We start from the raw sequence: 69,245 nt of genomic DNA on the forward strand, positions 1-69,245 counted from the left end.
GGCTTCAGAGAGGCCTAAGATGGAGTGCAGCTGTCACAGGTAAACGGCCACAGCGGAGAGAACATGGCCACCTCGACATTGGGCTCGCGTTGGCTCTCTCGCCCGCTCTCTCTCTCTCTCTCTCTCGGGATAAAAAGGGATGGAGATCTTTTCACTGGAAAACAGACAAAGGTCCTTATTCTCCATTTCCAAAAAAAACACTCTCACAGCTTGAAATGTCCATTCAGCTCAGCACTAGGGCTCACCATTAGCCCAGACTGGCGTAGCTGTCCGGAAATGACTCCTGTCTGGACGGGACGCAAAGTGCAGGAAAGTGTGGCTCACTGGGCCCACTGGGCCAGGAGGGTGACACCCGGAGTCTGGAGGGGTGGATCGGGCCCAGTCCATCATCAGCAAAGCCCCACTGACCCACCACGGGAGGACCCTCCCTCAGCCATGAAGCATCTCATTCTGACGCTCTTATCTGCTGACATACACAGCTACCACAGGGAAATTTACTTTCAGGATTTGACAGTGAAGCACCATTGAAAATCTCTCCATCCATCAATCTTCCACATCGGATTGTCCTATGCAGGGTCATGGAGGTACAGAACCCAGCCCGGGATGGGGTCCCAGCCCTTCGGGGGGCACACACACGGCTGACATCCCCGGGGGTGCTTACCATTCAGCTCCCGTGTGCCGCTCCGTGGCGACATCACTCAGAACCCTCTGGAAGCTTCCGGCCCCCCAGTCCATAAATAAGTGTAACCGAGCAGGTTCCCATCTCCGCTCTGTGCTGCTGTTCCCATAATGCTCTGCGGGGGCACGGGGCTTCGTTAATGACTGGGGGCACGAGTATGACTTAGCCTCACGTACGGGGCAGGGAAGTCCAACCAATTGGACAGGACAGGCATACATTATTCATCTCTGTCGCTTGCTCAGATGCTCGCACACACTCTGACATACACGGAACACGCGCTCTCCTCAACAACAAACGCGCTCTGGTCTTACCTCCCGGAAACACAGGCGCTCCCGCCCGCTCTCGCCCGCTCTCGCCCGCTCTCCCTGCCTCCCATGCTACCTGCTCTCTCCTTCCTTAATGCCTTCGCCGCCATTTTTCACGCCACATCCATTCATTAAAATACAAGTGGAGCCATTAGGAAGCGGAGGGCCATCGGGACCCTGGGGGCCGCTGTCCCCGCACCGTGCGTGTCGTCTGTAGGTGGGGCCCGACAGGAAGAGCACTGAGAGCCTTTCACAGCTCCATACGTCACCTTCACGCTTGTCTCCTACGGTGACCGTCCCACAGCCACGGGACTCATTGTTCATTCAGGACTGTTTTCCTCCATATTTAGTGGCTCCGCTGACAAGTATCACCTCATATGACTGAGGTGTGTTTTATTCTGAAACACGCATCGCTTGCAGGGACACAGTGCCAGGCTCCTACCTGCGAGTCAAACCAGCAACTTTCCAGTTAAGAGATCCTTACCTGCTACTGGTCCCACTGCCACTGGCTAAAATTTCAAATTCCATCCATCAATCCATCCTTTTTCTGAACCCTCTTATCCTATTCAGGCGTGCTGGGCTGGGGGGGGGGTGGGGTCCGGAGCCTATCCAAGAGGCTACAGGCGCAAGGCAGGGAACAGCCCCGGATGGGGCACCAACCCATCGCGGAAATTTCAACTTTGCAAATAAATTCATTTTTGTAGAGTAAAAGAATCCAGACAAGGCAAGGGAGATGAGCCAAGGGATTCAACACGGAACTCGAATCTAAATCCCTTTGGGAATAAGGCAGATTTCATCACTATTAATGTACATTCTGCCAGCCAACGTGGAATTCAACACTTAACATTTGTATTTTAAAAGATGATACAAAAAAACTCAGTACATCTTAATAAAATACCATGAAGAGATGCTTAGAACATGAATTACTGTTTCTTCTTTTTTTTACTCTGTGTTTGACAGCCTATTATTCTCAGGGTTTATCCAATTATTCACAAAATACATGCAAGAAAAAGGGGAAATAAAACAAATCACTTAGAGCTGTTGACCACTTCAGAGAGAACAACAGCCCCAACCCAGGAATTACAGACACACAATTAGCCCGTTTCCCTTCCCTGGCTTGTGGTAATGGGTGTGCTTTTGTGAAGATTAGACTAATTTTATTGTCATTCTAATCCGTCCCTTTGTTGTCGTTACAAAGGGAAAGATGAAGGCAGCGAGCTTCAGAAGAGCCGCTATTCAGGCCGACTAACTCAACGAAGTGGCGCAGGACTAGTGGGGTGACGTTGTCAATCACAGGCCGGGCTCTGAGCTGCTCCTTTGTCACCCGCTGATGGGAATAGCTTCTGCTTAATCTTCTGAGGGCCGCGTGTACAAAAAAAATTAAGCAAACCAGAGCGCCAGGCATCCCTAATTGCACGCTGACAGTCTCGATTCTGAATAGGCCCAGTAGAGATGTACAGTAGCGTGATACAGATGTGAATGGAATGGAATGGCAAGCTGTTGGTGTGACTCAATTGCTTGGGATGCCGTGTCTGAGCTCGGAAGGGTGCTGGTTCAAATCCCAGACTCGCCAGGGTGGTTTCACCACTGGGCCCCTGAGCAAGGCCTGTAACCCCCAACTACTCTAGGGACTGATGAGCCATCTTTCTCAAAAAGAAATGTTGCTTTGGATAAAAGCATCGGCTCAATAAATAAAACGTAAATTGGAGTTTTCATGTTGGGGATTAAGACGATTGCAGTTAGAACAACCAGGGTTCTTTAAGTTACCCAGAATTCCATTCTCCCAGTCAGCATAACCCACCTTCTATCACATTGGCTGTAATTTGCACAGCAGGACCAGAATAACATGCAGCTTTAGCTGAAGCTCAGTTATGCGGAAGAACTTTTCCCTTTAAGGCTTAAAGGATTTAAAGCAACCTTGCCCAGGAACAGGTCCTGAGATTTGAACCCACAACCTTTCCACCATAAGACTGGCTTCTAAATCACGTCACCGAGTTGAATGGGCCAACTGTGGGTAAAAAATGGGCAAAAGACAGACTCACACATACCTGCAAAAAGCATAGTTGCATGCACATGCAAAAGCACACACACACACACACACACACACACACACACACACATAGGCACTGTACACACTGTAATACCCACAGACCACTTCTTCCAAGTGAGAAACAGGACACATTTTCATCGCCTGCTTTAAAACTTCTATATTGACAGAAAGGTGACCCCCCCCCCAGCCCTGGCAGGTATGAGATTGAAGACAAATATGACAGTAGGGGCCCTGGGATTTAATGCTTATTACCAGCCTTCCTCTCCAGAGAAGTCAGGCTGCCACTGCTGGTTCAGCAACTTACGCTTGCTTTCTTTTTATCTGTAGAAAATGGAGTTTGCCTTCGGTAAACATTATCCTTTTAATTAAACCCAGAGAGCTAAAGTGTATTTTAATGGTGCAAAGCACATTGTAAGCACAGTGTAATTTCATCAAGGACTCTGGCTGGACTCCTTGTATATAAACGTCAATGGGCATCCCTGACCTGCGACTCCAGCAGCTCCCACCAGCAGCTCCTCGCCAGGATGTCTGACAGAGCTTGTCCACCTCACCCCCCAAGCCCGTGGAATCCTGGGGGTGCCCGACGGACACCGCCCCTCAGAGAGCCTCATGCATACTGCATCGCGTGTCTGTGTTCGGCCATTTGCGCTAGTTTGTCTTTCTCCATATTTTACCGTGGCTTTTCGGGCCCGAGCGACACGGCGCCTCTTCCGCCGCTGAACGCCTCGTAACCCCGGGCGCATGCTCAGCCTGGCTGACATCATCCATCAGCAAGAGTAATGTCATGTTTCGCTTTCCCTGTCATTTACCCATGTCAATCGCTTCAGCCGTGTTGAAGAACCTGCCCCCCCCCCCAAGCCGTTTTGTTGTGCCGATCCTTAGCTGCGTGAATGCGTGGCTCCCGCTGTCCTCAGGATGGGCTCATGCTCAGGCCTGGCTGTTCACGTGCCCTTGGCTAACCTAGCCCCCCCGACCTGTCTCCCCTCTATGCTTGGATGAACCCCCCCTCCGTACCTTATTAACCCCCTGGTCGTCTACTCTGTTTAAAAACCACTTTACAGCCAGCGATCACTGGGCTTCTCCACAACAAGCCCTTGATATAGCCGGCACCCCCCTCACAAGAGCCCACCCCCTGCAGCAAGTACAAATAAAGCACAAAACGTTGCAATTCCTCAGCCAAGTTCATTCCAATGATGAGATGCGCCGCTATGGAGATTTCCCTTTGAGAAGATTCCCTTTAAGAAGACCAGCGTAACTTCCAGTAGTACTTATCCAGTACAGAGCTATGGTGCGTTTCATTCTTATCTTTGGTTTCTTTATTTTTTAAACCTTCATTATTTATTAATTATAATTATTCCTGCAGGCCGAGTTAGTGTGACCCCACACTACCACAATAATACACTTTCGGGGCAAGTTGCTCACAATTTATCTTCCGTAATAGGAAATCTCCCATTTGTGGAAACCCTTCTTCAACATCACAGTTTCTTATCTCCTAACGTAACGCATCCCTGCTGAATCAGCGGTCCCCTGCCCAGAGCATGGCCGGCGTGCTCCCAGACCACACAGAACACTGCCACAGAACCACAGAAATCCTCGCTATGCTCTCTATAAAAGCCCTGAAATACTGGGTCAGATCAAAACGTGCATAAAACACGAGACCTCAAATGTTTGTCCCGTCGGATGGATGTATGTGCAGGATGGAAGCAAAATGAAATATTAAACCAGTAATTTAACATTTTTGGCTCGAACATCTTATTCTATCATATCCTGCAAGCCTGAACTGCACATCTAAGCACAAGGAGGACAGAGACTGGACCACTCGCTTGCTAGATCAGGTCTTTTAATGAGGACCACCGACGTGCATGACTGCAGGCGACGGGGAGAGTGGACGAGAAGGAGGACATGAAAAATGTGCTCATGAGCGGCCAGCGTTTAATAATGTCTTAGGCTAGGTGTTCCAGCTGCTGCCCATTCTAACCATTCAAAATGAGCTTACTGTGTTTTACTGCGCCGGGCCAAAGCAGGATATCAGGCGGACCAGCGACAGCTCCCCGGTCCTCTGCAAATTCACCGTGGCATAAGTTGGTCCACGGTGTGGAAAAAATGGCTGGGCTAAGCAAACAGCCGCACTGCTGTTTTAATAAGGCGGGTACGCTTTCGCATAAAGGTGTCGCCGACCTGGCTGGACTTTAGCCCGTTAACATCTTTTGGCCCCTTTGCATTTTGCCAGGGATTAATGTGACTGAGAGAATGAGGGACCGGGGTGGGGGGAAAGAAAGACAGGGGGGGGGCGAAGACGCGCGGAATCTCAGCGCGTGCGGGATGGAGGACTGAGTAATGACGTGCCTGCTGTGTTTTTTTCCGGTAGGAACCAGAAGACACCTGTGCTAGGGCTAGCTTAGCTTAGCTATCACTCTGGGGTGACTGGTGCTTCCACACGCGCTGGTTCGCATCGGCAAAACAGCATCTCCAGCTGCTCCCTGCTTCACACTCACCATTGATCTCTGAAGTTCTCAAGCAATAAAAGAACAACTAATTAAGAGAAAGATATTAAGGCTCATTTTGTGAATTTCTCACATTTTTTTCAGCACTAGGGCAATTTGCTGCCTTGTGAATGGAAATAAATCCCAACGGGGCATTTTCTCGGCAAATGAATTGTCTCGACACATAATTTTGAGGAGATGAACTTTCGGGGGCTTTTCAAGGAGTGGCACATGTCTGCGAGAAGCTTCCGACCCCCAAAAGGCATTGCCGGGCTGCCACATGTCACGAAAACGCTCATGGACGACAACAGACTCTACTGGTGACATAGTGGGGGCCAGAGTAGAGGGGGAATGGGCCATGATCCTACCCCCACAGTCTGGAGGAACTTTTGAGAGGAGTTTAAGAAGTGGCTGAGAAAACAGCACTATCCCCCCCCCCCCCCCCCCCCCACACACACACACACACACACACAAATGATCGGTGACACAGGCCAGTCCCCTTCCTGTTTCACAGGTGACCAAAGGGATGCACATGCAAAAGGGTCCTTTCAAAACCCCTTCGGTCAAAAGGGAGGGACAAAGCTTAGATTTTTTTCCCCCAAATAAGACTTGGGGCCCCGGGTACGAATCACCGGCCCAGCAAAGAGAGGGAGCCACATTCAAAACGAACCATTCTTTCCATTCAGCGAGAAAGTCACACAGGTCAAAAGCAAAGGGGCCATTCAAAAGGCGACGACTATGACCATGAGTGAGGCGACTGTGACCATGAGTGAGGCGACTGTGACCCCCCTCACTTGGGACGGAGTAGTACCCGTACTTGACAAAAACTGAAATATGGACAGCAGTTCATCCCTTTGTCCCTCCTGCACTGCGGTATTGTCACACCATGTAAATATTTGGATGTTCTTTGAACTCCAGAAAAGAAACCTCCCTGTGACACAGACTGGAACAAACAAACATACGTCCCTGAAGTTCAGCACGATCGACTCTGTGTCCAAGTTTAATCTGCATGGGACGACGCTCATGCACTCGCCTGTGTCTCATCGCCCAACTTGCCTGGCGTACGCAAACTGCATGCTAAGCTTTCCATGTGCTCTGCTGCGATCCAGTGACACGCAAGTGGAAGGCATTTCTCCTGCCCTGAAACAGATGTTTCCGACGGTTTGTGGTCCGTTACAAAGGCAAGCGGCCGCCGGAGAAGCGCACGTGCAAACAGGTCCCTTCGTGCAGCCAGACGGCTGAAGTGGCATCCAGACAGCGTGTCACAAGTGCGTGCCATCGCACGCACGCACGCACGCCGTGGCTGCTTAGGGCACAAAAACAAGTCACAGCTTAAAAGTGTCTAAGAAAAATAAGCGTTTAAATAGCGCCACTGCCGTGTCATTCTGGAACTATTAAGGAAAGGCATGTGTCTTGCATTTGTATGCCAAGAGAAATATAAAATGCTTATCTCTGTAGTTTTGTGATATATCCATTAAATAAGACTATATATTACAAACCGAAGGTACGATAGTAGAAAAAACAAGTGTCAAAAAGAGAAAATGATTCTAATCACTGGCTTGTTGATTTAAGCTCTCTGTAGATTCAAGGATCTGCAATATGGGGCGACAAGCTAAGAATCACGATGCGAGCAGCAGCCAAATAACGTCTCTGCATTCTGTCGTTGTGAGCCAGAGTTTTCTTTGGGAATGTGTAAATGTCACACTGTAATCTGATTATAATTTAGAGCCGTCTAACCGATGCCTGGACAGATCTCACAGACTGCCTGCCTAGTTAGTGGATTCGAAATATGTTCTAAAAATAGACAGACTTTGACCGGTGTCCTCAGCGCACAAATACGTACTCCTGCAACTGATTTTAAAAAAAAAGTTTTAATAACTATAATCAGGACTGTAGCATCCTATGTCATGCTCAAAGTTTCAGTTACTCTTATTACCGCTGCAATCAATTTGGTTCAGGTTACGCAGGGTGAACAAGCTGCATTTTTCTGCCGGCCTTTTTCGCCAAACAATTAACGACCGAACGGGACAGAACAAACTAGCAAAAATAATTTATGTGAGAAGCCGACTGCACGGTGTCGTGTGAGAGTGCATGAGAGCGTCTGCGACAGGGACAGGGCAAACTTTTGATTCGCCACAAAAGCCTCGCCACATGCGCTGCATAGCTCAAATTCCTTCAGAAATCAACATCATAAATATTCATATTTTCTGGAATTAAGCAGCTCCAATAACTGAATCAGGGGAGTGCTTCCCATATCCATCTCCCCCCCCCCTCCCCATGCACGCCCCCCCGCACACCCCCACCTCTGCTTTCCCAGGACCCGGTAATTTGTTTCATCTAAAAGCAATTCAATCAGCATCTTGTCACCCTCCGGCAGCCTGTGTTAACGTCTGTGACGTTTCACCTCTCCTTTTCATTGCCTCCACCGCTCTCTCCGCGTCTGGGGTGGCTGGACGCCCTTCACGGCGCGGAGAAGCAGGTGCGTGTGATTGGCAGTAATGGTAACACGTTGATTAACAGGCCTTAGCAGAAGAAGCCCACTTACATCACCTGGACCAGGAGGAGGTGACACTATTACTTTCCTATCACAATCTACGAGACACTGGACAACCTGAATGCAGCTTCATGTGGCGCCGTCCTGCAAACGTCACTGTCATTTACTGCAGACGGAGACTGGAAAGGCCGTCACAGCCCATCCCATTTTATAGACCAGTTAATTCAACATTCCTACTTCGTCCATATTACATTTCCAGCTTATCCATGGCAGAAACACATAGTGTTAATTTCCGGGATAAAGTGCTTCTAGATAACATGAATATCTGAAGCATTCTGTTTATAAAGCATTTATATATTATATAACAGTACAAAGCGTACCACAGCCTGGTCTGTGCTTGGACTTGAACCAGTAGTTTTAATTTAGGGTTTCTAGTCAATGCCCTTAACTAATAACAAGAAAACTTCTAATCATTAAAAATAACGCTTCATGATGTATTATATAAATTTAAGAAATGCGACGTTGATAGCTTGCTCCAAATATGCAGTAAAACGAACATTGCCATTAGAAATGTTTGAGATGCTGCCGATGGCCACGATGGAATACGATACTTCTTACTGCATGCGCATTTCAACGAGTCGCAACAAATCTGTGAATCATTTAACCATGTGCAATTACTTAACTTTTTCAAGCAAAATCGATAGTACACAAATGTACCAAAACAGAAGTCTGTGCGTGATAACTGGCCCCATCCGTGCATAGCTGACCGGGACACGGGGCGGCTTCCCGAAAGAAGTAGCAGGGGCGTCGCGCTCCACAGCAAGATGCGATCCGGAAAAACTGGTTGAAGGTAAGGATATCGTGTCACGTCATCCATCGGAGATCATAAGCCCATTGCATCACTTCGATAAGCATGAAGTGCAAAAATGCAAGCGATTATCGGAGATCTTCTGCTAAAAGGACAGAGGTGTCGTAATATACTAAGATCAGCATCATCACAACACTTAAACTACATGGCCTTGTACTGGAATGGTGGACAATAAATAAGAAATAGCCTATTGTTGTTGATGTTAATACAGGCCTAGTAGCAGCTAGTAGTAATGTCATTAATAATACTTAAACGTATATGCTATGCAACACAAATTACATTTTTTAATGTTATATTCAAAAATTCAAAAGTGGTTTGAAAAAAATAACCGCTATCCTTACCTAAATCAGGTGACGCACTTAGAAATGTACGTATACAAGCTCTTCATATCCCATATGCCTACAAGAAGGTAATCAATTACTGCTGTTGGCGATCACGTGAAAATTCTATTCGGAATTTATATCCATCGAAGCAACACAATATGGGCCCAAATTATATTGCCTATAAATTTTAATTAAAGCGGGATATGGCAACTGATCTCCTGTAAAATGACAAATTTCATCCTTAATTACTACAGAATTACGATTTATTAAGTGGATTAATGTGAAGACCGACTGAGTGAACAAACTTTAAAACGCAGTTTAGGGAACCCTACAGCTTTCGTTTGCATGAAACCCTCATTGCATCCTCCTGGTGCTATTATCGCATGCATTATACATCAAATGGTCAAATCAATCCGCAGTCATGGGGCAGATACATCCGTACGTAGGGGAACCGTGTACCCCTAAGCGATAAAACTTTTTTTATATATGGAAAAATGACAGTCACGTCCGTCTGATCGTTGTTTCTGGTAGCTGAAGGAGAGCGAAGCGTTCCCCTGGTGCCCATTCCTCACATACCCCCATGAGCTCACACGTGAGGGGGCGAGATCATCTCGCTTTCGCCCGGCACCCATGGCGTCCAGTTGGGTGACAACGCTCGTAATCGGGTAAACACGTTCGGGGGGGGGGGGCATGCCGATGCAGCGGCGCGCTGATCTTGCCTCCGCCTCGATGGAGACAGCGAGCTCTCTGGCAGCCGAGTGTCCAGCTCATACCACCACCGTGTGGATGCGCGCATCCTTCCAAATACACAACCACTACGCTCATGGATAAAATAACACACAGCCGCTAGTCATTTCCAGAATGCATAAATATATAACGCTTATGAAATTAAACTACTTTATCAACACTGTACACACTATATGGTCCTTTGCCATTCCAGACAGTCATCCTGCCGCTAACAAGGAGCACAAACCGCATTCAAACAATGTGGTCTTTGTGTTAAATAGTATTTTTAAAGTTTTGAAGGTCAAGGTAAAAGATACATGTGCGTTAAACAAACCGTGTGCATGAGTTAAAGGGCGTCAAAACTGAAACTGCCTTATTTAAGTAGCCGTTTATGTATTTTAATAAAAGATACGTCAATCCATGTATGTTCATATAACCTAATACTGCTGTACTATCATGCACCTCATATAAAATTGTTCTGTTTTTTGGCTGAAATGGCGAAACAGGTAACCACGACTAGCCTACAGGTAATATTAATGATCAAGGCAGTGTTAACGTTTATTTTCAGGTTCTGGTGCTTAACATGATTAAATTGTGCTTTGTTACTTATTGTTGTTTATTTATAAATGTGTAGATACTTGGTAGTCAGTTTTATTTAATAAATTTACTGCATAGTCTTAAAACTTTAGGATGAACTAATAAAGAAAATGATCCGTGTAGGGTGTCTTAATCTGGGGTGATTATGCAGTCTACAAAATCGAAGAAGGGTGCTGAAAGTCATTTGAATGTCTTCACATCCTTAAAACAGAATAATCTATTAGACCTTCATAGATAATTGGTGAAAGGAAACGATCTATTACAGGCAGCTCTGCAAATTGCAGTGCTGATATTTACAAACCACCAACTAAAATCGATTTCGCCGGAGCGATTTTTCGGAGATGTGTAAAGGTAAAAAAATAGAAAATTCAGCTCAAATCATACAGCAAATGCGAAAAGGCGTACAATAACCAAGTAAATGAGGCTGGCTTAATTTGTATACTCGGGACACGTGTCCGAACATTCAATGTTTTATGATCTCCTAATTCAACAATGGCATTCTGTGTGCGGAGCTGAAAGAGCATAGCCTCATTTGAAATTCCTCACAACCCATTTCAAAACAGTCAGACGAAAGGAAGCGCACAGAGTACCGACTTGCAGGAAACGCAAAGCAGGTATTATCTAAGGAAAAAGAGAAAAACTTCAAATTCAGTCGATTTTCAAGTCGGACTTTTGCAGACACGCAATGACGCACTAACGACAGTGAATTACAAAATCTGTTTTCTAAACCAGTGCAGTGCTGTTGAGCTTTATATATATATATATATATACCTCCAGCATTCAACACTTCCAAAACTGATCAATGTTATGAAATTTTAGAAGTCGGGGGAAAACGGACTCCACTAGAGGTGTCTATAGTTCAAAACAGTCGCACATTTCAGCTGGAATCAATACAGCTGCGTGTCCACGCGGAATTGAATATAACCCCCCAGCGTGACAACTAAATAAACATCTTGCGCACTAAACATTAGAGGGTCTGTCACTCACCTGACTGAGAAGAGCTAACCCGTACAACCACAGGAGTGAAGAGAAAGCCGAGGCAGACTAAAAAGGCTAGCTTCATTTTGGGGATGGCAGTAACTCCTTTAATTTACATGTCCAGTAAAATATCCCTTTTGCGACTGGAAATAGCGGAAACGTCTCTAAGTAACACTTTCGATGCGCAGATCTGAATTGCTTAGATTTTCTTCGTCCGGGTACCGTTTTGGGAATATCTGTAGAAGTTCAAAGACTGGTAGCGTAGTTCCCACAGTGCGTAGTGGCTCGTCCAGATTACTGTGCTATTTCCATGCCATTACTGTCCTCGGTTCGCAGTCGGGAGACACGCCCCCCAGCTGACCTGTCACCGCCCACCAGCCAGCGGATTGGTCCGGTAAACGACTTATACGACTTAACCCCGCCTTTCGCCACTCCCAGTCTTCCCTAATTGGCCATTCGGAGTTGCCAAAAAGACTTGCGTTTATTGTATCGCCGGCACCTGTTTCGGAGACGGGAGAATCAGGTGAATTACGAAGTGTTTTATTTGTGCCAGCTCTGTCTCTCTTGATTTATATCCCCGATCATCATATCTTGGTTACAGAAAATAAACACGTCTCTCTGCGGACATTTTCATATGTAAATAACGCCCCCGATTATATTGGTGGCACTGTGGGAAAAGAACATTGGGATTAATTACCCTCGTAACGTAGCAGTTCATCGTGAGTCTAAAATACACAGGTTCATATTAAACTTGCAACGTCTGCTAACTCTTTCAGATTGACATTAAAGTGGAGACGCAGATGGTTTAACTTGCGTTCTGCCAGCAACTGGCCGCCGTCATTTCCTGGAGCTGTAATGGACTGAAAGCTGGAACGGCATAGTGGTCATCTTAAAATAGTGTTCTCGATCTGGGAGAGACTTCTTGCACCCATCAGTGGGTACCGTTTTCCATTCTGCAATATATGATCACAAACGGAATATATTCAGGAGGTGTATTTTCAAGTTTGTTTCAAACTGCGCTTCCCTCATGTGGAAAATGTCATTGTGCAAACATCCACATATAATGTAAATTGGCCATCCAGGATGCCCGATTTCTCTGCCTGCGTATTTTGGCAACTTGGCATCTGGATAGACGTAGCTTTATTATATTGCGTAGAATAGAAGAGTTTAACACAATCGCCTTAAATTTAATTTGTTTGTGCTAAAACCCAAGCCATTATCATAGCAATTGGGGCAAAATACAAATTAATTAAACTTCGCCAAGAACTTCACCCATAATGAATCGCAAGTGTTTAAGCCTATGAATCAAACGATCATAACAAGCTTATTTTTACCTAACCACATGACGTGATCTGGCTTGTACAAACCTGGACATAAATTGTACTTCTATGACAAAACGTCGTCTTTTTTAGTAGTAGCTAATCGTTTTTTCGTGAAAACAGCTGTAACAAACAGCACAAACTCACTGACTGCTTATTAAATAAAAAGCTTTGCATCCTTTTTCATTACCCGGATACGTAGTACTGGGTTTCGGGAAGAAAACAAGCTATATATGATTTAATTACGCTATGATGGTGTACTGTGGAAATTGGATAATAGGCCTATACTTGGGAGACTTGGTCGTATTATGACAATTGTACCTTTGCATAATTGTATAGGTACAAAATTTATTTAGTCTGACAAATGTTTAATATCTGTGGAGTATGAGTGAATAAGAAAGTAAATATTACTTATTAAAGTGAACAATCTCCTATGTGTCGCTTATTACTTAATGGCAAAATTGTGGCTACGTGTTTTTCATTCTTTTAACAGTGTTGGGATATTCCGAAATTATTTCCTACTCGCTGTTATTTAAATAATTACCCCCCACACACACACAGACACACAAAATTCGTAACGGGGTTTGGTTTGACAACGCATCCCCAGTTGCTAGGTGTGACTCAAATTTATTTAAAACTTCTTTTTATTAGACAGGATGTGACTGCATGACAGCCGTTAATGAAAGGCGAGCTCTGGAAGCTTGGGCCCATCGCAGCATTTCCAGGCGGAGAATAATGCACTTCGGGAGTTTTTATTGCATTCTGAAGAGCGCCGTCCCACCTTCCCCTACTTCGCTATACTGCAGTTCTGTAAAGTAACACACCAAAGCATTTGCGGGGACATTACAATGAGCTACAGGCTGACAGGAGGGGATACAAAAGCAACACAGGGGATTCTGGGTAACGCAATAACCATCGTGCAAGTTAATTGAGTCTTAAATGTTATGCCATTCTAAAAGGCAACACTTCTACTGCCCTTTTGCCATGGAAAAAAAGGTGCCATTTTAAGTGCCTCCGTGAATGTTAATTACTTTCCTTTAATAAGCAGCCAGTATACTGTTTAGTTTTGTAGCTGACAATGAGGGTACATCTAAACACTTGTTAGGGGGCAGCTGGGAGTATAAAGGTTAAGAAACTGGCCTGGTGACCGAAAGTTGGGTCCCAGTAGGGGGGCCTTTTTTGTAGCCTTAAGCGAGCTACTTAGGCAGAATCGAAGCTGTAAAAAACATCCTTTAGTGTAAATATGTGTCACTATGGGCAAGCTTCAGGGAATGGCCTGTCATTGAAAGGAAGGGGTATGTTACCAGGCCCGGCGAAGCTGTCTGCCTTCAATGATGGAGAATGTTATGGACATGATCAGGTGACGCGTCCTGGGCGTAGATTTCTGCAATGCAGGCGCTGTCTTAAAACATCTCTACAGATGTGACAGGTCATTATTATATTTCCAGATGTTACAGCAGGGAAAATATTTATAATCATATCTATTTATCTCATTCAAAATGTCTTTCAGAGGATTGGATTGAATCTGAATCTGTTGTCCAATGAAAGATTCAGATCTGAAATTTTAAGCATTAGTCTAGTCAGGCACTGGGTACCATGTCACATTGGCCCGTTGGTCTCAGGTTCTTTGTGCAGAATGTTTTTGTTTTACATCAAGATCCTTTACTTGCTTTCAGGATTTTGGTCAAACATAGAACCTGAAACCCCCAAAAAGGAAGTAGCTCTTGGGACAGAAAACCCCTTACTTTAAAGGGAAGTTAAATAAGAACAGTATCATAAGAACGTATTTGACCTATATTGGGATTTAAGTCTAGTGTGAAAAAAGAACTGATTCATAAATTAGTAAACCTTTAAAATGTAGTTAAATAGTTTAACTTTAGGTTTCAAATACTTGGCGAACTTTCAGCCTTTGGTTTGTGTACTACACAGGAAATTTCCGCGGATAATTAATCAACAGACATTACAGCGCGTCTGAAAGGGTAAAATTAAACAGAGAGGGCTTCCTGTCAAAATGTGCCCTGTGTAGGAGGTAAAAAAAAAACTAGCAAATAGTTTGCTTACATTTTTTGATGTGCCTTTTCAGTGTAGACTAGATTCACATCTGATATCACGCTATAAATGTTAATTTTCAGAAATATAAGCCGAGGTCCGATGTTTCTCATATTTACACTTGATTAAAACAGCAAAACGGGCCTGCATCAAATTTAATTAATATTATAGGGTATCGCCAAGTTTACACCGTTGCCTTCGGCTTATAAAATGGATTAAAGATTTCTTTATACCTGCACATCGACATATGTAAGTGGAAAATTACCCGAGCATTTCAGAAACATGGCATCGTACTGAAATAATCGCGCGGTCATTGATGGTCGAGTCTGTTACGAGCCACACTGATAAGTGTCAGGAAAGGCAGAGGAAAGCACCAGGAAATGCATCTGTCCAATTTCAAAGGGATTAGAGGATTTCTGCAGTGCGGCTGCGACTCAATAATACAAAAATCACATTTTGCAATGCTATTATGAGAATGCATGCCTTATATGATGATTTCTTTCACTTTCATCGTCGTCATAAATTTATATCAAACCTGTCGCAATATAACGACCCGGAGACCCCAGTATCTGCCTCATCTCCAGTTTACGTAGATAAAATAAAAGTTGGATAATCATCAAATACGGGCATTCTCGCTGACTAATAACGGCAAATAAATATTTAATTAAGGACTTTCACCCAACTTTAAGGCTTAGCAAGATTTTAAATCAAAGTCAATCATTGTGTACGGAAGACACGCATTTTTATTCAGAATAATAGATACAATTTAAGAGTCCAAATTATAACCGCTGCTATAATTCCATATCCCAGGCATATTAAATCATGCCGGCATATCTTTCACTCACACATGTAACCCCAAAGTTAATCGCATACACGGAGATGTGACGCTAGACCATTCCATTATAAAATGCGCTAATTAAATAGCGGTATATTTAGCAATAGAGGGTACATGTCCGGCATGAGCGATCCGCTATTAATGGCAGTGGTTTTAGTATATGGGCTAATCGGAACATCGCCTTGGCCCCAAGAGAAGCCCTTCAGCTCGATAATTAACTTGAATCGCTTCACTCAAATACTAAGCGGTATAACTGGTCAAAATGTGTACGTTTCTTTGGATGAGGAAGTCCACTGGAAAATTTTAAATGTAGAACGTTATGGAGCTACCCTGCACTCTTACCCTTGAGTAAGCACTTTTATTAATGATTTGTTGGGTGTATACATAGCATATTTGTACCTAGGCAGAAGCGTTTAAAAATTTAAGTCACTTAAAAAAAAAAAAAATCAGTTTCCAAACTCAGTTGCTTTGAGCAGAATATGCAGTTTGTCAGGTAGAATGACTGTGATCCTAATCTGGCTGCCAATAGGAGCCGGTGCATAAAGACATTCATTATGCTTGCTGTGTCGGGTGTTCAGGACAGCAATAGAGACTTGTAAACGGAGGCAGGGACGGCCGGCGTGAGCTGGGGGCCCAGTTTGACAAATGTGTGGCTGGGCTCATTCATCGTGGCGAATGGTTTCCACTGGATTCAGGGAGGCGGTAATGCAGCTGTGGTAAATTCCATAGCGCAGTGGATACCAGAACTGGCAGCCAAGGTAGGTGGAAGCCGTTGATGGGACTCTCAGGTCAGGAATCACTATGTATGCATTCTTATGCATCTGTGTTTTTTAGGTCAACGCTCTGGCACTGTGTAGCAGCCAAACAGGGGAAATAAACAACTATATCACTTTTCTTTGGTGGTGGGAGGGGGCTGGATTAATATAGCTGCCCAGGGAGATGAGATCTTCAGCCAGTGATATCAGAAAGCATCGTTGCCAATGATTATTGCTGTTTGTTTCAAAGTGTACCAAAGATAAAGAACACATACTGATTAGACTGATCACTACGTGTCTGGCTACCAATGGTACTCAAACCTGATCAGACCAGACTGTTGGTATCAGATGCAGAAGGATGTTTCAAGATCAGATGATGAATGTTTGCCCCATCAGACAGAGAGGGGTGAAAAGAATTAATTCAATTCACTTTGATTGCAAGTATATGTTTTTGGTATGTTATTCTCCCTGTATTGCAATTGACTACTTCTTGTACAAACTAAAATTTCCTTTCTGTGTGTCTCTACAGTATAGTGTGGACGCACCGTTATTCACTATTGTACATTGTTTTCTTCTATAAGCTATACAATGTGATTGTATGATTTTTTTAAAATGCCTTTCTTATAGCAACCTTAAAAGGTCATTTAAGAAACCAAAACACAATATGAATGTGATCTTTGTACTTAGGAAAAAAGACTGTTTTATAATTAAGAACAGCTTGCAGGCCTATCTAACCTGATATCCCCCTGTGGAAGGTTAGCACTTAGTTACATCAATGTCTTTGAAAACATTTTTTAAAATATCACACTCCTGCAGGTATTTTTCGGTAGGGTCTTGAAAGCCAATGGAATGAACCAAAAACACAACCATAATAGAAATTACAAGGATAATTACAAATATGAACAGGTAGAGGATGGATACAACAGTGATTATTCCCATGGATCTTCATACCCCAGCGGTCACAGGGTGGACCTGGGATGAAATACTGTATGTACAGGGATTGTTCTGGATTGCCACTCCCCATGGGGGGGGGGGGGGGGCACCCAAAAGTAGGTGGCTAAAGGCAGAGGCATAAGTCAGAGCTGAAAAACCTTGTGAGACACCAACAGAACATTCCTGTAATGCAAAAATCTCCGCAACATCCATGCTGTTTCATCTTCACCTTTGTCTTGTGCTCAGAACAAACTAGAGATGGGGTCAATGACAATGACAGTGTGGGACCCTTGCAACAGATGGCAGTCCACAGAGTAATATAACAATAACCATATCAAGCCACCTGCTATTTCAACATCCTTGATAAACATTCACATTGTCTGGAAAACAACTGAGTTAAATGAAATGTTTGTCAGCAAAGGTCGCCGTCTGACACAGAGCAGATGGTTTTTAACCATACTTAGCAAATGCTACTGCTGGATATGTTACTGCAGGAATTCGGATTAAGCTTCTGCCTCAAGCAGGGTCCAGCCTAGGATCTGCCAGCTTTTCAGTCATCTGTCCAATGAGGACGAACCAATCAAGCAAGACCTTCTCATGGCTCACTGGGGAAAAGACCCCCAGCCTGAAAAGAAACCTACAGGAATGTATCTAGGCACTGTTTAAACATTTCCAAAGAGAAGGTTCATTTTTAAAATAATAAACAATCCGTGAGTGTTAGAGACAGCATGGCTGGAAATAGCATCAGGATGAACTATGCAGCTGTTTCATGCGCTCTTAGGAGATGTAAAATGTAATTATAATAGAGATTATGTTGGAAATTATTACAGGGTCAGAAGTTTAATAAGGTCATACATTTCAAACGTGATTCCAGGATCATTACTGAATTTCCTTTATTTCGTTATTTGTTTAAATGTCAGTAACTTTTGATTATGATTTTGTGCCCATGAAAGTGGCATGCATCCGTAAACTTCAAAGGACTTCAATAGAGCTTTTGCTCCATCTAGTGGAAGTGAGATGTCATGACATCAAATTAAGATTTTAACCGACATCAAACTTTTAGAAGTGAAAAAGCCTTGCAGATGATAGGTGAAATGTTTTCAAGAAATTGAAAAAAAGTCCAGTTGCCTTCGATTCAAGCCCTTAAGACCCACCAGGGAAAGAATCAATAATAAATGTAATTTTGAATGTTAAATTGTCTAAAAAAAAAACACAACACATCTTCATGCAAGAATATCAGTACAGTACTACCATCCATCCATCCATCTATCTTCCCATATTTCATCAGGGTGAGCCGCCTTTAGCTTATCAAAGGAAATATGACTGAGGAGACCCTAGATGAGGAGTTTTTTTGGTCCTTACTCATGCCTTTGCCCATGGGGAGTGGCAATCCGGAACAATCCCTGAACATACAATATTTGATCCCAGTCCCACCCTGTGGCCTCTGGGGCATGAAGAGCTTGACAATTTAAAAATGTAATATATTAAAAGGTCTGATACAGGTTTAAAAAGTCAGTGGTCTGTGCTAAAATGAGACTAATGTGTGATAAGGTTAAGAGGATCTTATGGTTATGGGAAACAACTTATACGGTGTTTAAAAACAGTAAAAATCAAAATTATTTTTAAATGGTTAACGATGGGTTAAAACTTGCGGCATCATTTATTGTTCGAAGTTGAACTGTGATTTTATTATCCGTGACCTGTAAAATGGTATTAATCTGCTAGTCTGGAATAGATTGCTTTTGTCTCCGGCCTCATACCCTGGAGAGAGCGCAGTGTTTTTCTCAGAGGAAATTGCGATATCTTCATTAAAGTAAAATACTCTCGCTGAAAAATAGAAAATATCGGGCGCTGTTTCTTTTTGTGATTATTTCTCCTCATTTTCAGAGGCGTCACACCAGTCCATGGCTGGGTTCCCTCGTGACCCGTAAAATGGTCTTGCTCTGCTAGTATGGAATAGCTTGCTTTTGTCTCTGTCCACATAACCAGGGGAGATCGCAATATTTTCCTCATTCAAGTAAATGATGTCACTGAGGAAACATCCCTATGTCTAACTATGATTCTTTCTTCCCATTTTCAGGGGCGTAACACCAGTCCATCGCTGGGTACCATAGCCAGTCATACCCACAGTCACACAGAATGGGCAACCGGTCTAACTGCTTTTGAACTGTAGGAGGAATCTTGCAGAAATGCAGGGAGAGAGTGAACATCACGCAGAAGTGAGAGACTGCACTGTTGCCAGATGAACCACAAAGCCGCTTTGCTGCGATTCAGAGAGGTAATCCATCTTGCCCATTTTGTCTCTTGTATAACCTAGCAAATATGAACGCGTTTCATTCATGTTTTTTAAAAGAAATCCTTGTTTGGTGCAGATTTTACCGACACTATACAAACTCCACTGTGTTTGTGCAGGTCATTTTTAAGAAGCGGTGATGCATATAACCGCGTGAACTTTCTGGCGGGCTGTAAAATCTGTTTTTCTTTTCCCGGGCTCTTCAGGAAAAAAAAAAATTGCCACAAGATGGCATTAGAGCTCGAGAGTTCAAAAAAACAAAAAAAAAAAACAAAAAACAAAACACTCTCCAAAAGCTTTAGTCTAAGATATAAGGATATGAAATACAGGCACAACAATGGCATCATTTAAAACACTGAATCCTACAGACAAACTGCAGCAGATTTAATTGCTTATTACACTAAACATATTATTTATTTCCTTGGGGGGTATTGTGCTGGGAGTTATATTTGTAATGCTACTATACAACATGAATTTCTATCCCATGGGAACCAATAAGTTCTATCACATCTTGTGTGAACTAGACATAATTATGAGTCATACGTCCTTTAAAATATGAAACATGCCCAGCTGACTGTAACAGCCTCAAGATGTACAATATAATTGATGGTTTGTAACGGGCAGAAACTTAAGTGCTGTTTACTGCTATTTTTTTTTTAATATAAATTTGCAATTTCAGATCTGGCCTGTTTGCACTCTTTAGCCTTTGTTTGGAGTTTCATGAGCTGCTGTAGCCCAAGTAGGTAGTGGGAAACAGCTGTAATCGACTCCTTCAAGGCGCACTGGCTTCAGTCATTGTGCTCGCCTGTTTATTTTGGTCGTGAAGCCACACGAAATGTTCCAGTGCTTAAATGTGTCACCCGTGTTGCCGGTTATTAAAAGCGCAGTGTCGGCATGGCTGCCGAAGGGTTAAGTGCTGTGGTTAACTGGGCAAAAGGATTTTAAAAGTACACTCACACACGATTAAACTAGCACACAGTCGAGTCGCATGACAGGGGGAAAAGGTGATGGAGAAATAGCTTCCTGTTTTTTTGCACGTGTTCTCCGTGCTACCGTGTGCGCGTCAGTGCATGCACTACTACACGCGTGCGTGAACGTGCATGCACGGGAGCCATGTCCCCGCGTGACGGCGGATGCAGGCGTGCGTGTTGCGGGCCAGCACATGTGAGTGTACCCGGTAAAGGCCACGCAGAAGGCTACGGATGCGCAACCCCCCCGTGCCACCACTTGCCACGCTTGTTTGTTCTGGGGCTTAACAGTCCTGAGATCCCCGCCCCCCCGCCCTCTTCACAGACAAGCCACTTCCTCACGCTTGATGCAAGGGCGCCCTTTGGAAAGAAAAGCGCGGGTCTTCGTCTTGCGGTAAGAGGCTGTAACTCCGGCATACACCAAAGTGGGACTACAGCCACATCTAATACCTGTGTCCGGGCGAAAAAAAACAAACAAACAAACAAAGTTGGGTGGGGGATGGTTGAGGCGAAAGAGTGCTTGCTGACCAGGCAGTCAGCGGGTCTGGAAAATACTACCGTCGAAGGATGTTACATCACAGCGATAAAGTCTGCTAATAGAGGATCGTAAAAACCTGCAAATGACACTGTTGTCAGCAAAATAAGCACAGCAGCAAAAGATACATAATGATGCACATGAGCCATTGATGTGGTTCATTTTCATGATCTTCTTCCCAAGGCACCATGTTGTTGTCCCTGTATGAAAAACAAACATCGGTCTGGACACAAGCACCGTTTCTAGATGTGACCAGTCGTTAAGTTAATTTGAGTGAATCCATCGATTTCATGCCCAGTAAAAGGATTAGATACAAATAACAGGTAGCTGACTGGGAGTTATTTCACCCTCCCATTGAGAGCTGAAATGGTTCTTGCTAAGAAGATATGGTTCTTAAAGTCAAAATCATTACCGGCCTGCTTTCTATTGCCTGTGAATACGGACTACACACAACATTTAAAACTTTTATAGGGAGAACTAGGCTGAAGCTGAAAACATGCATCATCAGTCACCATGTGAAAGAAAAAGCTCCCCTTGTAAAACGTGAAATTTTCCAGTAACAAAACATTCACATGACTGCCTGCCTTCACCTTTCTGCTCTCTCAAATGGAAACCCATCCATCCATCCATCCATTGTCCAAACCGCTTATCCTACTGGGTCGCGGGGGGTCCGGAGCCTATCCCGGAAGCAACGGGCACGAGGCAGGGAACAACCCCGGATGGGGGGCCAGCCCATCGCAGGGCACACTCACACACCAGTCACTCACACATGCACACCTAAGGGCAATTTAGCAATGCCAATCAGCCTCAGCATGTCTTTGGACGGTGGGGGGAAACCGGAGTGCCCGGAGGAAACCCCACAACGACACGGGGAGAACATGCAAACTCCACACACATGAGACCCAGGCGGAGACTCGAACCCAGGTCCCAGAGGTGCGAGGCAACAGTGCTAACCACTGCACCACCATGCCGCCCTCAAATGGAAACCTTTACTATAATTTCAGAACAATAGGGGTAGAGTTTTATTCAAGTGCTTATGTGACTAGGTAGGGTCAACATTTCTCATCTGTGTCAAAAACAGACATGTCCCACAGCACAGGGTCAGCTAAAATGCAGCCCCCCTCAAGCTGGGGGTTAAGGGTCTTGCTCAAGGACCCATGGACATGTGACTACCAAGGCCGGGCCTCAAACCAGCAATCTTCTGATCACGGACATGGAGCCACTCACCACCGTACTTGACACTTTGGTTCCTTGGTCTGCCGTCACCCCCTGTTGGATAAGACATTATGGAAAAGAATGGATGAATGGATTTAAGGTGCCCTGTCGGTTTGAACATGAGCGTGGCTGGATAAACGGGTAATGTGGCCACTATCTTGAAGCTCGCCACCGTCGTGTACGATGGGGCTATAAGCAAGACGGTCCTGGGAAATTCTTGACTTCAGCAGATTATAACTAGGTGTAAGAGGAACACCTCACTGAATCTGAGAGCTATTCAGCGATTTTCTGTGGAAAGGAAAACAGCATCAGCTATGTGCAATGATCACCGGCCTATTCATGAGGACCAAAGGCAGAGACAGCAACACAAAGACCGAAAGTGTAAAGCACATTTATCCTGCAGAACCCTCACTTTAAAGCAATTTTTCACTCTATGTCCTTTTAATCCAGATGGAGTCATCGGTGTGTATGTCACTCAGAGAGGATGAATAAAAGCCTTGTTTTAATGAACTTTGAGCATCGTACACAGCTAATGGCACAAGAGAAGCACTGTGGTATTTTTGATATGATTTCTGCCTCGCTGCGATGGGCGGTTAAGTAGCGGATTAAGACGTGTGGCTGTCTGGAGTGCGTGATATGAGACTGACCTGACAAGGACAGACTTTACAAACTATAATTAGAAGTTTGGCGCTTTTGTGCTCATGTCAGTTTTCGGGCCGCTTGTTTCGGGCGTGTGGTTTCGTCTGTTTCGCCTTGTGACTCCCAGCTCCTCCTATAGCGTGGTGGAGCCCTGCAGTGAGAGGAGCCTCAGTGGAGCTGTGGCTTCTGCGAGCCTGGCCCTCTCGCCTCCCCTTTGAGACTTCTTTTAAAAAGCGGACGGTTCCTTTAACACCAATCCCCCATAAGTACCCTCGGGGTTTTCCTGCACACACGTGGACCGTGAGATTTGGTTACAGGGTCTCTGAGCTGCGGGCCACCTCATTGCATTCGCAGACGACACGCAGGCCCACTGCAGGAATGCATTTACACCCTTGCGGGAGTGCAGCACCACTGAAACGTTCTCGCCGACGGCTGCAGATCCATCCTTCAGGAAGGAAATGGACGTCTGCTCACAAGCTCTGACAAAGGCATTGAATCTAAATAATCTCAATGGTGAGAAAAAGTCAGATAAATAGTATTAGTATAATTGAGCTCTGTCATCCACTTTGATTGCCAGTTTTGCAGCACAGTATAGTAGCAGTGTGGGAGACCAGTACTGTCCTCTACAGGTCAGATAGAGAAACAGGCACTTCAATTTTTTTTTTTAATTATTACTTTCAGATTTATTTTGGAAATATTTTTATTTTTGCAGACTATGAAGTCCTGTAAAATAACTTTGTTTGGAATGTGAAATCCGGACATGATGCTGGAGGTGATGCTGACCCATCTTAAGCCCATCTGAGTCCCACCGCAACACTGCATTCGACCACATTCTCAAGATGCTGGAGAAAATGAAACTAGCAACATTTCAAGAGAGAGAGAGAAAAAGAAACACACAACTAACATGAAACAAGAATTAAAGTGTTTAACGACCAGGCTTCACACTTTGAAAGCAGAAGAGAGAGAACATGCTTGGAATCGAGGCCTGAAATGATGCTAAAGCTGTTCTTTACTTATTTTTTGCTTTTGGCTAAACGTCCCCATCCGGCTAAATCAAACTTTAGTGTGGGATGCCAGAACTTGGATTGTCAGAGTACCCGGTGAGGATCTGAGTACGGTGGGTTTCAGCCTGAGAGCCTGCTGCCCGCTGTCTCCTTTATCCTGCTTTGCCCTGTGAAGGCAGCATCTATGTTGGGAAAATCCCCCCCCCCCCACCTCAACTAAGACACCTGCAGAGGTGAAAATGAATGTTGTTAAATTTAGGAGGATGGACTTTATAGGATGGACACCAAGTAGGTCAACCCAACAAGCTGTAAGAGTAAGAAGATTCTGGCCAGCTGTTGCAGTCTCCTATGGCCTGCCGCTTACAGTACAGGCCTGCCGCTTACAGGCCTGCTGCTTACAGGCCCGCCGCTTACAGGCCTGCTGCTTACAGGCCCGCCGCTTACAGTACAGGCCTGCCGCTTACAGGCCCGCCGCTTACAGGCCTGCCGCTTACAGGCCCGCCGCTTACAGTACAGGCCTGCCGCTTACAGGCCCGCCGCTTACAGGCCCGCCGCTTACAGGCCCAGCACGTACAGGCCCAGCACTTACAGGCCCGCCGCTTACAGGCCCGCCGCTTACAGGCCCACCACTTACAGTACAGGCCTGCTGCTTACAGGCCCACCGCTTACAGGCCCGCCGCTTACAGGCCTGCTGTTTACAGGCCCGGCACTTACAGGCCCGCCGCTTATAGGGCAGCCACTTTCAGGCACTACCCTGGCACGCTCAGAGAACAAATATCCAGCAGATGTTTACTTCTGTGCACTTCCTAAGGTTGGTTTTGTGTATGCGTTACATCAAGGCCCCAAACTTGCCCCCTACTCCCCGTTTGACCCCCCATGTCCAGGAGCATCGCTGGGGCAGGGCCTCACACCAGTGCAGTCGCCTAGAGGCACCCAGAAGCTGGGTAGGTGTGCTCTTTCCGTTCCCGTTCTGTTTTCACTTCAGCTATCAGCAGCTGTGCACCCTGGTCTCTGCCAAACCGCAGCCTGTTTCCCCTCTACCCTTCTCTGGGGAGCAGCGCTCTGCAAGCCCCCCCCCATATACCCCGCAGGGCTCACTTTCGCTTCCCAATGCAGCGGCGCCCCCCAGTCAGACAAAAACACTTGCACACAAACACAGCCGATGTGCAGACATGGCAGCTCTCCTTCCCTCAATGCTCTCGCTCTCTCTCTCTCTTCCTTCCTCCCCACTTCCACGGGCCTGCCTGCCCCGCTGTGGCGTCCCGCTCATTCTTGCTCCCTCTTTCGTAGCACACACCACATTTGCATATCCGCTTTTCACTGGTTTCCCAGATGCTCAATGAGTCCAGCTAGTGGTTCAGATTAGGTTTGCTTCCAGCCCCACAGTAAATACCTCTTTAGATACAACATGTTTTACTTTTTTGGTAATGCTTTACATTGACAGCACCTTCATAATGCATTCATTGTGCATTCATAGAACATTTAGTGCACCTTCATAATGCATTCATAAAACATTCATAGGCAGCATGTAAGTGTATCTTAACATCCTAACATACCTTAACAGCTGTAAAATATATTAAAAACAAACATTATATGATTATACAATTATAATGTTTGTTATTATCATTTAATGTTTATTAATGTATATTAAAACCATTTAGGTAAAAGTTATAAAAGTGCAACTATTATAAAAGTGCAGTTAATGTAAACAATTGCTTATTTAAATTCAAAAATAGAATAATTTTGAAGACGACTGTTCAGCTGTGTGCTGAGCTATTATCCGACTCCTGTGCTCCGTTTAACCTGACCAGCTTGTGGTCACGCAGATATTCTTTGCTGGTAACACTTTTGATCAAAGTTCCCATTGGCCTGTAAATTTTTGTTGTGATAGTGCAGATATTAAAGTCATGGAAAAGTCTGGAAATAAATCAACAAACTAACCTAAACCGATAATAGAGAAATTGTTTGTTTACTTTGATGGGTGTTTTCTTGAAGTTGTTATAGTGGGTCTGTAACGGAAGTGATTAGATTCCAAAGACCTCTAAAGGGATTGTTAGACTCAGCCTTGGACCTTAGGAGAGGAAAACCTATTGACACGTTGCAATCGTCACATTTTGTAGCGGCATGTTAAAGGTGCCGAATTTGAGCCAAGTAGGGTTATATGTTCAAGCCCTGGAGGTTCTGTTGTACCTGCTCTAGTAAAAATATATAGAACATACATTCATAGTGGGGAAGGGATTCAGATCCATTACAAATGAGGTCCGGGGCACAAGTGTTACTGTTATGAAACACTGAGGTAAAAAGCAAATCTGATTTGAGTTTCCTTAGACACGCTTGCTAAAGACTGGACTTGTGGTAGCAGGAAGTATCAAGCTGCTTGTCGCTGGGCCTTATGCCTTGAGGTTCCTGTGGAAAGGGACACTGATTGGCTGATTCCGAGGTAGGGAGAGCCAACCGCCCACACCAGTATAGCTGGATTCCCTGCTTCCCAGTGGGCTGCTCCCAGTGCCCCGCCCAGACCTCCCTCTGCCTCCCGGCACATCTCTTCAAGTATATCCCCCAAAACACCACCCCCACAGCTGCAACCTTTCTCACCAATCCTTGAAATACCCTGGCCCTGTGCCCTCCTCGTCTGTCCGAGTGCCATTTCTCGGCTGTTCTTCTCCATGCGGCTGCGGTTACGGACACGCACATACATGCACGCACGCGCACACACACACAGTGGAAATGTAGAGCTGGGACGCGTGGTGAGCTGGTAAGCACTCGAGGAAAGGAAGCAGACGAGAGAAGCCGTGCATCTGTTTGTAGGGTGTGGTCTCAGGTACAATAGCCATGGCGAGGGCCAGCCCAAGCGAATCCTAGCAGCATGCCAAGACAGCGTCGCCGGGCAGGAAAAACTGGAATCCTAGTCAGCAGTGATTGTTCTCTAATCCGCCAGTATACAGTTTCACTGTGACTGTTAGTATTCACAAGCCTTCTCACTGTCTGTCTGAATCACTCAAGACCTAACAATCTGGGGTGACATTATGAGCCAAAACCTTGAAACACATTGTAAACACATGTTGTATCATCATCATCATCATCATCATCATTATTATTAGTAGTAGTAGTAGTAGTAGCATGATTATGATGATGATGGTAATAATAATAATAATAATAATTATTATTATTATTATTATCCCAGTCCTGAGATGCAGATCTCCTATCAAGGTTTACTGATACAGGGTTAGTGTGACTCCACAGTAGATAGTCAGTTTGGGAGAGGGATGGATTAATAATGAAATGCTTCAGCCATTCATGTATGTATTAATGTCATACTATTAATAGTACGTGTTTATCAAGTTACACAGATTAATTTAAAGCTCCTCATTGGACACCGATATACAAGACTTTCCTGAAACAAGCACCCTGCATAGTTACTTTAAGTTTTTCGCTCCATTTATCTGCTGTTTGACACTGGATCTCCCACATGGGTGACTGGAGTGCATATTAGTATGAACTGATCATGTCTGGTTATATACCCATGACACCACCCTCTGGGTCTGATTCATGTATGAAACTCTGCCCGGGATCTGCTGCTTACGGCAAGGTCCGATTGTTCCTGATGGCTGACAGATGTGTGGCTTCAGCACGCAGGTGAGGCCGGTTCTGTGGACCTGGCTGCTGGTTTGCCAGCTGGTCCGGAGTAGCAGCCCGGCTCCTTCACCCCGCGGCTGACAGAAAATGCTGCATCGACACGGGTGACACCTGGCCCAGGCGGTGACCATTGTACCTAGAAGCCTTTGTGGTGGCCTGACTGTTAAGGTTAACTCTTACATTGCATGTTGCATTATGGGTATGTGAGGCAAGGGGACCTCAGTTAAATGGCTTGGCCATTCCTCTTTCTCAGTCAGTGAAACTTACAGCAATCAGGTCTTCATCATCTGGGCTGAAGTTGGGACCAGTAAGAAGTGAGCTTCTTGTGAGGTCGGAGTGTGTCCATAAGGTATTTGCTTGGTGTCTTTCAGTGGTCTTTATGTTTCCCCTCTGTGTTAAGTTTGCTCCCCTTAAAGGGGTATTGTCCTACTTCCTGTATGTTTGGATCTTCCCTGGAACAGCGCCCACTCGCGTCATCGATCCCTTAATCCCACCCTTTCTTCAGATAGCCAGCCCACAAACTGCCAAAGCTGTCAGAAAGTATCGCCTCAAAAACAGAAAAAGTGAAACGTCGCCGCTGAGTTTCGGAGCTGCTTGCATGTCAGAAAGTGTCGTCTGAAAGAATAAATCCATCTAATCATCCATCTTCCAGCTGCTTATGCAACACAGGGTCACGGCGAGAATACCATCTATTCCCGGAAACTGGGCAGCACTGGGACAGGGTGGCAGCCCAGTGCTGTGGGCATAAATGAAAAAAATGCCAAAGCTAATTCTTTTTTTTTTTTTTTTTAATACACTTAGTAAACTTTTCAGCAGACATGTCATTCGGCAAAATCGCTAAATGCGGATATAGGGTCCTTTGTGAGCTCAAAGTGGGACAAGTTTCGCAATCTTAGCCGCTAAGAACAAAAACTACGAAAAGGCGTCAGGGCCTCAAAGACAAGCGCCTTTCCATGCTCATGAGGTGGGTGACACAAGGTAAAAGAAACGAACAAAACACAGAGAATATAGACAACAATCTGAAAGCCGACATGGGGCACATTATTAAAACCCCACCCTAAGAAAAACCTAGGGCTGCCCTTTGCCTCACAGCCCAGGCTGACTGAGTGGGTTGAAAAGCTTTGATTGAGTCTGCTTCGCGACTTACAAGCCGGGAGCTTATTTCTTAGAACTGCCGCTAATCATTTTCACGCAATCTATTGTCTGCACAGGATGATATCAAGACTGGAAACGGTGTCAGACATAAGGGCCCTCAGCCAGACTCAGATTACCCTGATATCTGATAGCTAATGTACCCCGATAGCAGAGCTCCGTTGTGCCAAAATGGTCGCATTGCACCGCTGATAAATGCTGATAATGACCAGAGATGTTACTTATTTGTAGACCCTTTGTTGATAATTGACATTTATCGGCAGTGTAACGTGACCTTTTGGCATAAAAAAAAGAATCTAAGAATCATATTGTGTCTATGGCACGATATGTATAATTTTTTTTTTCACCAACATAACTATATTTTGGAAATTCACCTAAGTATTTTAAGTCATTTGCAGATACAAAAAGATTTCATTTTTGGTCAGTTCAGGAAGATGTTACAGAATTGTAACTGTCAAACAAGTATTCTTGCATAAATTATTGTACTGTAGGACACAGCAATAATGAAAAAAATCAGTCATTTCATTAAACTCTCTGCACACAACTATGCTATAGGTCCAGCTAAAACATGGACAAATGCATCATGCTCAGCTACTTTCAGGTTGACAGGGTGAGAAAAGTTGAAAAGTTTCTCCCCTACTGAAGAGGCAACTTGAAGGGAAGGGGGCCATGAAAAAAGTCACTCTCCTTCCCCTAATCCACAGGTCAGGGAGGGGTGCTAGGCTTGCACCAATGATCAGCCTGATGAGGCTTGACAAGTGCGCAAACGTCATCACTGTCTGTCACACTCAAAGGCACGTGTGCAGGCATACTTGTTTCTACGACGTGCACTTGAAGAGCATGTGCTTTAAAAGAGCAGAATTACTGACCTGACTTTGATTTTTAACACTGAGAAAATTTATTTGCAATTCATCTGAAACAAGGCGCAACACAATGCACATGGTACAACATAAGGCGGTAAAGTTCTGAAAGGTTTTACTGGGCTTTGGGTGTAGCTTGTGTGTGCCAAACCACAAATAATTTTTAAAGTTAAGTTTTATTTTCTTTAGCACATCTTTATTTTTTTATTACAAATATTTCAGCAGTAAATTGAGAAATACACTGCAGACAAAAGTACCTGAGATCCCTATATTTATTTCCACTGAACTCTGAGCCAAAGTTAGAACAGTATAAAGCCATCATATTCAGTACAAAATGTATACAATTCATATATTATGTATTTTACAAAAATACACTGCAAATTTCCTTTGCCAGTTTTCCATTCAGCAGTAGTTAAAATCCATTTTTTTTTCTTTTTGAAAAATTATTTACACTTTATTTTTTAAAAAGATTCGTCCATTGCACTTAAAGTTAAATGCTCTCTTAAATCCCGTGCTAGGGTTCCTCTTCAAGTATAATCAACTTTCAAGACTTAAAATAAGAACACGTTTTTGTGTTCATCAAATTCGGCACACATATTTACACAAAACGTTCAAATTCCTCGTTTTCAATGTGAACAGGGATTTCACAAGTTTACAAACACATTAGACTTCTAACTGGACAGGACAACACAGTCACTTCTTTAGCAACCTGTCTACTTCGGGATTTAAAAATAAAAAATGAATATATTGTAAGCCCTTGGCTAATGTCCTTCGCTATGTCTATTTAATCATTTTTCTTGCAAGTGAATTTGTACCTATTTGGACAAAACCCTTAATTGTCACTTGTCATTAAAAACGCACATCTGGATTTCAATGGGCTCACTTCATTTTCTTGGTCTCCATTATTTTTGAGTCATGCGACATGAACATGAATTTTCAAACTGTATTGTGAAAGACTATAAGTGGCTCATGGTAGGGGGGGGGGGTGCTGGTAGCAAACGGGTGCCCCTCACTGCAAAGGCTTCAGGAGTCTAACCTGCGATATGATGTCTTGGTATTTCACATATACACACCATTGCTGCTCCCTTAAATATGGATGTCTACTGCATTACACATGCAGACCTACCAGCTAAAAACTTGAGAGAAAAAAAAATCTATGGAATATCTCAACATAAAGCAAATCGACCTTAACGAAATACAAACTCTTTCCAGATAGACTCTGAATTTCATTTGAACTGTAGGCATTTTTTTTTGTTTCATTCTGTGGCTCATTACTACATCTAAAGAAAAAAAATCTGAACGAAAAAAATAAATAAAATATGCCAGAAAAAAGCTGCCCAGTAAAAAGAACGAATGATATCCGCTCATGTCGAGTGGCGACCATTTTCACGCACACATTGGAGGTCTTCCTTCAAGCAGCAGAGAACGGTGAGGATCAGCTACCTCCATAGTCTACGCTGAACCCGGGAGGCACAAAGGTCTAGGTATCTTTACAGGGACGAAACAATAACCACAGACATTAAACAGCTGAAGCCCCAGTGTTTGTGCTGCATTTTCGGAGTTCTTGTGGAAACCTGCTTGAGTCACACATTCTCATGTGGTACAAAACTATTACTTCACTGATTGCACCGGGCAAACTCGGGAGCATTTTACAAAAGAAAAAGCACATTGGTAACAAAAAAACACAACCTTTTCGCTTCTCAATAAGCAGTTATATAGGCTCAGCAAACAGACTGTGCAAACAGTCTTATGTTTTAATAATACGCTATTATAATTACGAACAACCCAAAAAATATACTTCACACCATCCTATAAGAAAAAAGAAAAATAAATAAAAATTTAATAAGGCCTTAACTTATCACAAAAAAACTGCTTCAGACCCCAAGATATATAACTTCCCATTATGCTAAAATATCTTAAATACAGAACTTTTAGTTTCTGTAATATACTTCCAGAACATGCAACAAGAGAAAATCCAGTTAAACCCTGAAAAAAAACATCTTTGGCGAAAATGGCTGAGGAAAAGTAAAGCAGATAAATAGGGTTAGGTAAGGAATCCCGGACGATTTGACCTGGATATGAGTTTGCCACTTAAGAAGCAGAATGAATCTGGCTGTTGGCACAATGGAATCATAATACTTCATCTATCGGTCCACCATTTCAGATGATTCACAGGGGAGGATAAAGGCTACGGCGATCTCCAACGGCTACAGCACTAGTAAGTGAATATCCCCCGAGCCGTGCGATCGTTGGGGATCTCACCTGAGGTATTCTCAGTGATTCCTTCAAAATGGACAAGCACTGGGACAATGCATGAGAATTCTGCAAAACTGGCATGTGATTGCCTAACAAAAGTAGCCGATCAACCACTGGCTTACAACCCAACAGCAAATGTCACATGAGGGAAGGGAAAAAAAAAAAAAAAAAACATGATCGTTACATTGGAACCATTGGGCCAACATAAATCAACTGAAGAAATATTAACTGCAAGAATTACTAGATGTCTGAAATATGTTCAGCACAAGATGGCAGGGTGTTTACACTGCACAGATAGACAAGGAAGCTGGCCTGCAAGACCGGTTACAGAGAATCTCACTCTTACAGTAGGTGCTGAGAGAACCAGGTTGAAGATGTAAGTTGGACAGAGATTTCTGTTTTCGACGTTGTGGCGTGGCACTGTTTCAGCTTTTGTGACACATAAACAGATGTGCGAAAGGTTTCTAAATCCATATCACGCCATGAAGGCTGTGAAAAGTGCTGGTTTATAGCGCTTACATTCGCCATTTGACTTTAGGCACTACTATCCCAGTGGGTAATACATAATGTCACAGATAAACTAACAAAACATTATAGAAAACAGACAGTAGAGATTGACTTTGCTGGTGTACACAGGAAATGACTATATCACTTCCTTGGGCACTTGTAAGGCCTAATCACAGCACGACACGAAGGAAGGTTTGGTTCCACACTGAGGGGAATAAATTGTTTTGGAACGGCAATAGCGAAACTCTAAGTACACTTCATTGTTTTGTCTCAAAGGGCATGACCTTGTAATATTTCAGCGAACCGTCTAAGGGTGCAAGTGGATGGCAATGAAATATGGAAGGCCAATGCAGGAATGATCCGGAAGCTCCACTAGATGTAAACTGGTCAGTAATGGCAGCACATGCAGAGCCTGTCCTGGAGAGAGGAGTTCACGGGTATTTACGGAAGAGTCCCCATGAATAGCTGCTTCGCTAAAATTAAAACTTCAAATACAACAAAAGACAACAGTGCTCAGAAAGGGGTTGTGAATCATACCAGTACAACGCACCACAACTCACTTCAATTATTCCAGTCATACAATCTCAAATGGCTACACATGGGAAACAGATTACTGTCCTTTTGGACCCAAGATTATGTGTATTTGGTTCATGTAACATAGCCTGTATCATACAGGTGTGTCCAAGGCGCGGATAACTAGCATGGTCTCCGCCAGGGAGACCTGCTGGACACGAGCAAGGGTTCCCCCCTAGTGGAAGGTGTGCTCTCCGCGGATAATATGTGAGGAGAATTCGTAGCGGTCCTGGCTACGGCAGCCACATATGTTGCACTCCAGTGGGTCTCTGTAGCCATGGCAACCCATGTGGATGGTGTACATGACGTGGTCCAGGAAGAGAACCCGACAGTGCTCGCAGCGGAAGGCCCGTACTTCTTGGCCATCGCGGGTGAAGACACGGTAAGCCTCCCTAGACATAGTGCGACTAAACGCGGCCATGCCGGCCTGCGGCGCCTCAGCTGGTTCTGGGCCTCGCGGCTCTGCCCCTCGGCCATCATCCTTACGGCAGGAGGGGCTGGACCTGGGGCAGGGGGCATGGCTCAGGAGACCCCCTGGCCTGTCCTGCGGGCTGCTGCGCTCCGAGTCAGCCGAGTCCAAGCAGCTGTTACTGGGCGATTCCTCCCGGGCTGCCAGGGGCACCCTGCGGCGTGTGAGGCAGAGGGGCCCATTGGGAGATGAAGACAAATCGGCAGGAGGGGGTGGCGGGGGCGGGGCCTCGCGGCTACTGGGCCGCTCGATGCGAGGCCCCATGGGGTAGAAGAGTGGGGCCACCATGGGCATGCCCTCAGCCATGGCCAGCGGCGGGGGGTGCACCAGGGGCCGCAGCGAGTCGGCCCCTAGGTAGGAGATGGCGTTGCTGATGGCCTGATCCATCACATGGCCCTGCATGACCTCCACCTCCTTCAGGCCCATTTCGTAGCCAAGCTCAGGGTAACTGTAGCGCATCTGCTTCTCACCTGTGGGGAGAGATGGAACACTGAACAGGCAATGCCCCAGAAGACGGGCATTAAGGCTGTTTGCATACTCAGCTGGAAGTGCGTAGCCCCATGATCTACGCAGCTAACATTTACCATAACTGCCAGTGCAATTTTTTTTAAAGTAAAAAAAAATATATATATATATGAAAAAGAATTAAAGATGATATCTCGATTTACAGAAAGAATGTCTACACAGTCTGCTTTGAGGCCCGGAAGGCACTTAGCGGTCCAGGTTTGCCTGTGCAACCTTTCCAGGTCCGTGTTTGCGATTGGTACAGGTCTTTAATCACGGAAAGCCCCACGCGAGCGCTACACACTGCGCAGAGTGTTTAACCCCTGCAAAACAGGGATGCGGTGAGTGTTTTTGCCTACGTCTCGATAAAAGACGTGGCGACAATTCAGGTGTACCAAACCACAAAGTGAAAAAACACTTTCTTGCCTTGTTCAATTTTTTTTTCACCCTCCATGTGACACAGCCATGACACACTATTCTCACTACAGAGAAATAAAGTGTCAATAAAAATATTTTATGTGATTTTCTTAAAAAAATATGACTTGCCTACATTTACACAAAAAGTGGATGGTGAGTTATTTCAGTCAACTGATTTTTTTTACACTATCAGTTTGGGGCATTTCGGGTATATACCAGTCATCCCCAAGAGATCTTGACTGATATGGCGAATTGCAGAAGGTTCTGTCCTATCAATCATGATGTGCCAACTACAAGAGATCATTTCCTTTCTGTTTCCAAAACCCAAGCCCAGAACAGACATTGTAAGCAGAAAGACAGAAGTTACACACTCTTGAAAGTACTATAGGAAATTTTTGGTGTAGTACTTCATCCGCGTTACCAAACAGTCTCTACAGAAACACAAAAACAATTGCTTTAAGAAGCTGTGATTTAAAATAACTGCATTTTTTAAAAGAGAAAATAGAATGTATGTGGATCAACTGTGAACTAATTTATTATGTTCTTTGGGATATTCCTCTATTAACTAATCAAAAAGTCACCTGTTAACCTCAGAACCATACTTCACATTTATGTAAAAGGGTAGCATATGACTATTTCAGCAGAGTAAAAATTCACTAAGACAAAAAGCCTTATTACTTTAATTTGATGTCATTAGACAGCAAAACATTTGAACTGCGGAATTTTTATGTCCGTCTAAAAGATTCATCACTTGTTTGAAAAAAAATTGTTTTTGATAAAAGTTAAAATACACTCAGTGAAATCATAATCCTCAAGAAAAATTGTAATACCAATAAACTCAATTTCGTTATGAATGATCCTGACAATATAATACAATATAACATAATCAATAACTAAATGCTAATAAAAATATTTAAAGACATTTGCCTCAGGAAGATTAACCACATTGTATGTAACAGGATCATTGGTAGAGTGATGCGACTGAAATACAACTGATACAAGTAGCCTTTCTGAAAAACAGAACCACCTTCACGCAAATGTGCATGGCCAATAAGTCTGGAAGCTTCCTAGAACTTCTATATGGCAACATTATCAAAAAAGGACATTTCTTAAGATACCATACTTGAAAAAGTCAAACCTCTGCAAAAAAATGCCTCGGAACATGCATAAAAATAAAAGACATGGAAGCATCCACTTCCATAAATGAGTTTCAGCCATAGTGTGAGAACATCTGTCCATGCTATAAGGTGTGACTGACAGACTTTGCTGACTTAATGAGACAATGGTGCGGTTTACCATACGAGGCATTATAAACCTATTTCTGTGGCACAAAGGTACAAAGAACTCTCATATTTTCCTGCCAAAAATGCCTATTCACTCACCAGAAACCTGTGAAAGACAAACAACCTCAAGATGTGCTTCAGACTTTTTTTTAAATCAATAACACATTTAGTGCTTTAAAATGATGCATTATGTAGTATCAGTTTGAATTATAATCGTGGTCATTACTGTTTGGGCTGCCCCAGAAGTTTAATGGTGAGCTCCCGTTCCTTGTTTTGCAGATGCCTTACAGGCTAGCTGGCCTCTAAAGATGATTCCACCTTCCTAGCTCACATTAACTACATAGCAAAACTGTAGGAAGAAGCAGAGCTGTGCTCTGCGGATCACAGGGTCCTTCCAGCAGGCCTACCATGATACCTACCCACAAACTTCTGTGGTGTGGTACTCTTCCTCTTGCCTACGTTGCCCTGGAGCCTCTCGATCACTGGGGGCCTGTCGAATGCCACCATCGGGTGGGGGTCCATTAAGAGCTTGGGGTCACTCCGGACATCCCCTGGGAGGGTGGGGTAGCAGGGGGGGCATGTGAGAGACGAGCGGCAGAAAGCTGGAGAAATCGACACGCCTGGCCTTTACTCTTTACTACGTTCATTCCATCCTGAAACTTCAACAGTCTCCAGCTGGCGCTGATTTTTCATTTAATTCAAAAGGCAAGATTATATTAGACGTCACACAATGCCTTTGGCTCAGGGAGAAACCTGACCACAGAACCCCACATCAGACGCTTAAACGCGGATCTGTCCCCGCAAATAAACTGCAAGTAGCATGACCTTAAAGGCAGGTCTGGTCCACGTTAAGTGAATTTTATTTGCAGCTGCACCTGGGTTGTTTTGTTTAGCAGCCATGGTCTTGTTACCTTGGTGGGGTCCCAAGTTGGAGGAGGGGTCCATGCTCATGCCCTGTAGGTAGTTGTGACAGCGCTCCTTGTGTTCTTCCAATGACGCTCGCTGCTTGTAGCTCCGCCCACAATAGTTACACTTATGCGGTTTACCCACTGCAAAAGAACAAAAAGGCGACACACACACACACACACACACACACACACAAAACGGCCCGTTAGAGATGAACCATTACGCGAAAGCACGGTAGACCCGAGTCAGCATTAATGCACCATCCCCTCCCCCTCCGCTCCAGTGCTACGTCAACCGGCCACAGTGCAAAGAGAAGCGGGACTGGAGAAGGTGGCAGGAAGAATCATGAATAAGCACTCGAGTCGAAGGGGGACGCAGGAAGCAGGGCAGCGCGTTGCGAACTGCTCGAGGTCTGGTCCTCACCTACTGCCAAACAAACCCAGAAGATGTGGGTGGCAGGCTCCACCTTAAGAGGTTTCTGTTACTCACAGAAAAGCCTACTTTGGTCGCCTGGAGTTCACTACTACAGCGTGAAGCCTACGGATCAACCCTACCTGCTGAGGGCGAGAGCTGTAATAAAGGTGGAAAAACCATCAGCGCGCTCAACAGAGGGGGCGCCGCTGCCACTTTTCCACTGATTCACCCTTTCATTTCCACTCGGAGCTCCCAGAACGGGGCCACCAGATACGCAAGCAAGAGAAACCGCCACCCGCATTTCAGTGGGCCGTTCTAGTGGGAGGCCGAGGCTGGCTGAGATGGGGCGTGGCGGGCAGGTCCGGGGGCTGAGTTAGGCATGTGTCACAGAGAGGGGGCAAGTGGGCAGGCTGGACCAGCTGCGTGTTGTCCCGTAGAGACGGACGAGCAGCGAAAAGTTTCAAAAGAAATAAAAACAAAAAAAAAAATCATTTGGGGCTGACATCTAGGTGTCCTGGAAGCAGAGGAAGTGAAAGCAACTTCATCACCAAGAAGCAGCAAGTGATGAGTGCAGACTATGGACAAACCCCAGAGAGGTCACCAAGAAGTTAATGCCATTTTCATCTTCAGCCAGGAAAATTGAGGACCACCATGATCGTCACATAATCAGAGCTAGATCAAAAATCAACACTTTTTTTTTTTTTTAAATACTGCTAAGAGAGCAAAGCAATCCGTAAGGCGTATATGGGGAGGGCCAGTCCCACCAGTAACTAAATCTGATGATCTGCTAATACTGTCATGAGAACAGACTGAAAATAGTCCCTCTCATTATTACTTTATTACGGGATTACTGTGGGTTTTTCTTCTCGAAATTTGTCATGCAACCTCTCAAAACAGATGACGACAGGGTTTTAAAAACTTTCGAGGTGACAGAGTTTTGATGACAAAAGGAATATTAATGTAATAAAAATATGGCAAGTAGATTCTAGATTCTCATTCTGCCTGTACCAATACCCACATATCTCTCTGAACACAATATGGGTTATTAGTAGCGGGATGTTATATATTGAACATGGACTTTTGTGGTTTCACTTGGCTCCTGCATTTTTTTTTTTTAATTCTTTTTTTTTTTTAAAAAGAAAAAAAAAAACAGCTACTAGGTCAGCAAAAAGTTTCTAGCATGTTTTCATCTGACAATAATGGTGACATTTGTTCATATGTCATCTATCCCTCACTGCTAATATTTATGGATAAGTATCTAAAGTATCTAATAAGTATCAAAATGTTCTTAAATTTACTTCATTTGTTATTTTTACGAATAACCTGAGTACTTCATATATCAGATTGCTAAAATGACAACATGAAAGGTTCAAATAGTTTAAATAAATCTATAAATAGTGGTATTTACCATAAATTCTCCAACAAACACAATTTCAGGGCTTTATGTAAAACTAACTAGTGTACAAGGCATATTTACCAAGCTTCTTGGGTTAGATGGAGAAGTAATGCTGTGCATTACTCTGCACGTTACTCTCTGCTTTACTCTGCGCATTACTCTCTGCTAGCGGTAGAGTTTAGGAGTTTTTCTGTACTGAATTACACACACAAAGGGGATCACAGAATGTAGTAACCTGTGCAGAGAAGCAGTGTGGTGTTCAGAGTTTCAATCTGTGATGCCTTCAGTGTAATGAGGTGACTGGATGGCTCTGAATATTGTTGTAACGGTCAAGGGACGGCACTCTTCGTTTTCAGCGTATAGTGGGAGGTGCTGCGGCCGTCGCATGAAACGAACTGTCTGCTCCACTGATCGCAGCCAGCGCAGCTGGTAACTGCCATCCAAGGCATGGGACACACCCTCTGTCGCATGGACAGGCGGTCACACACACACGCACACAGGCACCTACACAGATTGCAGTTCATTGATAAGGTGCTTTGATATCAGCGCATGCAGTCCTTACACTGCTTAACATTATTCAGTAAATGCTACAGTGGGGATTTCTCTTTTGGCTATTAGAATTTGGATGCGCGCGCATGCACACGTCTACTCATCTTTGTGGGGACCATTCATTCATTTCTATGGGTAAAACCCTAACCCCTACCCGTCCAAACCTTAACCATAAATAACCAAACAAAATACAGGACTTCATTTAAAATTTTTTGATTGCAGTCACTGATTTTTATAAAATTGGTCCCCACAATATAAGGTACACACACACAATTACATTTTAGTGATGGGATAATATATACGGGGATTAGAGTTAATAATTTGCTGACTTGTTTCAGGCTTCCACTAATCTATACAACAAAACACGTTAAGCTGTTAAGCTTTTCCGTCATCCAGATCATGCACTATCTAGTACGAATGAGTAAAAAGGTAAGGGAACTTGCTGTTTGATAAGGAAATTTCACAGCTCATGTGAGAGGATGTTGGTACTCTCCCGTAGAAGACAGACTGCCCCTTTGCACTAACCTTCCCCCCCCCACCCCCCCATACAGATGTTACCCTCCAAATACAACCACTTGAAAAATCCGAATTCCTGGCTTTGCCAATAAAACTATCAAGGCTTGTGAGATGACACAAGATGAACTGGCCTTGAGGAACCTCACACTGTAGACACATCGGTAAAGGGGCGCCGTCCTTGCAAAGGAAAGGCACATAACTTCAGGTGTCAGCCAGTAGGTTTGGGCTGGAACCTACGCAAGACTCATTCCTGAATTCCACAACTGAAAAATCCAGGTAACAGGTGAAACTGCGAAAGTCACTTTGGGTAAAAGTTGTCAGCTCACGAATGAAAGCGTCAAGGTTTGCTTTCATGCAGCCACCGCCCCGTCCACTGCTGCTTGGAATCGGTTCACACATGGACTGGGAGGAAGTCCATATACACACTGTATTTATATCAACATTATATCACATGTCGCTTCTGGGAAACATTGTGCCACTGCAATTGACCATAAAACTGCATCACGCTTGTTTTTCAACACTTCTGCCTACAGCTCTCTGCTCTTCCCCCTCCATCCTGGCATGTACCCGTCATGCGACTCTCACATCCATCTCCATATGACTTCGAGCCAATCGGCTGCCAGCTCTCAGCTCCTCGCGGGCCTGAGCTGAGCAGCTTCAGCCCTCAGCAACCGATCAAAAACAGAACCTGTTCTCAGATCTGTGCCACCTCACTTCAGACAGACAATCTCCAGTGTTTCCTGCAATGAAAATGTACACCACAAAACTAATAAAAAAAAAGAAAGGCCTTCTGCAGTGCGAAGAAAACTGCGAGCGGCCCAAGGCCTCTGATCGATCCGATCACTGTAAGTGGCAGCGGAGTTTCTCCCAGCTGTGTCCTGTCCGCCCCCGGCAGACTGGCCTCCAGGCTGGGCGGGATGTCACACCACCCCACGTGGAGCAGGCGGGGGCCAAAGCGGCACGTGTGGGTGTGTGGGTGTGCAGGCGGGGGCCATCGGTACGCGGCGACGATTGTGCAAGCAAGCCGGATGGGCCAGGGGTGTCCCGACATTCTGGTTTTCCTTAAACAGGAGGGGGGAAAAGTACACAAAGGAACGCTGGCGGAAGTGGGGGGGGGGGGGGGTAGTCTGTTGCGCTAGTCAACAGAGTTTTTGAGTGGAGATCCCGTGTTAGGTTTAGCTCCAGCTAACCTCTTTAGCAACTGGTTTGTATGATAATACAACAATAAGTGACTAAACGTATCCAGTTGATATATATATTATTATAATATATTAAATTATATATATTTTTATTATAATATAAAAGTTGAATAAACTTGATTGGGTTGGTTTCCTCTGTTCAAAAAGACAGTTATAGATGTACAGTATCCAACTTTCAGTATTTGAATCCTGTAATTCCTCAGAAATTGGGTTACTAATCAGTTGGTTGAAAAAGTATTGAAATGGTGGGAGAAAAAAAATCTAGTCAAATTACGACTTAAAGAAAAGCTAACACGGATTCCTGGGTTGAAGATTAAACATCGATAAAACAAAAAACCCCTTCCGAAATCAATGCAAGACCTCGACTAACTTGAAGGATTTCTTTGAGTACGCAACAAAGGCCACTGGCTGTCAAGAAAGGCTGCATTGCGCTTCTTTGTGCAAACGACCAAAACTTAACATGAAAGGCATCTGGGATGTACGCCGGCTGGAGTCCCCAGTGGAAACCACTGAACCTATAACAGTGGCACCAGCACTAACTGGGCAGGTGAAGCCGTTGGTGCACCACAGCTTTCTGCATTATGGCAGGACCCCCAGACAGCATAGCAAGCAGAGGACAGAGTTGCAGAGTGGGTAGAGGCTTTGCAAATATTCAACAAGAAGAAATTCTTTCACTCCGATTATTCAAGGAGCGGAAAATGAACAAACAAAAAACACAAAACCACAATTTGACTGCTGATGCCTCATTCATCCCATCACTGCCGAGACAAACTGGCTGCAAATATCAGATTTTTCAACAATTTTGAACTAACAAGATTTTTTTGGACACATTAATACGGGGGTCTGTGATGCATTTCTGCGAAGAAGCAAATCTTAATGTGTCCAAAAATACAAGTGCTACTGTAGGTGCAGGCCATGGTTATATTCAGTCAGCATATATCCAAACGCACAAGACAAAAAAACGCAAAAAAACCACAAGTACCACAATGGCAAACGCCAATTTATAAACAAAAACAAATAAAATCACGCTAAAGTAAAATAGCTAGTGTGGCTTGATTTCCTTGTAGTTTCTGACCCATTTTAAATGCAGAAAAAAAGCACATAAATGACTTCACCCGCCTGACTTTGGGCTAGTGCCTGCTGAAGCAGGAAATGTAAGGGAGGATAAATGTCACGAGACAGACGGAAAAAAAAAAAAAGAGAGAGAGCAGTCGCCCTGCTCAGCTGGGCGGCAATCAGCGACCAGTAAGCTTGGCATTTATGGTGCTGCTCCCTCACGTTTGCTTCCAGGAACCGACCCGGGGCAACCGCTTCCGAGGAATGGGCCCACGGACGATGCTCGCACCGCCTGACCCATATCCTGAGCGAGGCGATGGCGTGAAAGTGGGTTAGCGAGCAGGACGGCCCTGGGGCCCAGTTTCTCCAAACGGGACCGTCGTGGAGTCTGCCGCACTCCGATAATTTTTTTAAAAAAGAGGCTGTGACCGCGATTGGCTCAAGCAGGACCGTGCAGCTGTGGCTCTCACATCGTCAGGCTCTGACCGCACAGGCCCCCGGGCTGAGGGAGGGTGGGAATGAGGCCTGTGTGATGGGGGGGGGGGGCGGACTCGAGGGTGAGAGAGCCTGAGATCATGCGAGCCGTGAAAATAGGGTGTGAGGGGGAGCGAGTGAGCTTGCAAGTAGGTGATGGCGGCAGCGGGTGAGAATGGCCGATGGCGGCGGTGGGCGAGTGAATCGATGACAAGGGACTCACCAGAGTGCGTACGCAGGTGGCCTGTCAGGGCATCGCGGCGGCGGCATGCGTAGCTACAGAAGGGACATTTGAAGGGCTTCTCGCCGGTGTGCAGCTTGATGTGACGCAGAAGGTTCCCCTTCTGCGTGAAGGACACACCACACTGGCCACACTGGAAGGGTCTGTCACCTGTAGGGACATGGAGTGTGAGGGGGGGGGGGGGGGGTTAAGGATGAGCCACCCACAAGCAACATCTGTTATCAAACCCGGAATAAAGCAGTGATCTGCAGAAAACTTTGATGAACATCCAAATCGAATATTATTTAGGAAGGGGGGGTCCAGTTTTACTCCTAAGTAAATTATTTTTTTCCACCATTCATAAACTCAAAATTAAAGAGCTGTAATAGTAAAATTATATGTGAGTCACAATGAACCAAACTGTGCTGGGAAGGCATATTGCCTGCAGATCAACAATGAACCTGCCTACATCTATGAGTAACTGCTGAGCATAAATAACACTGTGCAGCAATCGCACCATTCAACCTTCTTGGTAAATGATAAATCCTTTCCCTATTTCATAAGTATGGATGCAGGTACACTGGAGTTCTCCTCTTCGCCTCCCCCATCTTGCTTCCACAGTTTGGGGTTCACAGCACAGAGCCGGCCAACGTGGAGCACCCCTGGAGCTGGGGGTGGGCTGCTCCAGGGCCTTGGTCAAGGCCCCAAAGACACGTGACTGCTCTGCTGAGGCCGGGGGTCGAACTGGTGATCTTCTGATCACGGGCACAGGGGTTTAGCCCACTGAAAACACTCACAGGCCCCCATCATATGCTTTGAGGACCAAATTAATAAGGATCCTGAAGCTCAGATTGGATTTCTGTTTGGAACTGGCACTAGATCCCAGTTCAGAAAATGGGGCATAGAGCCGGTTTCAGACCCGGCTGCGTACAACCAGAATCGCACCAGTTAAGGGAGCGTTAAAGGTATCCTTAAAGCAGAGGGCCTGTATAATTGGTTTACTCTAAAAATACCCTCTGTGTGTGTGTATGGTACAGATGTTCACTTGACACATTCTACACCAGCGGGGGCGCTGAATAAGCTAGCTAGCGAGAATGGGGCTTGAGCGTGTGGTGTGGGGCTTCAGGGAGGTTTCACGTCCATTCTGAGGAAAAACGGAGCTCTCTGCCCCATCAGCGGGTGGTCTCACCACAAACACCTCACGAATCCAGAGCGACACACCAGGTCGTGGGGGCAAGGCACCTAAGAAGTGGCCTGCTGGGTCCTAGCTGACGAGCATAGTGCCTAGTGTCAGGTAACTTTAATCGTACAAAGATGCAAACATCATTAAATAGAATAATAATAATAATAATAATAATAATAATAATAATTTTATCCAGATTCTGGATATACGGTGAGCTTGAGAATGAAGCTGGCTGAATTTTGAACCCCCACCCCCCGCCTCAGCAGTTCGGAAATCTGAAATAGAAGCCTGCCGCTCTTACAGCTTGGGCCAGAGGTGGCAATGTCAGTTTGGGGCAGGGAACAGGTTGTGGGAGATTCCTGGGATATTTACTTACACAAGGATTCCAGGGCTTTAAACACTTACGCAAAAATAGCAACCCTTTCCACACCCATTTCAAGCGAGGGTTTCGAAAAAGAATCACCTAGTGAAAACCCTACGGTCGTCATTACCGACGAAGCTTTATTAACCCATGTGTTGCTATGGCCAACAGTCCCCGGCTTTGCCATTTGTAAAGGCAAGTACTCAGATAACAAAATTCACATACGAACAAACCGTAAAAAATAACACACAAACAACTTAAGCTTTCTATTTATAAGGACACTAATCACATCTAAAACACATAATACAGAAATATGACCTCTGGTTACAGTACTGACTGTGTAATGTTTGAGGTGAAAATATCCGGTTAATAGCTGTTAATATCATGAATACACCATAACTCACCATTGGGCAATCGGATCCCCCCATCACTCGGCCCATCTGACCCCGTGCCCCCGTCTGGTAGGTGATTGGGGCTGTCCGTCACTGGTTCCTCCAATTCGCATCCTTCTTCCCCACTTTGGGTGGTCTCCTCCAGGTCTGCTGTTTTTTTGTCACTCTGTTCCTCTGTCCCTTCCTCCTGTTTGATTCTGTGTGCTGCATGGGGTCAAGCAGAGTGAAGAGGAAAAAATAATAAATGAATGCTAAATGCCGCAACGAGACAGTGGCAGACATCGGTCTTTATGTTTATGTCACATACTATGGAGCCAAGACGATACTTATTTCAGTATTGATTTTGCCCATTCTGTCACACTGAGGACAGCTGGGACAGCAGTTTGAATCTAAAGCCATTTATGGGGCTGACAGCTCATGTAGGACGAATATCAGCCAGTGCAGAGACTGGTTTTCAGACCCATGGTAACTAGTGATCCAGACGGCTACCTAGGAACACACTCTCAGCACCATAGCAACAATATTTCCAGGTGAAGATCATTCAAGGAAAAAAAAAAAAAAAAAAAAAAAAAAAAAAAACATACCAACACTACAAGGAATTTACAGCGAAACACAATCTGCTTGAAGTTAAGAAAAACAAGTCGATCTGGTTGTAGTCCCTGAGGGAACAGGAGTGAGGCCGGAGAGGTGCCCCCACCCACGACCATGTTCCCCCAAGGTTTCTACTTGACTGCCTGTGGGACAGCGAGAAGGAACGTGGAGCTTGGACGCCCACTGTGCCTTACGGTGCCATCGCCATGAGTAAGAGCTGTACAGCCCAACTACACTCTCAGTATGGTTCAGTGACTTACCGGCTGGATGCCGGTCCTGCACTACTAACATTCGTCTCAGTCCCTGAAGCACTACACCTGCACAACCTAAATAACTCAGTCCCTCTTTAACTTCTATCCTACAAAGGGATTTTCCAGGATTAAATGATGTGTCTCCTTGTGTAAACCTTTTAATCTCTGGCCAAATACTTGGGCTAATATATAATGAAGCTCTTTCACCCTGGACACCTATTACAATTCATACAAAGGGGTATAAAGAGTCCTTTAGAGGGAAGCACTAAGGTCGCCCCTTTTCCGATGCGTCTCTGGATTTGGGAACACTACTGCAGGGATTACATACATCTGGAAGAGGAGCAGTGGTGTGCCAGGCTCAGGAATGGGGGGGTTGCATTCTGCACAGAGCACGCACAGGCCTTGCCGCACTCACTAAAGTCCAACACTGCTTCACCGAACCCCACTAGCTGATCATGGGCTCCCCTTCCTACCTCGCTCAGCCACCCAGACAGATCTTCCCAGGGAGGGCACGTGGAAGTGGACATGGCAAGGCTGAAAGCAAGCCCTCCCCCAACAGGTGGAGTTTAATGGATGCACTTGGGGGGACAAAAAAGCTGCACCTTGCTTACCCCATGTGTTAATGTATGTGTTTGATGCACACAAAGCCTATTATTACTTGCCTATAGGGTACCAACAAAATTACTCATAGGTACAAAATGCCAGCATAGAACATGCCGATTAACTGCAATTTCCACTCAGACGACAAGGGGGGGGCGGGACACTGCCTCCTGCTGTCCTCCCCAAACTCCACCCCCATCCCCCACAGCTCCATCACTGTGCTGACATTTCTAGGTGAGCTCTTCAACTTCATTGAACCTAAACGGAAGTGACCATTTCCGCACCAGCCGGGGTGCAGTCTGTGCCTTAACCAGCGGAAGCCCCGCCATCAGGAAGCATCTCCCATCACCATCCTTAACCCTCCCCCCCCGCCAAAAGTTGTGCATCCACGTGAATCCAACAGCACACAAAAGGGAGCAAAATGAATCACTCGTGCTGATAAACATGCGCTTGTCATGCATCATAATGTAAAAAAGATGGAAGGAAACCAGCAGGGCTTTAAAATACAGTCCCAGACTTCTAAACCAATGGTGTCTACGGCATAAAAAAAGTGTCAGTTTCCGTTTAAGGCCTGCACTGGCACTTCACACTTGGGCTCATTCACACATCAGTCCTGCGCTTTCATGTTTCCTCATTAACACGATTTTTAATACGCCACAAATTTAAGTAGAAATGAGGCATGGCTTCACGCAGCTGCTCACACTTCGAAAGGAGATCCAGTGCAGGATTCAGCTGGCCTTGCTGTACATTTGTTGCAGTACAAAAGAAAGAAAAAAAAAAAAGACAGCCGACCACACTGACCTGACCTACACACCTCACGAGCAAAGCCTATAAAAATACAATTACATAATACTGCTAAAAGTACAGCAGCACTGCAATACTGCAATCCAGCTTCATGCCCCTGTGATGCTCATCCCACTGTAGACCCTATAACTGCAGAACCCACCCAACCTAGATAAGCCAAATCCAGTGAGTACTACGCAACACAACAGTGCAATTTACTGAATACCTTCCCTTCAGGACATAGCAATACAGTATCTGTGCCCAGTATCAATCAGAATCAATTATGCAAATGAGATTATGCTAGTGTCTATGCATGGAGAACCATCTAATCAGACTAATGTTGGGAAGAGAATTTCTTATAAGGCACGCAATCGATAAACCACAACTTACAAGAGTGTTCAGTGCATAACAAAAACAGCATACAGTGAATGAGAACCATTATTTCATAGTGACTGGCATCTCTGACCAATTAGATTAATTAACTAATCACCCATCGGCAACTATTAGGTGATGTGGAATCTGGTGTTGTGTCTGGAAGGCACCGCCTAAACACTGTGTCGTCAGAGAGGCTGGAATAAGAGAGAAAAAAAAAAAAACGAAACATGGCCTTACCAACGCTTACCGACACGATGTTGGACAATGGAGCGAGGCACCGGCGAGACGAGACGCACAGGGAGAAAGGCCCTGCGAAGGACCTCGAACGGTTGAGTACCAGTGTGCGCGCTTCCAGTCTCTCTGCCGACCCGCAGCACCTGCACGGCGCTCCACGAAAGCTGATGTGAGTCACAGCGCACCATTTAATGTGGTCAAAATAAACTAAAAATGCCTGGCCTTGTGGTTGATACGCACGTACTCTACATAACACACGCTGCAGAGTCCCTGGGAACGCGTTTCACAAATTGAACGTTTTGCAATGCGGTGAGTGTGTTAAAAAAAAATGGCGCAGGGTGGATACCGCGACGTCAACGACCGGCCCGCTCGCCACGGGGCCTCCCGGGGGCGGATCTTCGCTCTCGGACGGCACTCAGCGGCTCACGCGACGTTTCAACATACGGTGATAACGCCACAGCGTTACAGGAACGTGTGGAAACCTTATGAGTTAGGTGGATTTAATTCCTCCTGCCATAGTTTTTCGGTCAGTGGGCTGTTTTGCAATTTGGCCTTGGTGTGGTTCAGCAGAATGCTATCTTTGAGAAAATCTGTCCCCATTGTCAAGGAACTTGCCTCTATCCCTCAGCAGCAAAGACCAGATAAGGGTGGAGATGGTTCCCTTTTTCTTGCTGTGCCACTTCACCATGACAAGTGTAACACTAATCAGATGTTCAGATAGCCAAGCGAGTGGCTCGACTCCATAGCCTATACCAGCTCCTCACAGGGAAGGAGGACACATACTCAGACTGGAGACCAGGGTTTGCTTCCTCCAGCATTCAGATCCTTAGGTACAAAACAGTGGCTCCATATTCAAGGGTTTCAAGTCATTGAGTGTCACCTCCTTTGAGTACGTGTCCTTCTCGATCCACTTTACCCAGAAGCATTATGCAACTTACTACAGTATCACACGCATCCACTGCTAATTAAGCTATTTCAAAAGTATTGAACTAAGCAACTGTTGTGATTCTAACCAAATACACAAAACGTACCTCGCTATGCTAAAGATATAGCCATGCGGGAGAAAGATGCTAAGATTCATGGGTAAAAGATTTGCCGTGTGACACTAATCACCGTTTAGGTGTTCTTACAGGGCCACGTTTCCTCAGAAAACCCCATCTCTCCAGGGGAGAGATCAGACGTCGGGCAAACATGGCAAACGGGGCACTTACAGATGGGGGAGCCCGGGAGGTGTGTATGCTGTCCGTTTGGCGTGCCTGCCGTCAGCTCCGCCAGCATCCTCGACTTCTCCTTCCCAGGAGAGCAGTTTCCGTTGCCTAGGAGACAGCCACCAACAAGAGAGATGAAAGCAGTACTACTGTACACGCGAGGGTTCAGAGACCGTGGGAGTAAGCGAAATAGCTCATCATCATCTGGAGGTGATGAAATGGAAGCCATTACATTACCTCAGTTTCTATACAAAGAGAATTATCGAATGTTAGTGCTTTTCTTCTTAATTTGTACTCCCTGTTACAGCTATTTATTACAGTCAAATTAATTAGCTACTTTACGTAACACCAGCAGTGCCATTGTAAGTCTTGTGGTTGCAGCTGAGTACCATTTGCTATTTGCTCTATGTGTGCTGCCCTCTAAGTCTGAACTAGTAAATGAAACCACTACGTAGGAGAGGCAAACCAAGTGAGGGGGTCACATTGATGTTTTATTGCGACCTCCCCAGCCGGCTGGCCCGCTGGCCCACAGACAGTAAGAGACTCAACTCTCTTCTCCTACCTTTCAGCACCAATACGATTCGTTCTGGGATTCTAACACCTGTTCACATTACATCCTGACGTATTCAGCTTAAATTATGGCGGATAACGGGAAAAGACCCCTATCTCTGATCTACCTCAGGCCAGGGGGACCCTCAAGCAGACAAAGACCATACAAGGGCAGTGTCAACTCTGACTGCTGCAAACGTCTCAGCAATCGGCCATGTACAGCTGGAATGCTTTTGCCACTGTAAACAGGACGGCACTGTCTCGAGCTTTGGATCTCTAGATAAAATTAATCACCACAGACTCATGATTGCATTTGCGTTGCTTTCCCACTTTGCTGGAAGAAAATGTGCCCTTTGCTGTGGCAAGCAAGCTCGACCAGAAAATCTCGAAAATATCTCAAAAAAGGGGTTGCAGAGCAGCAGTAGTCTGAAAAAGGCTAAGTGCACGCATACACACACACACATACACACACACACCCATTTCTGCATGTGCCCGTTACCATTTGCAGAAACTGCACACTGACTGAGGAACTGTCAAACAACTTTTGTGGTGTCACAAACGAAAAAAAAAGAACAAGCTCTAAGGTGGTCTGAAGAATTTCTTCACAGCATTTGACACATTTAGCCTAGTCTGAAGACGCTGTGTGAGGCATTCCACAAACCATGATTTTCTACGTCTGCTAAGCATTAGGGGACTGCAGTGTTGCGGCTTAAGTGAGCTTCCTCTCCATCTGCCCTGGTCAGGGCAGCTACTTGTGGTCCATGGGGCACGTCTCCTGACGCATGTGCTCAACTGAGCATTCGAAATGCTCTGTGTGACTCAGTACATCTCAAAACATTTTGGTGGCAGCTGTGCAGGTATCTTCCCCAGCAGCCGCTATACCCAGGGTTCCCTTCGTACAAACATTGGGCCTAATTTCCTTCATGAAAAAAAAAATTATAATAATCTCATGGATTATTATGGCCTGAAAAACATCAATATTATGCCCAGAGTCTCTTCCTTGCTGATATTCTCCTGACATTTCGAAAATCTAATTAAAAGAAGAAAAAAAAAGTCTCCAAGAAACATGAAAATTTATTTAAATACAATTCAAAGTACTTCTCCTGGTAAGAACTGCAGTAAATTATGTGGTCAAGAGCTTCCCTCCATTATCGGAGTGACAATTAAATGAACACTGCATATTCACCCAATTCAGTTCATATACCTGACAATCCTACACTAAAGTAGTACAGCCAGACACTGATGACACGATTATGGTTAAACACCTGTAACTGTAGGGCTCCTCCTATTCTTACCTTCATATTATACCTCTTGTGTTACCATCACCAATGAATCAATAAAACCTGCCCCATCAATTTTTCCCATCGCTGCCAGTCAGAGTTGATTTGGGATGAGGAATGTTCCATTCTGGCTAAACGGGTGAGACTAGAGGTGTGTTGTGATTCCTCATGCGGCAAACACTCGGCGAAGAGGGTGCCACCGCAGCAGCCACTGCATACCTGTTCCTTCCAGTGCCTGTGCGGGACATACCGGTAGCCTGAGCGAAAGGGAAGGGGCGTGTGCCGGGAGACACAATGGCTTTCGCAATCGCCCAGGCCAGCTCCAGTTACACTGGTCTTGGGGGGGGGGCGGTTGTGTGTGTGTGTGGGGGGGGGGGGGGTTAATCTCCGGTGACAAGCTGTCACCTGGCAACGGGGAGCCCGAGCTAGCCCGGATTTTGGCCTCAGCCGAGGGGTGGATTTTCCATGACAGAGCGAGCGGTACAAAGGCCTCCCATCCCTACTGGTCCTGAAGGTCAAGAGCACTGGTCCATATTAAGTGGCAAGATGCAGTAATGTTTCCCTTAGACACGTTAGCTGCTGGTGGGTTAGGATCAGCAGGAGATCAGTGATGGGTACAGACCCAAAACTGAAGCAAAAGCCTAATGACACTGCCATTCTTACACTGTAAAAAATACCAATTTGTACCTTTGAGGGTACAATTACTTGTCACTGGGGCTGTACTCTCAAGCGTCTGCTATTTATAACCTTACTGTAGGTAAAGGTACTTTTTATGGTACGGAAATGGACTCTGAGGAACTATTTTGTACCACTGGGGGTACATTACTGTCGTTTGTACCTTCAGGAACACCATTATAACAGGGCTGTACCCTTTTTTATGATATTACAGGACAGGTTTTAAACCTGAAAATGACAACAAATAAAAAACATTTTACAATAGGAAACGGATTCATGCATTAGACATTTCTGTAAAAATCACCATGTGAGAGGTGGGTGAATTGGGGGAAAAGTGAGGAATGGAGGGGACTGCAACATATCAACAGGCAGCTGGATAACTGAATGTAGTTGCGTGCGTAAAACGAGGAGAGTCTTAAGCGTTGCCGGACACGCCAAGATGGAGGAGATGGATGCAGGTGGTGGCCCAGTAAGAGACAAGAGGCCCAGGCAAGTTAAGTGGGCTTGGATGACGAGGAGGATTTGGACATGGGCCCAGTCAAAAAAACAATGGCTCAATGGGAAACGGCTAAAGCTACGCTAATGACGTACAGGGAGTCATCTGCAGACGAATCCTATCGCGCCTCACTGCCTCTATACATTCAAGCAGGTCTAAAAAAAAAAAAAAAAGTCTGTGTTTACAAATACTTTTGAAAAATAAAAAAAAAAAAGAAAGAGGTAGATAGAAACCAAGGGCACTGTTTATTTGGGCTTTCTGACCTTTCAGGGGCTGAGTACGTGCCCACTCAACACTTGTTTTGAGGGGGAGATGATTTGACAGAACGACTCATTAATTTGAAACCTGTGAACTTAAATCCCCCCCCCACTAACTGTGGCGATTTTGCTGCAAAGGTGATTCAGAGGGATTGCGATGCTAAACAATGCGTCTCTCCTTCCTTAATTCTTTTCGGCTGTGTCATGTGTGCCGAGATCTATAAGGAACTTTGGTGAGAATAAAGGAGAGGAATTGGATAGGAGTTGGCCCCATTCAAAAGAGCAGTGGGTTCAGGCATCCTGGGAACGCGCAGGCGGAGCATGGATCAGGTTTTTCCTGTCAAGCTGTGTCCCCTGACCAATGCTACAGCGATAGTTCATCAATCCTGACTCACATATGCCAGTGTGTTCTTCGTAAAAAGGTGCCTCAGAACACAGGGTTATACTAGGTAGTTTTCCCATGCAGAAACAAGCCCAGTGGCCCCAGTTCATGTTCCCATCACCACTGTCCACAGCCTCAAGTCTTGATGTCGAAAACAGCAGGAAGAACAAGTACAAAAATCATCCCCGACTACGTCAATGCAAGGGCTTGGCCGTGGAGCAGGTAAAGCTTCCATCTGACAATGCTCACCGGGAATGGAATCTTCACATGATTTAACGCTGTTATGCAGCATCTGAACTGCAGGGTAGATGATGCTTATAAGAACGCATGAAATACATGGATGCCGGCGACATTCCAATCAGTACCAATAAACTAGAGAGTTCACCCCCTCACAGACAGATTGCTGCACACAAATACGATTCACCAATCAAGTTTAACATGCAAAAGTCAAATCCCTCTATTGTTGTTTACCGAGGGAAAACATTTCCACACTAACCGGTTGGGGAATACCTTCATTCTTTCAGCAGTCTATCAGAACACTACGCCCAAATGATATATGAGAGATGGGAAAGGTGCGGGGGCCGCTCAAAACAGACGTTTAAAGTACCAGAGGGAAACTGGTACCATAGCACGATTCAAATAAGAAACCTCCACGGAGCCAACATAACTCCACTTTTTCAGGATAAGGGCTCAACTTCTGTTTTTGTCAATACATTTATTTTTTCTTATCGAATTTAATAATGCGTAACGGCCTTTTTTAGAAATGGCATTTTCAGTTAAGCGAAAACTTTCCATTCTCCCCAGCTGCTCTAGGTGTCAATCTGTTGGTGCAGATTTGAAACCCCAAAGAGCTGAAAGCAGGCTGAAGGTGCCTTTAATTGAAGCGTGTTACAAGACACACAAGAGTGCCTCTCCCCCGGCGCCGATTAGCTTGGTGAGAGGCGTTATTAAGCGGGACGTGCAAAGACATCGAGTGGAGATGCACTGCTGTTCATCTGCGCCTCATGATGCTTCCACCAACTGTTCCATGACAAATCTTGTTTATTTACTCAAGCGCACTTCTACACATCTGCAGCATCGCCATGCAGCCCTGTCAGAGTCGTGGCAGTTAGATAAAAATCAATCATGTGACACGCCGAGACCTACCATCTTTATGTGGCATTAAAGAGCATCTCTGTCTCCAAGGACCATCTGGACTGAGATAAGGTGCAGACACCTATCCAGAAATGCATCTCTTACATTAGACAACTAAGATATCCTCATGACAGAATATGGTTATTCCCTCTTGCTCACTGCCACTGTGAATGAAGAAGCTTGACTGCGTCTTTCGATTCTGAAATACCACTACAGCCTAAAAGACATGGGCTTTTTGAGGTAGTTAAGAAAATTGCTTACAAGCCAGTTTACTCAAAGGTGTCTAATCGAAACACCAGACAAAACCCTGTTTATACTGATGATAGAGCAGTGAAAATCACGGCGCGAGTAGTAATCGGGCTAACGGTGTCCAAGGCTCGAGCAGAGAGAGCCTCCTTAGTCAACTCAAAAGACACCGAGTGACAGAAAGCACTCCGCCAAGGGAATAGGTTTCTCAGAACAGCCAGACGGCTTTCCCATGGGGTTACCAAGTGGGAGTCACAAAAAAAGTACCTTATATTGTCACCACCCTTATCAGATGAGCCACACTATCAATGGTAACTGGCTCCTTGAGTGAAGGGAAGTGTACCCTCATTCACACTGTACATGCTGAGGGACCCAAAGGTAGAACATAAGAGGGGCTATGAATGAGGAGAGGACATTCAGGAACTCTTTTAGGCATTCAGACACTAAGTGAGACACAGTTTTACCTACTGCCAACTTGAATGATTTAAGGCCTAAGCTCTACTTGGAAGCTCACTCCAATCTCCCACCAACCTTTGCGTGAATACATGACTATTTTATGATCTAAACTAATCCCCGGCTAGTGTCCATGCGTACCTGTGTAAAGTGGTCCGACCTTATCCATGCCCCACATGGGATGTGCTATGTGGTGTTAATATGGATGGAGAATGCAAACAAGAAACAGCACACTAACTGAAGAACATGATAAAGTGCACAATCTGCTAAAAAAAATTAAGACCTTTTGGGACTTTGTACTAGCAGAAAGGTGCATATTTTAAGTCAATATTAAATTAAACTGTAACGCCCAAAAACTAAATGCATTATGTGGCACGAGTGTTATTCAGGTAGATTTAGAAATTGTGAAAACAGAAAGCAGTACGGAAGAACTTTTGGACAATATTGCATAACCATGAACAGATTGGACAGTAACTATAATTTGCAGGGACAGTGTGATCACCACATAACCAAAATTAAAGCCCCTCGACAACAAGAACACAAAGCTTGCAATCATGAGAGTGTTCCCGCTCTCTCATTTAGTCTGGACTGTTAATTCAATCATTGATATTAAGTGCTCAGCTCACCTGGGCATATTTACTGTTAAATGGACAAATGTACAATGTAAAAATGTCTCTGATTAATGCATCTCGAATCTACAAGCACAAGAAAGAGACAAACACAAGGTACTAATTGACATTTATGCTTTCATTCCATAATTTATTTGTTCCATTACATCCTATTCTCTTTAATCAATTGACGGGACATAGTTTGATCTCTACTGCACAGGTAATGCAACATAATTTTAACGTAACCTAGTGAACTGGCTAATCAATCTATTCATCATTCTATTAATAAATATTTCTTCATCCGTCCTTGATCCCTCACCCAACAGGTTCCTTAAGACGTAAAGTATCAACTTAGATTGTCAAGGATATTCCACTGCAGGAGAGAACTACAGGAAAGTGTCCTAAGAGACATGCCTCAGACTCGTTCATCATTTCATTTCATTCAGCGAACAAGGATCAGCTCATAGGAAATACTTCTTAGTTCCGCTCCCTCGTCATTATAGCTAACATGCTAACTGGGCTGAAATACAGTCCCACATTCCACATTCCGCACCCTATTAAATAAATACACTCCCATTACGCACTTAACTGGAAAATAATAGTAAACAGAGACATTAAAATAGCGAACTTTACTTACTATCGAGGTACCCATCCGTTGACTCGGTCTCCATAGTAGGGGCCACGGGCTGTTGGAATCAAGGGGAGACACTGCATTAATAAAAGGGCTGATCAGGAAACAGGAAGCCCTACATGAACCACTGTTCCTCATGTCCATCACTGCGCCATGGCGACCAGAGTAGCCAGGGATGCTGGCTCAGACCTCGTCACTGTTGGCTAACTTGACGTGAGAGAGGAGTCTGCTTTGAAGAGGTTCACAGAAGTCAGTCATTTTTGGCAACTGGGTTCAGCTTTCAGTCAAGCCTCTTAGTGATTCTGATACCTCAAACTCGACTGGAGGACGAGGGAGCGAGTGCTCACATTTCATGGAAGAGCTCTCTGGTTTGCTGAGAAGTTAACTACAATAAGTAGCATGTTGCTGGCAGATGTCTGTCTACATTTACATCACGTTTTACTCCGTGGTGGAACCAATAATAGGGTATGGCACTAGATAGAAACAGTTATTAATAGACGATGTCAACTAGAATATTGGTAGTAGACAGAAAAAAATCTATAAAAAGAGAATGAAAGCAAATGTGAAACCCAGGAAATTGTACTGTATTATGAAGAAGGACCTCACTAAAGCTCCTGAAAGTGTTGTGAGATTGTGATACATCACAGAATATGAAAATATATGTACACATATCTTCCTTTCTGAGTGCCTTATAGCCTCCCTTGGGCACATGGCAGTCACCAAAAGACTGGAACGATTACTGAAAGCTTTCCACAAACACCAAGACAAAAACACACTTGAAAGGATATTCTAACTGAAACATACAGTGAGGGCAGCGTGTTTTCTTTTCGATTTCTCGCATGACAGGTAAGAAAAGGAGCCATTTGCGCATAAAAACCCTTTCAGGAACTCGAGAAGCGTAAAAAGATCAGGCAAACACAGTTAATTGATAATTCCATTACGTAACAACGTTATACTGCAGCTACCACAATGATCAAAAGTCGATTAATTATTAACAGTGGCCTAATACAATGATCCATAGCATGGAAAGGTAGGTCTTTAATGCAGCACTTTATCGATCCTCTGTGCTTGTAGCAAAGCTGGAATGTCCGGGGAAATGCTTCCCATTTTGAAACATTAATTACATATCATCCTTCACATAATATCTTGAAAGTTCCATGTGCTTACAATTCCCGTACTATCTTTATATAACCTGTAATTAATGCTATTCCTTGTGAATAAAACACAGGCCGCAAGAAAAACACTGACACAATCCACTACGCTGCTCTTCAAATAAGCATATCAGCACGGGTGAAAGAAAGCAGCGAGCAGCTTCTTCAATTCAGCTACGAGCCAACAGCTTTATGCATTTCTGGTAGCCGTACTAAAGGCTAGCTCTTATACAGGACAATCCGTCTTGGCATGAGCCGCCAACCGGGACACATAACAAAACAACATCACATTAATAAGCTATTCACGGTCACACTTTCCACATTCATGCAACATATCTGGTCATACAAACATCTATCAAGACTCACTGCTTATGTTACATTATTATAAAATTTGACTATTTTAGGTTTATGTAGAGGACTGAGCTACGCTTGTTCAGCATAAGGTTGGTGAGAAGGTAGGTTTATGACTCAATGAATCTATGTCAAAGAGAAGAAGTAATTAATTCTTAAGGGTAAATTAGGGTATATGGGTTATAAGGGCAATTCAATGATTACCTCAGCTATTCAACAATACTAATCCTCAGGGAACAACCTCTAAATGCAGAACACCAGCATGCTGTTGCCCCGAGTTTAACACAACACAGGACACTCCATAAACAGATGATGATTTTATTTGCCAAATATGTTGCCTGGTTCACAGTGTTTTTGTGTAGCACAATACCAGACAACAGGACAGCAGATTCCTTAGACAATCAGGTTCTAAAAATAGCAGTGATTCATATTCAAGTTACAATAATAAAAAAAACAATCATTTAAAAAGCCATCGGGTAATGACAGACTGCGGAGAATCTTGTGAAACAGCATCAAGGTGTTTGCCAGAAAATTCGCCAGAAAGTTGAAAAGAAAAAATAACTATTAAAAAAAAAAAAAATCCGACGTATTGAAATATTGAAAGCAAGGTGCACACGGGCCCCCTAAAATGCCTAATCTAATAATCTAAAAGAGAGAAAACACATATATTCATTTTTTACTAGACTGCGGATGTCAGGGACCCCTGAGAGATATTGCAATGCACATCATTACTATGAGCTCAATCACACAACACTATTGCATAGGCATTCCTACTACTACTACTACTATCTTAGAGTATCTGGACTGTTCTTAGCCATGATTATCAATGAAGTGCTAATAAATAAGATAAAAGTATTTTATATTCTTCTGGTAAAGGAAGAAGGAGTCTCTGCCTCTGGTGTAGACTGAACTGTGAAAATCACAATTCATTTACGAAGTAAAGAAAGGTTGAAGCTATTTACATGACAGCAATAAATATATAATATTAGCCTACACCTAAAGGGGAAAATACAGACAAAAAACATTCTTCATACACCCCTCCTGAGTCTGACTTATTCCAGTTTTACTGGTAAATCATCAAAGCTCTAATTACCCACAGTTGAAGGCCTCGTTTTGCACTCATTTCTGGTATTGGTCTTTCACGGTCATAAAAGCCTCACCGCTTGCATCATTTAACACATGCGGGGTGGTGCAAACCTCTCTACGACAAGGACTTTCTCCTTGCAGTTCTGGCTCTCGTTCACTTCCCTTCTTTATTAATTATCAACATGCTAATTCTCGCAGTCAAGCCTCTGCAAACATTCATCTAGGTGCAACTAGGTCTTAATGCAAATGGGACGTAGACTTAACATAGACCTAAATGAGTAGCTAAAAGGTTATCGTAAATATAGGCTATTAAAAAGTGACAGCTGATGCTACATTGGGTTGACGGAGCTAAATATGGACACATTTCAAAACAACAACAAAGATATTTTTGTGAATGGCATGGAAAGCGAAGTCCCTTGTCCTGTTGACCAGCTGACCACTGAAATTATCTAATTTGCAGTCCACTCTGGTACCCACACCTCATATCCCACTTAAGGGAGACACACGGAGAGCCAGTCCTTCGAGCTAATACCCAGATGTTTCAGCAAATTTGACAGCCACATTGTCACGTATGGCCATCAGATTACAGGGAGACCTGGGCGGTAAGCAATTAAGGCCCAGTCCAGAAAGGCAGGCAGAACAGAGTGCTTAGTACAGTTTAACAGGAAGCTTTTCTGTCGAAGCACCACAAAATATTAACAGTAAAAGTACAGTCTATGGTGTTATTTCACACATGACACGCTAATAATCATTCGTAGTGCTGGAGGAAAAAAAAAAAAGTTTCAAAACTTTTACAAAACTATGAAACTACTTATACTCAATGTCACGGCACAGGAACCTCAGGGACAGATATAATTTCGTAATATTTACATAATATTAAAATTTAATCATCAATACGACGATGCTTATAAATATTATCTTGGAGGGCTTTTAATTTGAGTCGATCATCTAGGTTTTCCACGAGGTAGCATATCCCAGCGTTACGGACACATTTCAGCTTAATGCTATAGACCTGTAAGAGGTTCGGCGGTCACCTTAAACCAAGAGAACTGCTGCCAGACTGAACACTACCCGAGATAGACGCGAGCTGCGGGTCATTAGCATTATTTTTATGCTGTATGACAGGCAGTCTCATGTCGCAGCACGTCTCCACACGGTGCTCAGAGTGACAGGAGAGACACGCAGCACAGGCGGCTGGGGGGGAATACCTGACCCTAAACCTAATAAGCCGATTCCCCTTGAAATGTTACTCACACACAGCCCGATGTTTCGGTCCAAACTTGGCTGAGATCGAGGATGCCACTTGTCATTTACCACACGCCTGTCTGATGACTGATGGCCACAGTGAGCCCTCATGACACTATGCATCAAATTAAATGACATGAAGAAAATGTAACATTTAAAAAGGGAGTCCAGGCCACTTTAATCCCAATATCACAGTAGTTGGTATAGGTAACAAGTTATGACCAGGGGTGTTTTGATGGGTAAAAGTGGTTAAGAGTCTAGGAATATGACCGATCCTCGCACAGGTCTGCCCCCCATTCAGGTGCCGCTCTGTTGCAATATTATAAGCGCAAACAGCGTAGAAGCGTATAAATAATTCATTCAAAGGCTTTACCTTGTGTCGTTTTTCCACCGCTTTTTGAGAGACTTCAAGGGACGGCCCCGTTCTTGTAAAACAATAATAAATAAAATAAATTACAGGCGAAAAATGATACTTTATATTGGACTTATTAGGTATTTCGGGTTAATTATCGCTATTTCCCCGGTTCGTCTCGTTTCCCCGATATGTTAAAGCAATAGCCTACGTCCTTTAAAATGTCCCCAATGTTTAAAAACGAGACAAACGGATACAGGAAAAAGTAATAATTAGGTGCAACATGAAACGAGCCTCTTCCCCGACTAAATTTGAAAGGAGCGGAGAGAGAGAGAGAGAGAGAGACAGAGAGAGAGAGACCTGAAGAGCGCTTGCTGCCTGACTTCCTCCAGAGTAAAACCAGCCCGTCAACTTTTCCACTTAACGCGACCCCCCGCACCTGCGGAGGGCTGCTTTCCCTTCGCCTTTTCACACACAAATGACGACACCGCCCGCTAACCAACTAACCAACCAACCGACCGACTAACTAACTGTGACCAATGGATCGAGAGAAGACGCCGGTGATCGCGCTCAGCTAAAGAAAAAAATATTAGAAGAAAGAGACGGAAAACTGGATGCACCGGTTTTCTTAAGGAATTGGCAGAGGGAGCAGCCCGGTGTTACTTTGTCCGAGCCTAAGGAGTTAAGAGTTGCGCGGTGATCCACATGAGACCAGGTACAACGTGAGCCTATAAGTAATCATTTTCATACAAATCTTCCTCTGGGATTAATAGCGCATACTTCTTTATTCTTGACTCATTGACTCATCTTAACTTCATTATTGACCCAGTCTGATGTTTTAATTCGGGATGCCGGGTGTGTGTGTGCGTGTACAATTTAAAAACGTTACTGCAGCTACACCTGGCAGTATTTATACTGAGTAATGGATCTCTTATAGTAACCGGTCAGAAATCTGAAGGGCTCAGGAGAAGCCGGCACATTGCAGGGATCCCCACATGTCACAACTTCTCTGCTATCGTCCATGCAGTTGAGCAACAAGTGATCCGATCGCCTGTTACGAGCTGTCATTCGGCAAATGCAGAGGCGCAGCCCTCTCTGCAGAGGTAAAACCACAGCGTATGGTGTTATTTGGCAGTTCGACGTCGCTTCGGTGCCGAGCGGCCGTCGCAATTATTACAGTATATTATTCTCCCGTGCATTATTTAGATACTTCGATTATACGGCGTTACCTTAACAGGACGTGATATGAAGATATCCCGAAGTGTCACGGTGGCCAGGCATTGCACAAACGGTTTTCCTCCAGATTTCTTGCATAGCCTGGCATAGCCTACATTGCAGGGTAGCGCGACCGCAGCGGTGGCAGTTAATCCCTAGCTTACTTCCTCCATCTTCGGAGGCAGGCGAGCGGACCGAGCGGCTTTTCTGGGAAGTTGGTCTAACGCAGAGAAACAGATCATCCGCGACGCACTGCACCGTGGCGGACTCGGTGATCGATTACAGGACTTAACGTAATGCGCATCAAAGCTGATCCTTCAGTAGCCTTTTTAGAAAATGAGATGTATGTAGACATACACACATCTATCTGTAATGGGTATACATTTACTATTTTTACATAAAAAATGTATATTAATTTGTGAGATGATATGTTTATTGTCATTTAGAAGTTATATTGACATATACCGTTCTGCAATAATGTATTTTTTATAATCGAATACATTGGAAACCTTTAAGTCAGTATAAATCACGTGCAGTTTAGGTTCTATTACACAAATAGCAGAGTGAATGTATTTTAGACTAGCAGTAGTTTAATTATTGCGTCAGTCCAGTGCTGCGGATGACCTCTGAATGGACAGCTAGTATAGTGGTGATTCATGAGTTTCGTGAGTAATGGTACTGTTATATGCTATGTATTAGATTGTTTGTGCATGCAAAAAATGGGGAAAAACAAATAAATTTATTTAAAAATTGTGGTTTGCACTGTTGCTTTGGTCTCTGGGACCGGCACCCGAGTCTCTGCCTTAACTTCATGCCTATAGCATTGTGGGGGTACCTCCAGCTATTCCTGCTGAATTGGAGTTGCAGAATGGTGTGTGTGCCTTATATTGGTTTGGCACCCCATCCTAGGTAATTCCCACCTGTGAACTCTGGACCCCTACAGCCCTGCAGAGAACAAGTGGGTACAGAAATGGAATGATCCCTGATACTCATTATCCTATTAATCACCTTTTTCTGTTTATCTTTCATGTAGACATGGGTATTATGGAGTAATACTGCACATTTTATTATTATTATTACTATTATTATTATTATTATTATTATTATTATTATTATTATTATAAAGCAGGCCTTTTTTAGGAGTTATTCGGCAATCCTTCAACACTAAGAAATTCACAGTCAGAGCCCAAAACTACAGGCTTTACATCAACCAGTCACTGAATTTTCAGCATCGAGTACCATCCTTTAAAAATCCATCCATCCATCCATTATCTATACCACTTTATCCATCTGGGTTGCGAGGAAGCTGGAGCCAATCCCAGCACCATTGGGCAAGAGGTGGGGTCCACCCTGGGCAGGCCGCCAGTCCACCACAGGGCCAACACAGACAAACAGCCACACACTATGCGAAATTTAGAGTAGCCAGTCGACCTAATCTGCATGTCTTTGGACTGTGGGAGGAAACCAGAGCACCCGGAAGAATCCCACGCATGCATGGGGAGAACATGTAAACTCCACACAGAAAGGCACCCTGGGTGACCCGGGGATCGAACCCAGGACCTTCTCACTGTGAGGCGACAGTGCTAACCACTAATAATTTATTTAATTTTGAGTATCACAAAGGCCTTTCTCCATTAAGATAATTACCATTCTTTAATAAACTCTTGAACAGGCACTGAGGAAATATATATATATATATATATATCTGTCCATCTCCATATAGCTCCCTCTTCTGGTCATGGGAAGCAAAGTCTTCAGTGACCTACTTGAGCGATAAACTGCAAGGCACATTACATACGCTCCCACAACGAGCATGTGCATTCACCACAGGGCAACCTTTCTCTAGGTCTCGTGTGATGCGACTTATCCAAAGCATCTTTACACATGTTGTTACTCATCATACCGTTCAACAGTGACAGTGGTGGTCGTTTTTCTACGCTTTCCAAAGAGAGCACAATGAGTTGCCTGGGCCACCTAGAATCAATGCATTTTCTGCAAGTTGTGATTTCCACCTCTTTATAAATGTGTCAAACTGTGTTGCTGCAGTTACCGATGACTGTATCTCAGAAAGTAGACCAAGGCACGCATTACTCACATAAGACAAGTGGTTAAAATATTTCCTTTTCTGGCAGACTAGTTCTCCAGATTACAGAAAACTGCGGACATGAAATAACACATTCAATACTGTCTCCATCATTAACTGTGTGTGCCGGTTAAAGCATGTGAATTAGTCAAAACTTAAACAATATCACAACTTATTTTCAACTTACCGTAACTGTGCTGATATGACCAATAACTAGATTTCTGTCATCTCATCTTCTTACACTTGCAGCTCAGATCTACAGTGTTTTCCCTGGTCTTTATAGCAGTCATTGTTGTACAGTCATGTGCTGCAAAACAAAGGTATGTCTCAAAACCTGAAGCAGTTCAATTACCGAAAAACTTTAAAGAGACTATTTACTACTGTGTAGTAAAGTGGAAGTTCTGTCATAATGATTACGTTTCTTTATTAGAAGGTGTTTCACTGACCTCTCTTTAAGGTCCCAAGAAAGTTCTATCAAAGTTAGTTCAGATTAATTCACAACACCACCAATGGGTTTTATGCTGGGATTGTGAACCTGTCCGTGACAAGACACGTCTGTATCAGTGGTAAAATATTTTGATTGAGAGGAAAAAAAACATGGACTACATCTTTTATGTACAATGTCCAAGGTAAAAATATGCGTAAAAATATGCATCAGAATTCATCATGGTGTTGAACTCTGGTTGTATCATCCTCAAGTGATGGAAAAATCCATTCATCCATCTGTTTTGAATAACGGCTCGTTTGAAACATGAGCAGATATTTGCAATAAGCCTCCTGATCTGGATAGTCACGTTCACCCACGTACGCTGTTGTACGCTACGGGAAATTTGGAGTCACCACTTCTGTTGAACTTCATGCTGTAGTGCAGTGGGAGGAGAGGAGTCCCCAGAGGAAACCGAAATGAAGATGGGAAGAGCATCCACATGATAGTGGGCCAGTGTGGAGCTCAGGGGCGTGAGGCATCAAACGTACCAGCTTGATCACTCTGCTGTACTGTTGATCACATTAAGAAAACGGTTGATACACTCGATTGCTGTCACTTCTCTTAAATGTGTCTTAATGGGCTTAACATCATTTAACACGTTCTCCTGTTTCTTCTCTTGTGTGTATCCGATTCTCATTATCATTTGTAGAGCTACGGTATGTTTCTGCTGATATTTGATGTTAATTTTTAAGCATTTTTGGTTCATTATTTATACGGTGTTCTAAATTAGGAGGTGTAATTTTTATACCCAGAGAACTGAAACAAATTATAGAATATCCCATATTGATGAAATAGGAGAATAGTTTTTACGATAACTACAGTACGTTGATTAAAATGCTTTTTGTAAAATACTTCTGTTACCCGTCAGATTAGTGCTGTGGGAAAAACAGCATCATTTTGAGTTGTAATCGTTGTTCGCTATCATCTAAATAATCATTGTTTTAGATCAGATACTAGAATAACTTAGCATTAAAGATACCCTATGTGAAAGGTTGACTTTGCCATATATGCGCCCACATAGACTACGTCACTGTTGGTATAGAGTCAAATGGCTGTATTCACTGAATCATGGCATAATGAAGGGGCCGTGTTCAATATTGAGCTTAAACCTCCTTGTCTCAGTATGGAACCTAGTGGGTAGAGTGATGAACATTTTCACATTTAGCAATCGGTTCCTAAGCTACCTATTTATTGTTATCAGTTAAAAGGATCAAGTTTAGTTTGACGAAATTGCATTTTTTTTTCCTTCTTTTTTTTCATTCCTGCAATTATGAAAAAAATCAACCGGAATAAAAAAAATCAATACTATCAGTCAAGGCTTCACTGTCATCTATATGGTCTATTTTAGAATAAAGGGCTAATTAAAAAAAATTCAGATTTTGAAGAAAGGCAGTAAGACTCGTTATCTTTCCACTGGTCAGACTGCATCTTTTGTGGTGCCCTTAAGACAGCATGCTCCTCTCATTCTGAATGATTACATGGGCTACTTGCTGAGGTGTTAATTAATATACAGAAAATGCAAGCTTTTAAAAATGTTAAACAGATGAGCAATTTCATTCTTACTCTGTGTGCTGGTAGAAGTTTGGAATTTATTCTGTAGGAAACTTTATTTGCATATTCTGCTCGGAAGACCTCTTTGATTCAGGTGACCTGTAGTCTCATGTATATTTAACGTATAAAATGTGAAAATCTTTACTATGTAATATCTGTGTAAGTCTAGGTCTGAATTTGTTCATTTCTGCGAATGTTCATATGTTACATGCTTTTGTGCATTATATGTTATTTTTCATCTTTTGTGGTTTTTTTAATAAAATAGTCCAGTGGTTTCCACCTATCTTCCAACCTCTTATTGAGTACAGGTTTGCAACGATGATTGTGTTACACCTCTGTACAACTCCAATTCCAAAAAAGTTAGGACGTTGTGCAAATTGTAAATAAGAACAAAATGCAATGATATGGAAATCTCATAAACCCATATTTTATTCACAACAGAACGTAGAAAACATATCAGATGTTTAAACTGAGACATTTTGCTATTTCATGAAAAATATTGGCTCATTTTGAAATTCATGACAGCAGCTCGTCTCAAAAAAGTTGGAACAACTTAGTGATACAAAAAATCAACAGCTGGAGGAACGTTTTGTAACTAATTATGTCAATTGGCAACAGGTCAGTAACATGACTGGATATAAAAAAGCATCTCAGAGTTGCCGTGTATCTCACAAGTAAAATCCCCCTGTTACTGTGGCGACGAATAGTGGAGCAATTTCAGAAAAATGCTTCTCGACATAAAACTGCAAAGAGGTTGAATATATCATCATCTACAGTACGTAATATAATCAAAAGATTCTGAGAATACTCTGTGAGTAGGGGATAAGACCGAAAAACCGTACGGATGCCCATGATCTTTGGGCCCTTAGGTTGCACTGCGTCACAAACAGGCATGATTCTGTAATGGAAATCACTAAATGGGCTCAGGAATATTTTCAGAAAACATTGTCAGTGAACACAATTCGCCGTGCCATCCACAGATCCACAGTTAACATTCAAAGAAGAAGCCGTATTTGGACATGATCCAGAAGCACCGACGAATTCTCTGGGCCGAAGCTCATTTAAAATGGACTGTGGTCAGACGAATCTAAACCAGGGATGCCGTATCATTTGGACTAAAGAGGAGAAGCACCACTCAGCGTGATATTGGCGATCAGTTCAAATGCCAGCATCTCTGGTGGTATGGGGGTGCATTAGTATATATGGCAAGGGCAGCTTGCATATCTGGAAAGGCACCATCAATGCTGAAAGGTACAGTATATCCAGGTTCTAGAGCAACATATGCTCCCAAGCAGAAGACATCTCTTTCAGGAAAAACCTTGCATTTTCCAACATGACAATGCCAACCACACATTGCATCAGTTACAACATCATGGCTTAGTAGAAGAAGGGTTTGGGTACTGAACCGGCCTGGCAGCAGTCCAGATCTTTCACCCATTGAGAACATTTGGCGCATCATAAAACGAAAAATACGACACAGAAGACTTAGGACAGTTGAGCAACTAGAATCCTGTATCAGAGAAGAATGGGACAACATTCCTCTCCCAAAACTCGAGTAACTGATCTCCTCAGTCCCCAGACGTTTACAGACTGGTGTTAGAAGAAGAGGGGATGCCACACGATGGAAAACATGGCCTTCAATGAAACTTTTTTGATACGTGTTGCTGCCATGACATTCAAAACTGCCTCATTTTTTCCTTAAAATAATACATTTTCTCAGTTTAAACATTTGATATGTTTTCTATGTTCTGTTATGAATAAATTAAGGGTTTATGAGATTTCCATATTATTGCATTCTGTTTTTATTTACAACTTGCACGACAATTTTTTGGAATTGGGGCTGTATATTATATTCCGCCAAAAAAAAAAAAATATCCAGATTAAATACATTTCTTCAAGTCTGCAAAGTTAAGGAACCTGTTGACCTTAGAGGATTTTCTTCAAGGGGTGTGACCAAGAAACACAGCCACAGTATCAGTTTGGTGAAAGCAGACAGTAATGTGAGGGCAGGTGGCTATTGGATGCTACAGAACAGGAGATGCCTACAAAGGTTCATAAAATGCCGGAGCAGTCGCTGTTCGGCCAGACAGTGAACATGTTAGAGACAAGAAGTGGAAGGAAACACAGGCACACTCACTGGAAATCTTCAAAGTAAACCAGCATTTTGGGAGATAAATTTTCTTCTCTGGCCTTCTAGGGAAAAAAAGCTTTTTTTTCTAAAGGACAGTAGGAGACAGGTGACAAACCACATAGGTTCTAAGACTATAGCATCGTAATTGTTGAGCTTTTTTGTTGAACATGTGCCTGTATATCATTTGAAAGGATGCGTATAACTTTTAACGGAGATGAGCATTCAGGAAAGCCATTCAGCTGAAGCTCAGACATACCAGAGCAACCCAGCCTTTGTGGGAACATCAACCTGTGGGGCACATGTGAGCTGGCATCGCTCTCCCTCTTTCCGACGTGCGTTGTGTGTCCTGTCGGTCTCACTCCCGCGTCTTATTTCACCTATCAGGGTATAATCGTGCAAGAGCCATGGAGGTGTGCGAGTCGATAAGCTTAATGACGGGATAATTGTGAACGCTACCCTTGGACATGCTGTTATTAGCAATATAATGACCACATAGTAGGTGACAAGTCCAGGTCATTATCTGACCAGTACAGCGTGCAGCAGCATTTCTGCAGATTGAAGGATAATTTGTGTTGATGAGACTAAATCTGACTCAACTTCCTTGTTTACTCAGTCAGACTGTTAAGGCTGACGAGCTGCTAAAGTAATAAATCGAATAGAATAGAATAGAGTCTTGCTCTCCATACAAGTGGGCATAAAATTGGGGGTCACATAGAAGGGGCAGCCACCTTGGTATCACCCAGGGAGTTGGGGCTTAAGGGCCTCATTCCAGGACCCACAGACACGTGACTATTCTGCTGAGGCCGGGGCTCGAACCAGCAACATTCTGATCACAGGCACAGATGCTTAACCGTGCGAGTAAAGAATTACAAACGGTTGACAGAACGAAGGCGGAACGTGGACCGGACTGACTTGGAGACACCTGGTCTTTGACAGTCGAGTCTTTGAATCTTTTTTTTTTGACTTGCTGCTGCTGGGGGGCCCCACGTTCACGCAGGGGCTTCTGAGCCCCCGAGCGCGTGGGCGGCCGCGCGGGTCAGTGGTTCCACCTGCCTTTTCGTGTTCCCCTAGCCCAGCGAGTGGCACCCGGCACGCTGCCCGTGCTGTGAAGTCTGTGCTCAAAGGGCTCTCTGCCTGCGCTGTCCACGTCACGGGGGCGGCCGCGTGACATTTCCTCTTGTGCTTGTGTTTATTGTGTGCCCTGTCGCACGTCTGCTTTGTTTTGATGCGCACGGTCGTCCTTGCCGATGGCAGCCCTTCCCCTCTCACGTGTAACGCTGGAGGTTTGAAGCGGGGAAGTTTCCACTGTTTGTGTGCTGGCATTTAAAGTGGAGGGGAAACCGTTACAACCAACCCCCCCCCTCCCTTCTCTCCCTCCCTCTATCTCTCTGAATCTCTTTTGCTCTCTCCATGTCTGCTTTCCTTTTAGCTTTCAGTCCTGGCAGCACTCAGATCAGAAAGACACGTGTGGTTTATGCATTGCCTTGTTTTTTTTTTTTGTTTTTTTTGAGGGGGGGGGATCTGTTGGGAGGGGGTGACAGAGAGGTCGGGGGAGGATTCCATGACCCTGCGACGAGCCCCCTTCGCCTGCCGAGGGGCACTCATGTGTGACGGGTGTCACGTTTCTAAAAAGAAACAAAAAAAATCACCCCAAGTACATGCGTCTGTTAACCAAGGATAGCAGTAATCATTTCAAAAGGAATGAAGTGCACACCTATCTGAAGCCAGGTATGTACATAGAACAAAATCGGTTGCCAGTTTCCACTGGAAACTACCAGGGGCACGTTCGAGTGAGGGGCCTTGGGTGCACAGTGCTGAGATCCAGCTCCCCTCTGAGTGCACAGCTACATCACCTCCTCCAGCACAGATAAAGTTAATCGCTTTCTGTAATCTGGCTCGCTCTCTCCGCTGGCTTCCTCGGCAGGGAATTTGCCACCCATCAATGAACAGAGATAACTGCATATGCATGTGCTGTGGCTTTCATATTTGTTTCAGAGCTCGCTTCTTGTGGAAAAGTTGCAGAATTATAAGCAAACGCCCTTGTGTCTCTGTGACTTACACTGTGCATGATTTTTTAAATGTTTTTATTTCACTATGTCTCAGTGCATGTAACATCTGCTAGATTTTATAGTTTAATAGCTGTAACTGCCATGCAGAGCAGTACTTCTCCACATGAAACATAGGTTGTCATAGAAAACTCACAATTCTCAATTCACAATTAGTTCAAGTACCAATAGTACTATTTTATGTTAGTCAGCTAGGTGATTCAATATTATGTTATTTGTTTGTTTGTTTATTTGCTTATTGTTGTTTACCTGGTTTGTTTTTCAGTGCGTTTGTCTAGTCTTTAATCATGATTTGCACCTTGGGCCTTGAAGATATTTCATAGTGACGTGAAATGAAAATGCGGCATTTGTGTTTTTGCTATAATACCATTGAGGCAGTTTGAGGTGCTTGTAGTCATGGCGA

General features: G+C 44.2%; 2 protein-coding genes across 4 annotated transcripts in view; both read right to left on the bottom strand.

The window, feature by feature from the left end:
* Window positions 1–11,831, bottom strand: part of LOC111852228 (receptor tyrosine-protein kinase erbB-4-like) — a 229,173-nt gene extending 217,342 nt beyond the window's left edge. The window contains exon 1 of the mRNA XM_072700352.1: window positions 11,513–11,831. Within this exon, the coding sequence (XP_072556453.1) occupies window positions 11,513–11,588 (76 nt within the window). The 5' untranslated portion in view covers window positions 11,589–11,831. The remainder of the gene's footprint in view (window positions 1–11,512) is intronic.
* An 18,022-nt stretch (window positions 11,832–29,853) lies between these two features.
* LOC111852231 (zinc finger protein Helios-like) lies at window positions 29,854–60,717 on the bottom strand. 3 transcript variants are annotated; one of them, XM_023827883.2, is made up of 9 exons: window positions 59,670–60,116; window positions 59,331–59,382; window positions 55,131–55,179; window positions 48,417–48,521; window positions 44,384–44,575; window positions 42,439–42,606; window positions 36,617–36,754; window positions 36,125–36,256; window positions 29,854–33,971 (listed from the first exon to the last, which is right to left on the bottom strand). In XM_023827883.2, the coding sequence occupies exons 3-9, from the start codon at window positions 55,162–55,164 to the stop codon at window positions 33,208–33,210; spliced, it is 1,533 nt and encodes a 510-aa protein (XP_023683651.1). In that variant the 5' UTR covers window positions 55,165–55,179; window positions 59,331–59,382; window positions 59,670–60,116; the 3' UTR covers window positions 29,854–33,207. The 3 variants fall into 3 exon arrangements, with proteins under 3 accessions (XP_023683651.1, XP_023683653.1, XP_023683652.1); XM_023827885.2 differs by lacking the exons at window positions 59,331–59,382; window positions 59,670–60,116 and adding an exon at window positions 60,539–60,717; XM_023827884.2 differs by lacking the exon at window positions 59,670–60,116 and having other exon boundaries at window positions 59,331–59,649.
* Between the last annotated feature and the right edge of the window lie 8,528 nt (window positions 60,718–69,245).

This window comes from Paramormyrops kingsleyae, chromosome 16, assembly GCF_048594095.1.
Source record: "Paramormyrops kingsleyae isolate MSU_618 chromosome 16, PKINGS_0.4, whole genome shotgun sequence".
NCBI classification, from domain to species: domain Eukaryota; kingdom Metazoa; phylum Chordata; class Actinopteri; order Osteoglossiformes; family Mormyridae; genus Paramormyrops; species Paramormyrops kingsleyae.

Excerpts from the sequence above, each read along its gene's own strand:
- LOC111852231 (XM_023827885.2), bottom strand. The coding sequence starts at position 55,164 with ATGGAGACCGAGTCAACGGATGGGTACCTCGATA. Across the intron at positions 42,607-44,383 it reads GGGGATCCGATTGCCCAATG|GTGACAGACCCTTCCAGTGT; the intron begins GTGAGTTATGGT and ends ATGTCCCTACAG. Across the intron at positions 36,755-42,438 it reads CCACCTGCGTACGCACTCTG|TGGGTAAACCGCATAAGTGT; the intron begins GTGAGTCCCTTG and ends GTTCTTTTGCAG.